At 46.4% G+C, this 72,089-nt stretch overlaps 1 protein-coding gene and 1 pseudogene across 1 annotated transcript; both read right to left on the bottom strand.

Moving 5' to 3' along the window:
• Nucleotides 1-11,307: 11,307 nt before the first annotated feature.
• LOC146341776 (vomeronasal type-2 receptor 26-like) lies at nucleotides 11,308-28,287 on the bottom strand (annotated as a pseudogene).
• Nucleotides 28,288-52,936: 24,649 nt separating this feature from the next.
• Nucleotides 52,937-55,309, bottom strand: LOC146341777 (vomeronasal type-2 receptor 26-like). Its single transcript, XM_084807669.1, has 2 exons — nucleotides 55,192-55,309; nucleotides 52,937-53,883 (listed from the first exon to the last, which is right to left on the bottom strand). Exon 2 carries the CDS (start codon nucleotides 53,879-53,881, stop codon nucleotides 52,937-52,939), a length of 945 nt encoding a protein of 314 aa, XP_084663795.1. The 5' UTR covers nucleotides 53,882-53,883; nucleotides 55,192-55,309.
• Between the last annotated feature and the right edge of the window lie 16,780 nt (nucleotides 55,310-72,089).

Consider the following 72,089-nt stretch of genomic DNA (forward strand, 5'->3'; position numbering starts at 1 on the left):
CCACCTCATCTGGAACCGATACCCCCATTCCCCATAGAAGAAATGGTGGTGGCAGGGTGAGCTCCTATGTGTGGCGCTTCTTCAAATATGCAGAGAACGACCGCTATGTCGTGCTTTGCGATATTTGTAGAAGCCGTGTGTGGCTAGGAAAAGAAGGGGGCTGTGGACGAGTGGGCACGTCTGCCATGAGGCGAGACATGGAGGTGCATCATGCGCTTCTTGTGCCCAAAGATAGCAATGGCAAGTCCCTGCCACAGCCATCCAAAAAGAACATTACCACCTTCTTTGCCTCATCTTCCAAAGACCTAACACAAAGTAGTCCGGGTGAGAAGGGTACAGAAGGCAGCTTCGCTAAGAGGCAGGTGTTAATGGAAAAATGCCTCACGCTGACACAGAAATTCCCCTCTGACAATGTCCAGGCACAAAGGTTGAATTACGACCTGACAGAGCTCATTGCTCAATGTATGCTTCCCTTCTCCCTGGTGGAAGATGAGGTCTTCCTGCGCTTCATGAAGAGATTGTGCCCTCGGTGGGATGTCCCCTCTCGTCACTACGTAAGTGGCATTGCCATCCCAGCCCTGGCTTCTGAAATCAGAAGGGTACTCCAACAGGATTTGAAATGTGCAGTTGGAGGAAGTGTACATTTAATGAGTGACACATGGACAAGTAATCAAACAAAGTCTTATCTGTGTGTCACCGCGCAATGGGTATCCGTCAGTGCGAGCAGCCGACTGACTTGGAGAACAGCGACATTGGCCCTCACAATGCTCTCAGGGACACACACAGCAGAAAACATCAGCAGTAGCATCAGTGGTGTTGTTCAGTCCTGGTTGCCCCCCTTAAATCTAACAGTGGGCTTTGTAGCAACAGACAATGCCTCCAACTACCTAAAAGCAGCCCGCATCGCACGGCTAAACTACGTTCAGTGCATTGCGCACTGTTTGAACCTTGGGGCGGGTTCCGGATTAAGCAACACATCTCCTAAAATAGGCAAACTACTTAAGGTGGCCCAATCCGTTTGCACCCACTTCAGGCAGTCCTGCTCAGCAATGGAGGCAATCAGTGCCATCCAACGTAGCTGTGCCCTTCCAGAACACAAATTCATTTTGGATGTGTGCACATGCTGGAACAGCACATTGCATATGCTTTAGAGACTCTGTGAGCAGAGAGCAGCTATAAATGACTACATTACTGTGAAACAACACCACTCCAAATTTTTTGTCACACCACATCAGTGGCTCTGGATGCAAGATCTAGTGGACATTTTAAACATATCTGATAAATGCACAATGCTACTGAGTGCAGACTATGCTACACTGGGCCAAGTTCTACCTGTGATGAAGATTATAGAGGGGGTGCTGAGAAAACACCATGCTGAGCTTTGTGAGCGCACCAGTGCTGTAGGCAGTCAAGTCCCCAATCCTGCAGTTAGGCTTGCTGAATTCCTTCTGCAGGAGCTGGGCACCAACAAACACATCACTACGATGAGGGGGGACATGAAATACATTGCTGTCGCATTCCTTGAACCATGGTTCCGGGATAGCACAACAAGGGCGGGGCTGCCAAACCAGAACCCTGACTTCCAAAGTCTAAAAAGCTATTTGACAGAGAAAGTCATGGAGTGCTGCCAGAGAAATGTGCTGGATGAGAAGGAGCTGGGGAAGAGTGAGGCTAGTAGGACTACTACCTCCCCTGAAGATAATATCTGCACCAGTAGCACCATCACCAGCAGGAGGGGCGATGATGACACCACAGCAGCTGCACCACCAACACGACATACAGATACAGGGGCATCTTGTGGAATGTTCTACCTGTACTCCTCAATAGCAGTGGAGCTCAGTGTAAGTGGGCAGGGGAAATGTGCCAAAGCAGCCAGGAAAGGATCAGCTTATGATGTGGCTATCCAGTAGGGATGGGGGAGAATTTCTCCCCGAAACTTTGGGGGGCCGAGCGCCAACGCATTCGGTCCTCCGAAGGTTGTTCAGGGAGAAATTATCCACCCCCCTGCCCACCGCCCCCCCCCCGGGATGGGACTTACCTTTCACGAATGTCCCTCCCGGCGGCGGGTCCCGGTGGCGGTTCGGCAGGTCTTCGTCAGGGGCGGGGGCGGCAGCCGGTCTTTCGACCGGCTGCCGCCACCGCCGCCATTACAAGAAAAGTAAAAGAAAAAAAATGCCCCTGTGATAGGCTATGTAACGATTAACGTAGCCTATCACGGCTAGATTTGCAAAGTCAGCCGTGATAGGCTACGTTAATCGTCAGGTAGCCTATCACGGATGACTTTAAAAAAAAAGAAAAAGAAAGCACGTATGGCTAATGGCGGCCCCCATAGGGAGCTGCCATTCGCGTTCCTTATTTGGTCCCTGTAGTCTATGGAAAGATTTACGCAGACTACGGCGAAAATAAGGGCAACGCAAATAGCGTTGCTTTTTTTAGTGCATACGCGCTTTTTTTTTTTCAAAGTCACCCGTGATAGGCTACGTGACGATTAACGTAGCCTATCATGGCTGACTTTGCAGATCTAGCTGCGATAGGCTACGTAAATCGTTACGTAGCCTATCACAGGGCTTTTTTTTTTTTTACTTTTCTTTTGAAGTTCGCGGCCGGGGAGACGGGGCACTTCTCCCCGGCCTGAATTTCGGCTGGGCAAGGCGGGAAGCCTCCCCCCCGGCCTGAACTTCGGGGGGAGAAGCGAAGCACCTCCCCCCCACCACGAAGCAAGCCGCGAGACCAGGTAAGTGACTTTCGTACATCCCTACTATCCAGAAACTGGAAGCTTATGCCACAGAGAGTTTCTTGGGAATGCAGAGCAGCCCAGAGAGTGATCCTCTCCTATAAAAAAAAGGTGTCCCCAACCAGTCGTGTCCGACTCTAGGGTGTGGTGCTCATCCCCATTTCTTAGCCGAAGAGCCAGCGCTATCCGAAGTCGCTTCTGTGGTCATGTGGCCGGCATGACTGAACACTGAGGTGCACGGAATGCTGTTACCTTTCCCGCCGAGGCGGTACCTATTTATCTACTTGCAATTTCTTGCTTTCGAACTGCTAAGTTGGCAGAAGCTGGGACTGAAGACAGGAGCTCACTCCGTCACGTGGCACTCGGGTCTCGAACTGCTGACCTGCTGACCTTCCAGTCTGCAGTTCAGTGTCTTAACCACTAAGCCACTGCGGTCCCTATGGATCCTCTCCTATACTGGGAGACAAAATGTGGCATTTGGCCAAATCTGACCAAAGTCGCCATTTGGCATCTATCTTGCCCTCCCTCAAGTGTGGCCTCTGAAAGGATTTTCTCCACCACTGGCAACATTGTCACTACCTGCCGAAGTAGACTCACACCAGAACATGTTTCCACCCTTGCCTTCATACGTTCCAACAGAGAATGGATTCCTGAGCAGCACCTCCCTCCACCACCACCAGCTGTCAGCAGAGTAGAGCAGTCATCAAGTGACGAGGAGGAGGACCCCTGGGATGATACTGCTGCTAATGTGAGCCAAATTCTGAGGGACAGTGAGGCAGAATCATGTAATTGTGAGTGTGGTCACACTGAGGTGTCCCTCAGAACTTTGTCCAAACAAGCAGTCCCTGTCTGGCCTGGGGAGAGCCCAAAGCACTGGCGATATGTGGCGGAGCTTTATAATAACTCACATGCAGAGTTCAGTTGCGCTGCCCGACTGTGTGTGGCGGACTGTGCAACAGCGTACATCCCTACTATACACACACACAATTTTCTATGCATCCCGGTGTACTTTGCTATTGACTGTATACGTGTATCTTTACCCCTCTGAATGTTAGTATGATTCTAATTCCTCAAATGTAGGTATAGTTCTAATTCTCTTGATGTGTGCTTTTAATTCATTTTAAATTCTTCTTCCAAAAATCAAGGAATTGCTTTCAAAGACCTTGTTGTGGTCTCTCTCTTGACTCCCTCAGCTTTTGGGTTTTCCTTAGCACTGAGAGTTCTATGTGAAAAGATCCCTCTGGTATATGTCCAGTTTACATGTATGTGATATGCACCTCCACGTAAAACAAAGCATACTTCATAACATCAGGGATACTGACTGACCATCTCCCTATGAGGGAAGCTTACAGCAGCTGGGCTTGTTTGGCTTGGAAAGCATTCTTGTTGTGGTTAGCAGTAAGCAAACACAGAGATCATTGCGTAAAATGATCTAGATATAAAAAATAAGATCTGTGGACTTGAATCAAGGAATTGTTAACTTTTTTTTAGAAAGAACTTTATATACAAACAGAACAGATCAAAACAAAACAAAACACAGAAACAATTGTAACATTGGGCTGGGCACTGGCTGGCTGCAGGCCTCAGTTGGGAGGAGGATGCAGTTCCCGCTCTATGGCCTCCATCCTTCTTTGAAGGTAATCACCTGTGTGTAGAAAGAGAAGAATAAAGGAATATGCATCTTGCAGGCAGAGTTGTTAGCTCAGGTGCCATTCTGTAGTACTACTTACAGGTCCTGCTGAGCCTCTAGACATCTGTCAAGAGATGCTTCAGGAGCACAAGAGGAGGGGCTCCATCTGTGGAAGAAGGGTGGCCTTCCTCCACAGATGCTGCTCCTCTTGCTGCTGGCTCTGGATGAAGTTGGGGCTCTTGGATCTCCTTCTGGGTCTCCTCCTCCTCCTCTTCTTCCTCCTCCTCCTCTCTCCTCTCCCTCTCTGTGGCCCTCAGTGCCTCCTCCGCCAGCAAGGCACAATGCGCAGCTGTGGGATGTCACAGTAACAGAATGAATGCATTTATATATGCGGTGAGTGAACAAAACCACAGTCATTGATTGATCTGTCTATCACCATCCCCACTACCATAAGAACCACTGATTCTGTCCTCCTACCACAAGGTCTAATGATGAGGGGATAATTAGGGAGGCAGATTATACAGTACTGACAGTTTTGGAGTGATGGGGACTGTTGGACTTTTGTAAACTTGCACAGGATTGCACTTCTAGTCACCCCATTTCTACATTTGCAATGCCATGGTATTTATTTATTCTATTGGTGCATTGCATAAATGCCACCTTTTTTGCTAATGCAAAGAACCCAAGGCGGCTCACATTAGCCTCTTCCTCTCCATTTAACACTCACAACAACAACACTGAGGTAGGCTGGGGCTTTCTGACTGGGCCAAAGTCACCCAGCGAGCTTCCATGGCTGAGTGGACTATACCCAGTTGCGGGTGCATAGGGGGGAGAAATGACGAGACAACACAAATAGAGTTGGGATAAAACGGGGCCACATTTATTGACATATTACAATCTGCGAAGGAAGCACCGGCGGGCACATAGAAAACAAGTAATCATGACAGGTATAGAGTGAGGCACTTGTCGTCTGAGGCATGGCGTCTACTGTAGCCACCCTGCAGATCAATCCACCCAATTCTGGGCTGGGAGACCTTCCCCTGTCACCACCCCTCGAGCCACAGAACCCGAGTGGGTGAGGAGGGTCAGCCTCAAAGGTAAGCCTTATCTCCCAACTCGGGGCCACAAAACCCGGAGCGGAAAGCCTCGGGCCTTACCAGCCACCTGAAACGGTACCCATGAAAGCTCACCTGTCCTCTCCCCCAGTGGAGTGCCCACCCGGAACCGCCACAGGAGGGCGACAAGCCTCTGCTTAGTCACCCTCCCCCCAACCTACACAGCAAAACACTCCAAGATGCCCCTTCGCAGATACTCCTACAAGAAAACATTGCCTTGTCAGAGATGATGACCATCTTCAGGGATCCCAACCGTCATTCCATGCCCCTCTCGGCAGCAGCATGGAGCAATGATGGCAATTCTGGGCCAGCGGCACCAAATCAGCTGTAAATCTCAGGCTTGAAGAATCAGGGCCTTGCCCTTCAGCAGGCATAAATCGTTCCCCCCATGTGCAGAACCAGAATCTGCGGGGGAACCTTCACCAGCCCTTGCTGGAAGAACGTGGACAGGAGGCGCACCAACACATGCCACGTCTGCACAGCCACTGGATGGTGGCACACCGGCTGAGCCCCAGCTAGGCTCTGCCACTTGAGGAGGGACTCTGACTAGCCCAGAGAACCATGCTGTGCCCCCAGATGGGCACGCATACCGGTTCCATCGCACCCGGACATCTGAAAGAACAAGAGACAAACATGTGAACCCAGCGTCCTCATGTCCGAAAAGGCCCAGCAGGGGCCTTGCGGAGGCCCAGTACGCCTTGGAACTCCACCTGCCACCAGCCTGCACATTGTCTGATGTGAGCCCCAGAGACACGGCGCAAGCCCAACACCTTCAAGGCCACAGAGTGCCTACCCAGAATTGATGTTTGGTCAGGGGAGAGGAGTCACTAAGGCAGAAGAAAGGGCCGGGGAGACTCCTCCAGACCTAGAGAAAAGGCCCCGAGGGTGGTGACCGGACAAAGGTCCAGCACCCTGGCTGGGAACAGCAACGTGCTAACCCCACTCCCGACCTGGTTGGTTTTGGACTTCCTCAGCGGAATAAAGACCACCTGCTAAAGAAATTGCACATCACTAAACTGCCAAGCCTCGTGTGGTGAGGTAACCAAAGGCCACAGAGCCCGTAAACCCAGCAATATGTCTGGCAGCAGAAGGGGTCTGGAGTCTGGAGGTGCCAGGGATCCCCGAGACCAACCCTGGAGCACCTGCCAGACCAGGAAGTCAGCAGTGTTGTCGGCCACACCCTTCATCTTTAGCCCAGAAGGCCAGTGCAGTAAGCCTGCCCCAATAGTCTGGGCAGTCCCTTTCATGTTTAAAAATTGATCGTAGTCCTGAATCAGTTCCAGCTGAACAGGATGCTGAGGCCTTTGCTTGGGAAGAAGCTGAAGCCAAAACTATAGTTACTCTAGCAGGATACCCTATGGGTAGGGTAAGAGAAGAGCAAAAGAGCCTAGATTAGATCTTACTTCAAGGCCAGGATTGGACACATCTCCTGTACTGCCATAGCACTGGGCATAGTACAGGAAGCTGAATAATAAGAAAACTCCTGCTATACATATAAGCCCAAACAGCTCCCATCAACTGCCACAGAGAAAATCTTAACAATTTGTCATCTACACTCCAAGACTGTCTCCATTCAAAAGTCACCAGGGGGAGCAATGCGAGGTAAGTTAGAAGCCGCACAATGAAACACAAAATGAATATTAGGACCTGTGTGTAGCACTCTAAATGTTTGTTAACCATTCTGCTACTTAATGCTGAAGCATAGCACAGCAAACCTCTAAGTTTTTAAAAGAAGCTGGTTGACTTTTATTTTCTGATTAACACACGGGCTTATAAATATCCAATTCAAAGATCAGGGGAAAAATTAACAACAGGAATTAGCTGCTGGGTACAGCTAAAACTGGAAGACATCAGCTTTTGCCACCCTCGAGGTGATCCCACCCTGGTTTCAACACTGGCACACCAAGTTGGTGTTCTGAGCTTTCCCTGGCCTGTCCACCTTGAAGGTGGACTGAGGGGCCTGTGATTGTTCCAACCCGTTGCCCCTGGTCAGCAACCAGTGAGGCAAATTCTGCTAACCACACCCTCAGAAGCTGGCAATGATTAGGGCTGGCGGAGAATTTCTCCCCGAAACTTCGGGGGGCCGAGCGCCAACGTGTTCGGCCCCAAGAACAAGTTTCGGGGAGAAATCCTCCGAACCCCCCCGCCCCCCGCACCCCCCCCGGGACGGGACGTACCTTCCCTGAATGTCCCTCCCGGCGGCGGGTCCGGCTGGCGGTTCGTCGGGTGTTCGAGCGGGGTGGGAGCGGCAGCCGGTCTTTCGACCGGCTGCCGCCCCTGCCATTGCAATAAAAGAAAAAAAAAAAAGTCCCCTGATAGGCTACGTGACGATTCACGTAGCCTATCACGGCTAGATTTGCAAAGTCAGCCGTGATAGGCTACGTGAATCGTCACGTAGCCTATCACGGGTGACTTAAAAAAAAAAAAAGTGTGTACGGATAATGGCGGCCCCCATAGGGAGCCGCCATTTCCATTCCTTATTTGGTGGCTGTAGTCTACGTAAATGTTTACGTAGACTACGGCGAAAATAAGGGCAACGCTATTTGCGTACGGGCTTTTTTTTTTTTTTAAGTCACCCGTGATAGGCTACGTGACGATTCACGTAGCCTATCACGGCTGACTTTGCAGATCTAGCCGTGATAGGCTACGTGAATCGTCACGTAGCCTATCAGGGGGCTTTTTTTTTTTTTTTTGCTTCCACGTTCGCGGCCGGGCGAGGCGAGGCGCCTCCTCCCCGGCCTGAATTTCGGCCGGACGAGGTGGGAAGCCTCCTCCCTGGCCTGAATTTCGGCCGGGCAAGGCGGGAAGCCTCCCCTCCCAGCCTGAACTTCGCGGGGGGAGCAGCGAAGCCCTCCCCCCCACCGCGAACAAGCTGCGAGAAAAGGTAAGTGACTTTCATCCACCCCTAGGAATGATAAAAGTTGGGTTAGCAGCCCATTACCTTCTAGGAGTTGCTCCAAACGCATGCCGCATCTGCCAATCACTGAATGGTGGCATACCGGCTAAGCCCAAGCTGGGATCCACTGCTTGAGGAGGCCCTCCAACGGGCACAGAAAACCATGCTGCGCTCACAGTCGAACACCCGCACCGGTTCACAAACACTCCGACCATCTAACCAAGCGCATTCCTCCAGTAAAGTTGAGGAAGCAAGCTGGACCGATGATCATTATAGCTGGCAAATTGTGCCGCATGATCTGGGAAAGGTCCTTGCCTTTCCCACCCACACAGGTTGTTCCCTCCTAGATGCAGCACTGGAAACTGCAGGGGAACACGCACCAACCCATAATGGAACGGAGTGGGAAGAAAGCACTCTCGCTACAAGTTGCGCCGGTCAATCCACGAACACATGCACCATGGAACAGGCTGCTCCGGGAGCTGCAGCTTGACGTATATGCGCTATGACCAGCTCGAAACAACAAGCTGTGTCCGGACATGAGAACGCGTGCGCACGGGTTGATGTCCAATACATTGATCAAAGAAAATAAATAAATAAATAAATAACTGTAAGGACAAGAAAAGAGATGCCGAGCCGTAAAGTCCACACTTTAGGAATGGACACAAGACCATAACTGTAAATTATTGGGAGGGTTACAACTGTTGCAGCTGAATGAGAGAGCAATACCCCAGGGCTCCCTGTCAACCCAGGTACAGAAGGCCCTTGTCCTGTGAGACATGAAGCACAGCATGGCTTACACTACTTAAATACACAACACTCAACGAGAGCCTCTTAGCGTGGTTTCTGGAATTTCCAGCGTCCGGGTATTAGATGAAACATTGGCACTGGTGCTCAGCCTGCCGTTTGTATGCCTCATGAGAAAAACAGGCGTTACGCAGGAGGTGTGTTGCAAATTCAATACTACTACCCGATCCATAAGGATCGGATTATGGGAGGACTGTGGTTTAATAACCTGAATGGAGGCCTGCCCCTCACACACAAGGAATTTAAGAATGGATGTAAAGCCTTGAATCAGCCTGCATGGGCAATGCTGTGTATAAGAGAATTTTGAAAAACGGGATTTCAAGAGATCATAGGGCAGCCCTTGGGCACTACGCACCAGATGATCCTATACATTGACCCTAACAGGGTAGTGTTTCATACCTCCTGTGTTACTGCACAGTTGTAACCTTAATAAATTTAACCAGTTAGCTGAATTGGCACAGACTCCTGCCACTGACTGTGGAGTAAACAAACAAACAAAAAAAGGTGGGGGGGCAACCTTGTTTAGCTTCAGCAAAGCAGAAGCTACCTGTTCCTCCCCAGCATGCCCTTGGAGTGAATGCTAAAGCTGCTGCCTTGCAAGATGAACAAAGAACAACCCTTACAATCATCAACCCAGTGAGGCGGGTTACACAGAGAGCCAGGGATTGGCCTAAGTCACACAGTGAGCTTTACGGCCAATTGGGGACTAGAACCCATATCTCCAAGTCCCATTATACTTTATACTTTATAGTGGCACTTTAACCACTGCACCAAGCTGGTACTCTAAGCTGCCAGGGAGGAGTGAAAACAGGAGAACCCCAAACCCACATAGCTACCAGTCTCCCCTCGCGGGGGTTGGCAATGGCTCTACCAGGGGCGTGAGTCAAGTTTCTCACCACGCCCTACCCAGGGAAGCTGGGTATCAAGCCCCAGACTTTGTTAAAAATAAGGGGGCTCTGTGATATGCTCAAAAGCCCGAGTCTGAAACTTAGGCAAGACGGAGGGCCTTCCCCCTTCCCCCCTGCTCACTTTTCTTCTCATTTCCTTTTGTCCCTTTTCCTCCCTGTCTATGGACCTTGCACTCCAACCTGAAAAATTAAGACCACAATTCGAAGCTGCCTCCCTGCGGAAAGGAGACCTTCAATGTGGGGTGGGAATGGATGGAAACAACCCTTTGAATTGTATGTCTTCACCTCCCCACCCAAACATAACTTCCCCTGCAGCAATGGGGCCACATGCACATGTCCCCATTCCTTCCTATGAGGGTGAGAAGGAAGAAATCTGCTCACAGTGCATAGCCCTGATGCTATGTATTCATTTGGCCAAATAAAAGAAAGCCCTTATCTCTTCTTCCAGAGATTGTCTAAAAGATCTCTCTGGAAGAGAGGGAGAGGCTAATAACAAACAAAATACGTGGACTTCCCATGCAGAAAATAAGGCCACCAAAAATCATAGAATCATAGGGTTGGAAGGGGCCTACAAGACCATTGGGACCAGCCCCCTGCTAAATGTGAGAAGCCTGATTCCCATGCGGTCACCCAGCCAAGTACAAACCTGGGCTGACCCCGCTTAGCTTCTGAGATCAGGAAAGATCGGGCACATCCAGCCCTTTGACTGATTGCTTGGAGGTGTGGGGAAAGAACTCCGCTGCATGCTGCTGCTGCTGCTGCTGCTGCTGCTGCTGCTTCTTCTTCTTCTTCTTCTTCTTCTTCTTCTTCTTCTTCTTGCACTGCAGGCCATTCAGGAGGCATGGGCGAACCCCCCCCCCCTCTCTGGGCTGGCAAGGCCGCTCTGCTGCCACCCACAGCAAAGACAATTCAGGTTGCTTCGTAGCACTGAAAACTCCCCTTCCCTCTGCAGGGGCGGCAAGGCCACTTAGCTGCTGCCCACTGAAATCCCCAGCCCTAAGGGCCTCACTGGAGCTGCAGTAAGCGTCTGTAGCTCAGCAAGGCTATGCTACTCAGGGGTGATTGCTAGCTGGTAGGCCGACCTGCTATATTGGCCAAACAGGCCACACTACCCGCAAAATGGGAAGAACCCTCAGGGAATGAACCCCCGTTGGCTGCAGCCACTCCAGGGTGCAGGGGGGGGAATTCCCCCAAGAAAGGCAGCAATACAGGGGCCTCAGTCAGCGGCAAATGGGCTGCTCTGAGGCGCAGGAAAAAGCCCGCGAAAAGGCGGCAATTCGGGCAAGGCGGGAGAAAACTCCCCCCTCCTCCAGTTGGAGCGGGAGGCCGTCGCTGCCACCGAGAAAGGTGGCAATTCCAGGCTGCTCGGGGTGAGAGAAAACTCCCTCGTTGGGCAAAATGGGGCTCCACAGGAGGCGCAGGAAGCCCGGAGGGAGCAAGCTTGTGAAAATCCCACTGCTGGGCTGGCAAGGCAGCGCTGCAGCCGCCCGCTGCAAAGCGCAGCAGAATCCGGGCCATACGGGGCATGGGAAACTCCCCCCCCCTCTATAGGCATGACGAGGGCCTGCAGTCAGCGGCCCTAGGGGCAAGCGGGGGGGATGCAGGGAACTACTCCCTCCCCCGCCTCGAGAGTGATGGCCCCAGGAGGTCTGGGGAAAAACAAACACAAACAAACGAACAAACAAACAAAAACAGCCTGCCCTAACAGTGGCTGGCACCCTCCTGACGCTCACCGCCTCCTCCTCGACGCTGCTGCTGCTGCTGCGAGAATGAATCCTGGCCGGCTGGCCCTCGTGCTCGCGCTCCCTCGCGCGCTGATAAGCGGTGGCAGCACACGGACAGAGAAGAGTCTAGACAGAGCAGCACGGAAGGCGAGCCAAGGGCCCATGCGCGTGAAGTCAGCCCTCGCTCTCCTCACCCCCATCCTGAGACGCATGCGCTCTTCGCGCCGCAGTCCTTAGCCAGAAGAGCCAGAATGAATGAGGAAAGGGGGCGGGGAGGCCTAAATATCGGCCAGCTCAGCCCCCACCCCACCTGGACGTCAGGAGCGAGGGCGAATGGCCCTTGATCTTGTCCCGCCCTTCCCCCCCCCACCTGCAACATCCCCCCCCACAGCCAGGCAAGCCGGACGTGGGGTGAGGGGACATCTCCAAGCTCTCAGATCAACACTTGCTCATGAGTTGACTTCAGTGCCAATGTCTTGGTAGAAAGGTGGGGTGGGTAGGGTGCAAAAATTCAGCAATCACTACATGAAGAAGGATGACGTGCACACACTGAGAGGCTGGTCCTGTTGCTGCTGGGCTGGTGCCAGTCCCCCTGTGTGCACTGTGCAGAGACCGGCAGCAGCAGCATTTCCCTGGAAATGGACAGCGTGTCAGTGTGTAATATGAGTTGTAGCCAGGCCCGCATAATCCTATGCACGTGGTTGTACAGGAAAAAGCAATGCGGTTCCCAGCATCCCTTCTTCAACCAGCCAAAGTGTCTGGAAGATGATGGGACCGTTTTCTGTCCAAGTTCAATAAGCATAGGATTGCAGGCTAAATGTCAGGATTGGTTTGTTTCCACATGAGACCACAAAGAGGTAGCTTCATTTTTGGTACACATCCTTGTTTTCATATTTAGTTAAGCTTGATGATGGGATGGGATAAATATAACTTACCAGGCATATGCCTCTGCGAAAATGGGGGCTGGCCTGCCTTGAACCACACTCTATGGATGCACCAGTAGTAGGCGGGGGGGGGGGGGGTTTCAACAGCAGTGTCCTCCTCTCAGCAGCAGCCATCCCCTCCCTGATGAAGGACTCCTTCAACGCCTTCCATTTGGACCATAATTGTCCCATCGTCGGATGGTGGCCCGCTCGCTCCATCCTCCTCTTTATCCGCCCCAAATAAACTTCATTGCGGCAGGAGCAGCTGCCAAACAGCACTGCTACCGCCTCGCTGCTCCTAATGTTAATGAGGAGGGCCTTGGTCTCCTCACGGTCCCACCTCCTGCCACGCACTGGTGCCAGCTGCTGCAGCCAGTTTAGTGCAGCCACACTACTACTACACACAAACACACACACCAGACAGCCACACACAACCACCACTTAACTACACACACAGAGACCAGACAAAAACACCACAAAGAACAACTACACACACACACACACACAGACCAGACAAAAACACCACAATGCACAAACAACACTGACACAAGCAAATCCAATAAGCACCACCACTAACACACAACCACCACCACACTACAGAACTCCACCCACAAATCACCACGCAGATGCAAACGCAGATGCAGACGACATTCAAGAAGTTAGCAGGAAGTTGACAACAGATTTTGTGGAAGTGGAGCTGCAGCCCCTTTTTTTTATTTATTTGGAAGACGGTTTTCTGAGGATAACAAGACCAGTAAACATGAGGAACATCTAGCACAAATACATAGAAATTAATAAAATCACAGTCCCTGTCCCTGTCCAAGAAAACAAGACAGCAGGGGAGCACACAGAGGGCATAAAACATTCCAGGCAGCAATGAAAAACATAAGTAAACAATTACGAAATAGCAGGAAAGTTCCGGCCAAGGCAATCACAACAATAGCGAGTGCGGCGGAAGTTACATAGGGTCAATTCCGGTCAATGGAAACTGTGTAAATATTTACGAAGAATAGTGTTTCGTGGGATGGCGGAACGGGACGGGCAGCTGTTGGGTGCGGAGGATTTTTTGACGGATTGTGTGGATTTATTTACGTAACTTCTGAGGCGAAAAAAACAACAGAGGATTTCGGAGGCTTGCGGCCAGCGGAACGGGACAGAGGACGCAAACTGCAGACGTCAAGCAGAACGGTATGAGCACAATTTGTACATCCCTACCTTTTGGAGCGGTTCACAGTCCCTTTTTGTTTTAACCACTCTAAATAATTTGGCGCCATCAGTAAACTTGGCCTTTTTTGCCCTAGTCAAGGGGTGTTTTCTCCCATTATGCAGAATTAGGCTTGCCCTCTCAAGCTTAATTATAAATGTCCGGTAGATGTGGCTTCTCAACTATGCTACCTTTGAAACTTCTTTCAGTGCCTTTGGTTCCCTACCTACACCTCAAAACTTTTTATTGACAATTAGAAGGGGGAAATCAGTTTGGGACTGGTTCTTTGCATATCTTATTAATTTAACATCCTGCCTACCTTGAGACTTCAGAGGCTGCTTGATAAGTTAATGTCAGGCCTCACCTGGCATACGTAGCCTGGAGCTCCTTGAGTAGCTGTGGTAAGGCTTATATCAGGCCTTACTACTGTAATTAAGGGCACAATCCTAGGCAGATAGGTGGCTGCCTCTGAACTCAGATATGACCACCTATCCAATGCAGGGCAGGAGAAGCATGGAGGGGATAGTTCCCTCTGCACTACTCCTGCCCTGCATTTGTGGCTAGACGGCCGATTGTGGCTGTCTAGCTGTGGGAAGGCTGAGTGGGGGAGGAGGCTGCCCTATGCAACATTGGATGTGCCATACAGGCATTTCCGCCCTCCCCGTCCTGGAATGCCCCCTGGGAATGCCCCAGTTTGGCCTCTCCATGCTCCTCTTGTGAGCACAGAGCACAGGGCTTTTCCTGTGAGGCAGTGCGGAAGTGGGGGAAGGTCAGTTCCCAGAAAACCAGATATCCTATGGCCATCTGGCCACTGTCTAGAGGGATTGCTCCCTCTGCCACTTGAAGGACCCATGCCTAAGACTACCAACATTGGTGTGTGTGTGTTGGGGAGCCTATGTTCTGGCCCCGTTGCCTGCTCGCAATGGCTGTATGCTGTCTTGAAGAACAGAGGCAATATTCCTCTGCATTCCAGTTTTGGGGGAGTAATAGTGGGACAGGGCTATTGGCCTCATCTTTTTTTGCATTATTATCCCCATGGAGATAATAAATGGGAATGGGAAGACCTGAGAAAAAATGGCTTGCACAAACACAGCCAGTGAATGCATGTTGATTGCGGCATATGGACACCAAATAACCAACACATAGACCTTATGTATGCTATACAACATTTGTTTTCAGTATATCATTAAATAGTTACATTTGGCATGTGCAGCTTTACTCTAGCTGTTCCACAACCGTATCAGTGATAGATAAATAATTATAATTAGTGAGCTCCTTTATTTCTATAGAAGAAATGGGAGCAGTGACAGATTTTATTTTCTTGGGCTCCAAGATCACCGCAGACGGTGAATATAGCCATGAAATTAAAAGACGCTTGCTCCTTGGGAGGAAAGCTATGGCAAACCTAGACAGCATAGTAAGAAGCAGAGACATCACCTTGCCGACAAAGATTCATATAATCAAAGCTATGGTTTTCCCAGTAGCAACGTATGGCTGTAAGAGCTGGACTATAAGGAAGGCTGAGTGCCGAAGAATTGATGCTTTCAAACTGTGGTTCTGGAGAATTAGGGATGTCAGAGAATTGTGCCATGGATCTCGGTGAGGCCAAATGCCAGTGCATTTGGCCCCCCAAAATCCATGGCAGAACGAAGCCCCCCCGCCCCCCCACGAAATGGGCCCGGAATGGAGCACCTACCTGCTGCCGTCTGCGCTGACTTGCAAATGGCGGCCTCGTCTGCAGCCGCCATTCATTTCCTCCATATAGCTGTGATAGGCTACGTAAATACTTACGTAGCCTATCATGGCTTAACTAAGGGAATGCAAATGGTGGCGGCTACAGCAGCCGCCATTTGCGTTGCCTTTTTTTTTTGCCATTTTAGGCTACGTAAATATTTACGTAGGCTATTATGGCAGGGAAAAAAGGGAACACAAGTGGCGGCCGCCGTAGCCGCTGCCATTTGCGTCCGCTGTTTGTTTGTTTTTTTCCGTGATAGGCTATGTAAATATTTATGTAGCCTATCATGGCAAAATACAGGGACGCAAATGGCGGCGGCTACAACAGCCGCCATTTGCATCCCTGCAGGCTGCCCAGTGGCTGGATGTTCGGCTGCGGGCGGCCCCGGCCGGCGGCTCCGCAGAATCGCCATGGAGCAGAGCCGGCCTGAGAGAATTTCGGGGGGAGGGACGGAGTGCCTCCCCCCCCCCACCGTGAATGTCACCCTTCGAAAAGGTAAGTGACTTCCATACATCCCTATGGAGAATACTCTTACGAGTCCCCTGGACTGCAAGGAGGTCAAATCAGTCAATCCTAAAGGAAATCAACCCTGAGTGCTCATTGGAAGGACAGATACTGAAGCTGAAGCTCAAATATTTTGGCCACCTAATGAGAAGAGAAAACTCTTTGGAAAAGACTCTGATGCTGGGAAAGATTAAAGGCAAAAGGAGAAGGAGATGGCAGAGGATGAGATGGCTAGATAGCATCACTGATGAAATGAACATGAACTTGAGCACACTCAGGGAGACAGCGGAGGACAGGAAGGCCTGGCGTGCTATGGTCCATGGGGTCACGAAGAGTCGGACATGACTTAACGACTGAGCGACAACAACACATCAAAAAGTTTGATATACAGACTTCTAGAAAAAATGTATATATATACTTAGTTTTAATGGGCAGATTGTGAGTAAGGAGTTATCTTCTCAAAGGTACAATCAAAATTGATTGTATCTAGCCTAAAAGTGTACACCTATGCCATTTTTTTTAATAGTCTGATTGTTTACAAATGCTTAATAGCAATCAGGTGGTTAAGACAGTGAGCCCTACTTTGTGGGACAGTACAGAATATTAGCTCTAAGGTATCTACCCCCGAAGGTATAAATATGTGCTTATTTTAGAATTTGGAGCTTATTATTAGACGCTCCTCAGGCCTGTATACTTTTTAGCTGAATTTCATAATCAGAATTGAATGGGAACGTGTTATTTAGAATGAGATCTCTCCTTTTTGTGCCGACTAGAAAAACAAAAAAATTAAGCAGACCGGAGCACTAGGCAGAAAACAACAGAATGACATTTAATAGGGAAAAATGTCAAGTTCTGCACCTAGGAAAAAGAAACCAAATGCACAGTTACAAGATGGGGGATACATGGCTCAACAACACTACAAGCAAGAAGCATCTTGGAATTGTTGTAGATCACAAGCTGAAGATGAGCCAACAACATGTTGTGGCTGCAAAAAAGGCAAATGCTATTTTGAGCTGCATTAATAGAAGCATAGCTTCCAAATTCCGGGAAGTACTAGTTCTCCTCTACTCAGCACTGGTTAGGCCTCATCTGGAGTACTGTGTCCAGTTCTGGGCACCGCACTTTAAGAAGGATGCAGACAAGCTGTAGAAGGTTCAGAGGAGGGCAATGAAGATGATCAGGGGCCTGGAAACAAAGCCCTATGAAGAGAGACTGAAGGAACTGGGCATGTTTAGCCTTGAGAAGAGAAGACTGAGGGGAGATATGATAGTGCTGTTCAAGTGCTTGAAAGGTTGTCACAGAGAGGAAGGCCAGGATCCTTTCTTGATCATCCCAGAGTGCAGGACACAGAATAATGGGCTGAAGTAATAGGAAACCATTCCGGCTGAACATCAGGAAAAACATCCTGACTGTTAGAGCAATACGACAATGGAACCAATGACCTAGGGAGGTGGTGGGCTCTCCCACACTGGAGGCATTCAAGATGAGGCTGGACAGCCATCTGTCAGGGATGATCTCACTTAGATTCCTGCAATGAGCAGGGAGTTGGACTCGATGGTCTTGTAGGCCCCTTCCATCCCTACTACTATTCTATGATTCTATGAATTCTAGCTCCTGATTAGATATTAAGATCTTTATTAATGCTCTGTTTAACAAGAAATGTTTTATATGCACGTTATATTTGATGTGATACTACTACAAGTATATTTCTAATACAAATGGACCACATTTTTCCTTAGTATTTCTGAATAGTTTAAAATCAAAATTGAATCTGCCTAAAATAATTTTTGATGTATGCTTTGTTTGAAGTGCATTGATCAGCAGTAGTTAGTTAACTGGCAGCCAAAAGCTTCCTAAATTCGAAAAATATAGTTTGAAAACACTCAGTGAAGGGCAAATCCTAAACATGGCCTTATAGATTCTCGCACAGAGGACATGACCAGGGACTACTACGCCTGCTTGTGGCTGAGGTGTCCATCCAGTACCGGAAAGTCTATTAACCTGCCCTTCCTGTGTTCCTTAATGCAAGGCTGGGCAGAAGGTAGCTGAGGGCCTCCTTGTAGAACCGTAGGTGATTTGCAGTAGACAAGTAAGGTGTGTTGTTTTTTTTATGTACCCCCAGTGGTTTAACAATAAGAACAACAAGAAGACATTTTCCCCATATTTAATTTGGTAAGAAAACTAAAGGGGAACAGGAAAAGATTGGTGTGTGGAAGGATTTTGTGCGAGCTACAGTCTGGAACTCAAAACAAATTCCTGCATTGAGCATGTGCTCAGAGGCACCTTGTTCTGAAAATGTATGTTGAGCTCCTTGAGACACTACAATCTAAGACTGGGTGACCACAAGATCTCAGTGGACAGCAAAGAAGATGCCAGAAGCCCAAAGTCTGCCTACTAATTCCTTAATGGGTCTCAGTAGTTCCCTCAATAAATAAAATTTAAGCTGTGAAAGATTTGAGATAGAATCCCATCATAAAATCTGACTCCACACCCAGGGTGTCTCTACATTAAGACAGCCTGCAGCCTTACCGCAGCTGTTGCTTCCATTTTCTTTGCAGGACCAGGATGGGCTCATTAGACAGCAAGCAGGTGATCCGGAACTGAAAACCTCCCTTCTCAGCAAGCAATGCTCTATAGTGTTCAATTAAACAGCGCCATCTAGTGGCTGCCAGTATTTGGGGTTACATTTTATTTCATCTTATCTCTGATTTTTTTAAGGCAGGATTAAGCTAAGAAAGCACGGGAGATGCTCTGGAGGTTGACGACATCATATAAAGGACCCGGAAACTTCTGTGAGTGGCCAATCATGAGTGTGCAATAAAAGCCACATGTAGAAATGAACTCAGAAATTCCAGTCTACAATTAGGACCCTCCCTTTTCACTGCAGCCAGAGGGACCCTGAGCTCTTCTGTCAAGTGCTGAAGTGTAGCCAGTTAGGCCTTGCAGATGCTAGACCAGGCCTCCCATGTAAACAAAACAAATCTTCCAAACAGTGGACTAATGAAAGTTACATTGATCTCCTCCTCATATATCATTCCAAACACAGCCCCTGGGCAAATACGTAAGAAAATAAAACGATACCTGAAACTAGGCTCCTAACAATTCAAAGGTGGTTGCATTAGTGAAACCTAAAAGGGAAACTAATAAAACATCAAGGCCCTGGAACGTGGTGCTCACAGCATTGATACTGATGAGTCCAATGAAACATACATCATGGAAACAGCTCCAGATCAATAGCATCATTGAGAAAGGCAGCTTTGGGGCATAATTAGTCATGAACTGAGCTGTATTTAGGGCTCATTTAGGGTGAATTCTATCTGTATATTTGGTAAGAGTGGGAGGTGTTATTTTTATTCCCGGTGCTCACATAAGAAAACACTAGGTTTGTTTCAAATCACTGTTGAACACATGAGGATTCAGGATGTAGTCAAAGGAGGCATAGTGGAGTACCCCTGTATCCTGAAGGACAGAGGTGGAACAGGTGTGTTGTCACCAGTCAAGTCCTTCAGCTGATAATTAATAGGGAGCAAGCCCCAATGGTCTCAGTAGGACATACTTCCAACTAATAGGAATAGAGTCACATTTGACAATACAATAGGCCCTCATTGGTTGAAAAGTAGGACTAATGTTTATTTCTACATACACAATGCAGACTAAGTATTCCCACATTTTGGAAAAAGAAGACTGATTCTCAAATTCTTTCACTATTTGTCATATTCATTTTGCCCTTTTAATTTGGTCTCTGATATTCAGGTTGGGCTTGAACACAATGATGTAGCATTTGGGGAAAAAGATGCCACCCAGTAAGCCAGCACTGGAACTTAGGATAGAGAAGATCTCGACGGCCACCAGCTATTTCCCTTTGGTACTCAGATAGGCTGGAACAAAGGAAAGCCAAACACTGCAAAAGACCAACATGCTGAATGTGATAAATTTGGCCTCATTGAAACTGTCTGGCAACTTTCTAGCTAGGAAAGCTACTGGGAAGCTGACAATGGCCAGAAAGCCCATATAGCCCAGGACACAGCAGAACATGGTGATAGAACCTTCATTGCATTCTACTATAATATCCCCATTCAGTGAATGCATGTCCATATCTGGGAATGGCGGAAATGTACTTAACCAAACCATGCAAAGTCCTGCTTGAATAAAGGAGCAGGAACTGACTACCAAATTTGCCACCCTTTTCCCTACCCATTTCCTCATTCCAGATCCTGGTTTGGTAGCCATAAAAGCAAGAACCACAGTGATAGTTTTTGCCAAAAGAGCAGAAAGAGCAACAGAGAAGATGATGCCAAAAGCTGTTTGCCGGAGAAGGCAAGTCATCTTCTTTGGCTGTCCGATGAAGAGCAAGGAGCAGAGGAAACAAAGAAGAAGGGAGATGAGGAGGAGGTAGGTGAGGCTCCGGTTATTGGCTTTGACAATGGGAGTGTCTTGGTGCTTCACAAATGTTCCAAGTACCAAAACTGTTACCAGAGAAAAAGCAACAGGAGACAAAGTCAAAGTAATACCCAAAGGTTCCTCAAATGACAGGTAGTGTATAACCTTGGGGATACATTGATTCCGTTCTAAGTTTGAACAGTGATCTTCAGAACATTCATTGCAGAAATCCATATCTGGAAAGAAAAAAGAATGCTTTTTATATGAGAAAAAGAGAGCTGATGCCATCTAGGAGGATGGTGGAGGCTTTAAAGCAAGAGTGGTTGAAAGATCCTATCCTTATCAGACAGCACTGCCTACATACATCTGCATTAATCCATTACAACAACAGCAACAACAACAAAATATGTAATGAAATAAGCCTTTGATATAAGAGACAACAGGGTGCTATGTGTCTATCATGGTAATGAATGAAGTGTGAGCCTTCCGTGTTTAAATCTCACCTGAGAACCACAAGCTCACCTGAAATTATCTCTCACGCTGTCCCTCCCTCCCTCTCTCTAAGAATTTCCAGAGGCACAGCCAACCTTAGCCCATGCCATGCCACTGCCTGATGTAGGCAAACAAAAACTGCCCCCACCTCCAATAGGCTGCCACCTGTCACTCATGACATCCTTCTGCCTGATCAACTTACCTTACTAGGTTCTGGCATTGGGAGCTGCAGCATCCTATTGTGGAAACATATATCCCACTTGAGTCCAGGGTATCAGACTCAGCAGAAGGGAACTAACATTTAACATTCTCTGAAGTGCAATACCCAACATGACATAAGCTGGAACACATCTTGAAATTAGGGATGTTCGAAAGTCACTTACCTTCTCACGGATGTGATTCGCAGTGGGGGGGAGGCGCTCTGTCCCTCCCCCCGGAATCCTCAACGGGGGGGGAGGTGATCCAGTTCTCCCCCCTGGAATCCTGCCCGGCCAGCTCCGCTCCGCAGTGACTCCGTGGAGCAGCCAGCCAGGGCTGTCTGCAGCCGGAGTTCCGGCCGCGGATGGGCTGCTGTGGATGCAAATGCACATTTTGCTGTGGATGCATTTACGTCCAGCCAGGCTGCCGTGATAGGCTATGTAAGTATTTACCTATCATGGCAGGCCAAAAAAAAAAATACAGCATACGCAAATGGTGGTGGCTACAGCAGCCGCCATTTACGTTCCCTATTTTTCACCGTTTTGTCTTACGTAAATATTTATGTAGGCTATTACAGCGGGGAAAAAAAGGTCAGCACAAATAACACCCACTACGCTATTTGCATCACCCTTTTTTTCATCGTAATAGCCTACGTAAATATTTATGTAGGAGAAAATGGTGAAAAATAGGGAACACAAATGGCAGCTGCCATAGCCGCCACCATTTGCATACGCGTCGTTGTTTTTTGCATGCCGTGATAGGCTACGTAAATACTTAAGTAGTCTATCACGGCCTCTGCAGTGACACAAAAGGCGTCCCTGCATTAGCCATGATAGGCTACGTAAGTATTTACGTAGCCTATCACGGCTATGATCAGGAAGCGAATGGTGGCCGTAAAGCGGCTGCCATTCACAAGTCAGCACGGACGGCAGCACGTAAGTGCTCCATTTTGCACACCTTTCGTGGGTTGGGGGGGCAGGGGCTTTATTCCGCCACGGATTTCGGGGGAATTCTCCGCCATCCCTACTTGAAATAGGATGGCAGTGGTGGTGCTGGGGAAGGGTATTTCACGACACCTCCCAATCTGCCAACTGAGGCAAGAGACTTACTGAGCTTGATTATAGTGCTGGCCTTGAGTGCTGTGTTTTCCTAGTTTTGATGTCTTTTGGGAAGTAGCCACTGCTGTTTTATAGCATTATGCAATACTTTAGTTAATTTACAATTATGGAGGTTGAACATAGAAGAACACTCCAATAGCAACCCTGCCTGTCCCACTTCAGATCATCATAGTGTGCAATATAATCCCCAGATGCTTCCAAAACATACTGCTCAGTTCGCTCTCATTCTCATTTTCCATCTTTTTCCTAGGGATGGGGGAGAATTTCTCGCCGAAACTTTGGGGGGCCGAGTGCCAACGTATTCGGCCCCCCGAAGTAGTTTTGGGGAGAAATTCTCCGCACCCCCCTGCCCCCGCACCCCCCCCCCGGGATGGGACTTACCTTTCCCGAATGTCGCTCCCGGTGGTGGGTCGCAGCGGCGGTTCGGCAGGGCTTCGACAGGGGCAGGGGCGGCAGCCGGTCTTTCGACCGGCTGCCACCATTCCAAGAAAAGTAAAAAAAAAAAAAACGCCCCCGTGATAGGCTACGTGACAATTAATGTAGCCTATCACGGCTAGATTTGCAAAGTCAGCCGTGAGAGGCTACGTAAATCGTCACGTAGCCTATCACGGGTGACTTAAAAAAAAAAATAGCGCGTACGGATAATGGCGGCCCCCATAGGGAGCCGCCATTCACGTTCCTTATTTGGTCGCTGTAGTCTACGTAAAGATTTCGTAGACTACGGTGAAAATAAGGGCAACGCTATTTGAGTTGCCCTTATTTTCGCAGTAGTCTACGTAAAGATTTACGTAGACTACAGCGACCAAATAAGGAACGTGAATGGCAGCTCCCTATGGGGGCCGCCATTTGCGTACGCGCTTTTTTTTTTTTTTTAAGTCACCCGTGATAGGCTACGTGACGATTAATGTAGCCTATCATGGCTGACTTTGCAGATCTATCCGTGATAGGCTACGTAAATCGTCACGTAGCCTATCATGGGGGCATTTTCTTTTTTTTTACTTTTTATTTTGCGGCCGGGTGAGGCGAGGCGCCTCCTCCCCAGCCTGAATTTCGGCCGGGCGAGGCGGGAAGCCTCCCCCCCAGCCTGAATTTCGGCCGGGCGAGGCAGGAAGCCTCCCCCCCCAGCCTGAACTTCGGGGGGAGCAGCGAAGCACCTCCCCGCCACTGCGAAGCAAGCTGCGAGACCAGGTAAGTGACTTTCGTACACTCCTACTTTTTCCTCCCAAAAGTTCTTGTATTATTTCCCACTCACACCCAGCTTGTCCCCTCCCTCTTGCTGGAGGGGGTGAACAAGGAAGAGTCATCTTCTCTAACCACTCCACACCCTCCTGGGGGATTTTTCTTTAAATTCCATAACAGAAGGTGTGCCTGGAAACTTTGCCACTGACTGTTAAGCAGCATTTTTAGGCCTTCTTGCCCCATTAATCCTCTCCAATCGAGTTCCCCAAAAATATAAAATGTATCTCTCTGTCTGCCTGTCTGTTTGCCTGTCTCTCTATCATCCATTCATCTATAACTATATATAGTAAAAAAAAAAAAATCACAGACACTACAATTCTTCTCTCTGGCATCCCGCTTCCTATATAGTGTGATTCCTTTCTTTTTTGAAATAAAGGGACATTGAATTATATGATTGACACAGATTCAGACTCAGAGCTATCATGATCCAAATAATCATGCACCTTTATCTGATGACACAGCACCATGGTATTTGTCAGTAGCTGCCTATATATATTTCTTCCTTCTTTCTGTTACCTACGAAGCACATTTTTAAAAAAAGAAAAGAAAAAAAAAGTAACCATCAATCCAATGTTTGAGTGTCAAAATGTTACCAAGCATAACAAGGCCTGAATGTAAAGGAAAGGTTTACATCGTTGTGTAACAAGGCCTCTAGTTATAGCCTGGTATGAAAGGATCAGTGGCATTTTATTACTCTTTCCAGACCAAAGGCCATGCCTTTTAATTACATTGATTCTACTGGATTTGGTATGATACGTAGTATTCTTGACATCTGTGAAGATCTATGACTCCTACCCTTCTGATAAGAAATTGTTCCTTGAGGATACGAGGCACAATCGTAACAGCAAAATGGCTCCCCTTCCTTCTTTTTCCTGATGTAACCAGGATGGCAGTTGTCATTGCACACAGAAATAGGCAGCACCTAATCAGAAACATCAGTGGAGAAGGGTCAGGACTGAGAAAAAGATGTTTTGATAGTTGTAGTTTCACTTGCAGGTGTAGAGACATATGGTTTTCTAAATGGGGTAGATTTTATTTCTTGATTGATAACACTTGTATACCATTTGATATAAACTAAAATCTATGAGCAGCTGACATACAAAAGTATTAAAATCACTGTCAAAATACAGTGTTAATAAACAATTACAATACAACAACAAAACTAAACAAATAAAAAGAAAACATAAAATGGAGCCGCGTCATGCTAATCAATCGCAAAGGGAAAGCTTGTGTAAACAAGCATGTTTCCAGGAGACATTTAGAACATTTTTTGCCTCCCAGATTGCATGGGGGAGTGTTTTCCAGTGGGTGTGCATCATAATTGAGAAGATCCATTTGAGATTGTATGTGGCGACATTCTGTTGGATGCGGAATGGCCAACAAGGCCTCCAGTGTAGGTCTTAAAGGTCACCTAGGGAAGGCAGTCTGCTAGGAACCTTGTTCATAAACTGTTTGCAGCTTTGTATATCAACAACAGAACCTTGAACATGGCTGGGAAGCTAATAAGCATCCAGTGCAGTTCTTTCAATATGACTGGGTGCCCCACTGAGCATCCCCATTGCTGCATTCTGCACTAGCTGCAGCTTTTGAACCAGATGAAGGGCAGCCCCACATAGAGCACATGACATTTATCCAATCATGAGGTTACCAGGGCATGAACCATGGCTAGGATATCCCTATCCAGGAATGGGTGTAGTTGCCACACCAGCTGAAGTTGGTAATGAGCGCTCCAAGTCATTTCACACCCAACAGGATGTTGCCACAGCACAGTGCTCTAAGTCACTGAGTTTATCTGGGCCTCCAATGACAAAGATGGATCCAGAGCACCCCCAAACTACAGACCTATTCATTCAGATGGAAAGCAACCCCATCCAGAACAGTTAAAAACCTGATTCCTGGACCTGGTTACCACCCAGCCATGGGATCTCTTTCTAGTAATGATCCCCCCTGCCCCCGGCCAATTCTTTAGCTCTCATACTGCCCATGACTACATCCAGGCACCAGTGTTACACATCTGCTTGTGGCAGCAGCACACAGGCATCAGCATTACAAGCAAGGAGAGGACCCTCGGGGGGGGGGGTGATATTTAAATGTTCTTTAAGGGAGCCTGAACTTGCCAAGCTGTTCAAGAAAAGTGTTTTTGTGTTTGTGTGTTTATCTATGTGAGAAACCTGGCTGAGCTGGGGGGGGGGATTATTATTATGTGAGAGAGCTGGTGGTGGTGGTGGGGATAATAATTATTTTCTCCCAAATCCATACATTACAGAAGTTAGCAAAAATCTCTTTGAATCTGAATCCCTATGCCTGCATTCACCTGATAATGTGAAGGGCTAATTTGGGCAGGGGGACAATTGTACATAGAACCAGGGTGGTACAGTGGCCAGTATTGGACTGGGAGTCGGGAGATCTGGGTTTTAGTCCTTACTCGGCCATGGAAGCTCACTGGGTGACTTTGGGCCAGTCACAGACTCTCAGCCCAACCTACCTCACAGCGTTGTTGTTGTGAGGATAAAATGGAGAGGACGAGGAGGAGGATTATGCACATAGCCTTGGGTTCCTTAGGGAGGAAAAAAAGGCAGGATATAAATGTAATAAATAAATAAGTAAACAAATAAACAAACAAATAGTACATAGTACATACACAAGCCCTGTCCCCCAATGTCCCTGTATTTTCAGCTTCTGTTTAGACTTGCACGCATTGAGCACAAAGATGAGAAAAAGTCTGTGTAACCACATTCCCTTTTGGCAATCAAAGTGGAGTCATGCGATCTGATTCAGAGCGAGACCACAGCAGGAAGGAGCAAAGCACCCTAAGCACCTCCCACACTAGCACCCAAATCTGTGTATTAATGTGTAGCCGGAAGTTGTGAGCTCTCATCCCATAACTAAAGGAATAGGCACTCAGCTCAGGATGCCATTCATTTCCTTTGAAAACACTGAAGTACCTGTAGCATTCTAGCTTCAGTTTGACACTGAGTATGCATGACAACGCCTCACCAGTATTTGATGCCACATAGGCTATAAAGGGACAGGAAAAAAAGAACTTTTCTCTTTTTTTTTAACCACTACACAGAACATCACCAAACCATTGAAAGGCACACATTCTCAACAAGCAAAAATAAAGTACATCAGTCATTTTCACCAAAATCTGAAAGAAATATATGATATGCCATGCTGAAGTTGGGAAAAAAAGTATAAATGTGTCCATCTTCATCACAGTTTGACTTGTTACACCTCTGGTAATTTTTATCAGATTGATTTGAAAGTCAGTCTAATGGTAGAACTCATAAGGTAGAACTTCCTGACAGGTTTCCAGTTATTAACTGGTTTCATTTGTATAAGCAAAAAAAATGTTGAGGGTTATAATGGTGGAACTTGTGTGTGTGTGTGTGTGTGTGTGTGTGTGTGGCTACAGGAGCACTCCCATGGCTCTGTAATTTATTGTCATTCTATTCTTGTAGAAAACCTGAAGATGTTGCATATAACAGGTGGTGTAAAATATTTTTAGACAGATAAATATATATACAAACAACTTATCCTACATCTTGTACAAGTTTTTCGGTCTCACATGGATTGTTAACTTTTTTCCAGGAGGGGCTAATGGATCGAACATTCCAACTTTAACTCTCCTAAAAGATTGATTTGGGAAAATCATCCAGTTCGTAATGTCAAATTCTGTGACTGCATCTCCATTTTCATCAAACCGTATTGTCTCTCCTGCACTGTTGTTGAATGAGATGCCCCTTAGAAAGGGATGGAGCTAAATTCAAAGAGGAAAAGATACAAACAGAAAATGAAGTATTTTCATGATCACATTGACATGTAGCTATCCTAGATACGTTGAAATTATTTTACAAATGTCTGGGCCTTGCTTCCTAAATGCTTTATCTCAGTCCCGTGTACAGGAAGGATGCAAAATCTTTCCCTTGAGAAAAGTTGTCTGCTCCAGCTGCTTCCCAGGTGGAAATAGAGATTTGTGGCAGATCATTGTGCTTAAATGGAGATTGAGATATGTCCCTCACTCCATTCTATCTTAATGTGTCCCTCCAGTGAAACAAGTTCCTGATCAGGGTTCTATAGAAAAGGAAATGGAGACAGCAAGCAAGGTGATAACGGTTCAGCCTAACCTTAACTCTAATAACTCATATACTGTGTCTTTAAGAAAGGCTCCACTGAGACTCTGGGAAAAGCTGCATGTGTAACTTTTATGGCTTTTAATGTATAGAGGACACAATAGACCTGGCATGGGTAGCAGCTTACCCTCTCCACAGCTACCTCCCTATCCAATCAAATAAAGGATGTGCTTTTGATTGAAAATACCTGCCAGGCCAGCACATTCCAGGGCTCCAGCTTTCTTCCAGACCTCCGTAATTTGTGTTTGGATGAGGTTACATGCATGGAATGTAGAGCATGTGCCACAGCAAGGGCTGCATTGTACACATTGTAGCTGTGACCGGTCATAGTCATTTCAAAGAAAGTTCCAGGAAGGCTCTCCAGTTTCTCCTCTCCACTGCAGTCTTTCTTGAATGCTTCACTCTCAAAGGTTTTTTTCAATGAACAGTTGAAGGTCTTCTCGCAGAATACCGTGGTAAAGCTATCTTCTTTTGCCCAGGAAGGATTCACACTCTGAAGAAATTGCCTGAATCCCAATGGTTCCTTTGAGTGAATAGCAAAGGATAGCATTCCGTGGAGGGATTGTATATCAAGACCTGTTAGACCAGCAGATAATGTAAAATCCCACTCTATTTTCATAATCCATACCTTACTTATAGGTGAATCCAGAACTGCTCTCTGAATAAATGAGCTTTTTAAAATTATAGATACAGGTGAACCATCAGCAAGAAATATGTTGGCTTTGCTTTCCATGAGAGCTGAATTTTCTTCCAATTCACTATGCAACAATCCTGCCTTGTCACCATGTTTTAAGAAGGCATGCAGTTTTTGTATGAAGGAAACACAGATGCCTCCCTCTGAAAGCATTGGCAGCAATTTCTGCAGACGTTGTTCTCCATGCATGTTATCCATAATAAAAAGTCCGATCCATGTCCAGTTGAAATGCACAAGTAACTGGACCATCCCTCTGTACTGATGCACCTCGTTTGGGACCATCTGATATAAGTAATAGAATAGAGATTTGTCACCCCAGGCAGGGGAAAAAGATCCAGTAGTGAGCTGAAATAGAACAGGGATATTTAATGAAAGCAATATCATCTGACGACAATTTATTTATGTATTTAAAAATTTTGTTGCCTGCCTTTCAGGGCAGAAACCCTCTCAAAGCAGCTCACAGCAATAAAATACATAAAAACAGTTAAAATATTAAAAGTGATAAAACATAAACAAAATAAATAGCAATAAAAGCATCTATAAAAACCAACACTGAAACCAGCAACAACAGCAGCAGCAATAACAGCAACAACAGTAGTAATATCAAGAGAAGGCCACTGTAAAATAATATCTTTTCAAGGCCTTCTTAAAAGCCTGCAATGACAGAGCATGGCGGACCTCTGATGGCAACTTGTTTCAAAGGTGTTGGGCCACCGTAGAGGAGGCCTCTCACATGTGATCGCCCACTTGACTGCTCTCACGGATGGGCAAATGAGAAGCGCCCCTATTTCTGATCTTAAAGTGTGGGCAGGCTGATATGGGTGAAGGACTGAAGGCGGTCCTTCAAGTAACGTGGTCCCAAACCGTTTAAGGCTTTAAAGGTCAAAACCAGCACTTTGAATTGGGCTTGGAAACGCACCGGTAACCAGTGCAGCTGGCACAGTACAGGCATTATGTGATCGAATCGCCTCGCTCCCACCAATACTCGGGAGGATGCATTCTGCACCAGCTGAGGTTTCGGAACTGTCTTCAAAGGCAGCCCCACATACAGCACATTACAGTAGCCCAGCCTGGACATGACTAGTGCATGGATAACTGAGGCAAGGTCCATCCTCTCCAAATAGAGCCGCAGCTAGGGGTGGACGAAAGTCTCTTACCTGTCCTCGAAGGATGTTTGCGGTGGGGGGGAGGCGCTTCGCTGCTCCCCCCACGAAGTTCAGGCCGGGGGGGGAGGCTTCCCGCCTCACCCCAGCCGAAATTCAGGCCGGGGAGGAGGCTTCCCGCCTCGCCCGGCCGCGAACGCGAAAGTTTATTTTTAAAAAAATGCCCCCTGATAGGCTACGTGACGATTTACGTAGCCTATCACGGCTAGATCTGCAAAGTCAGCCGTGATAGGCTACGTCAATCGTCACGTAGCCTATCACGGGTGACTTAAAAAAAAAAAAAGTGCGTACGCTAATGGCGGCCCCCATAGGGAGCCGCCATTCGCGTTCCTTATTTGGTCGCTGTAGTCTGCGTAAATCTTTATGTAGACTACGGCGAAAATAAGGGCAATGCAAATAACGTTGCCTTTATTTTTGCCGTAGTCTACGTAAATCTTTATGTAGACTACAGCAACCAAATGAGGAATGGTAATGGCGGCTCCCTATGGGGGCCGCCATTATCCGTACGTGCTTTTTTTTTTTTTTAAGTCACCCGTGATAGGCTACGTGATGATTGACGTAGCCTATCACGGCTGACTTTGCAAATCTAGTCGTGATAGGCTATGTCAATCGTCACGTACCCTATCAGGGGGCGTTTTTTTTTTCTTTTATTGCAATGGCGGCGGTGGCAGCCGGTCGAAAGACCGGCTGCCGCTCCCGCCCCGCTCAAACACCCGCCGAACCGCCGGCCGGACCCGCCGCTGGGAGGGACATTCGGCGAAGGTAAGTCCCGTCCCGGGGGGGGGGTGCGGGGTGTGGGGGGGGTTCAGAGGATTTCTCCCTGAAACTTATTTGGGGGGCCGAACACGTTGGCACTCGGCCCCCCGATGTTTCGGGGAGAAATTCTCCGCCATCCCTAGCTGCAGCTGGCCTATCAACCTAAGCTGTTAAAAAGCACTCCTGGACACCTCAGCCAGCTGGGCTTCCCCAGTTAGCTCAGAGTCCAGGAGGACTCCCAGGCTGCGCACTTGGTCTTTCAGGGGGAGTGCATGGGTAAGATGACTATGCACACATGGAATCAGTTTCAGCAGGTACCTAATCGGGTATGTAGCCTACATGGATAAATGTGGGCTACAACTGATAAGGTATAGGTTGGGTTTACATAAGTGTGTGTGGTCACAAAAACGGCTCGTCTAAAAATCCATCCATGACATGCTCGTTAAATGTTCAGGGCTTTTAAAAAAAAAATATTGATAGAAAAGCCTTTGTACAATCATATTTCTTCAATTAATTGTGTGTTGATTGTTGAAAAGATTCTTAGGATGCCCTTCCCTAAACATACTGGAGATGTAACTTACAAGAGAGATATCAAATGACAATGAAAATAATAATTAAAAGAACAGACAAACTGCAAAAGATTTCAACAGAGCCAAGCAAATATATTCCATCGGCCAATTCACATTCTATGCTGTAATATAGGGCCAGCCCACTCAGGAAGCAGGATGAGACACTGGATTTGATGTAGTTTGGAAAGAATGATGAGGATTCAGTTGTGAATTTACAGAGTCAGGAGACAGAGTGGGAAAAGCAGCAGATTGCAACACTCCGCTCTGCATCCCCCATCCTTCCTCAGTGGGGGTGTACGAAACCCTGCTTACCTGGCTCCACCGGTTTCCGCTGGGGGGGGGGAGGTGCTCCATCCCTCCCCCTGGAATCCTCGCTGGGGGGGAGGTGCTCTGTGCCTCACCCCGGAATCCTGGCCGGCCGGCTCCACTCCACGGGGATTCCACAGAGCCGCCGGTTGGCTCCGCCAGCAGCCGGACATCCGGCCACTGGCTACCAGGGATGCAAATGGTGGTGGCCATAGCTGCAGCCGTTTGCGTCCCTGTATTCAGCCATGATAGGCTACGTAAAGACTTACATAGCCTATCACGTCTGGGTTAAAAAAAAAAAAAAAAGCGTACACAACTGTCAGCAGCTACGGCCGCCACCATTTGCGTTCCTTATTTTTGGCCGTTTTAGTCTACGTAAATATTTACCTAGACTAAGATGGCGAAAATAAGGGGAACGCAAATAGTGTAGCGGATGCTATTTGCGTTCCCGCTTATTTTTGCCATCTTAGTCTATGTTAGGGATGTACGAAAGTTACTTACCTTTCACGGATTATGTTGATGGTGTGGGGGGGAGGCGTTCTGTCCCTCCCCCCGGAATCCTGGCCGGGGGGGAGGCACTCCGTTCCTCCCCCTTGGAATCCTCAAACAGCCGGCTGTGCTCCGTGGCAGCTCCGCGGAGCAGCCGGCCAGGCCAGAGCCGTCCACAGCCGGATTTCCGGTCACGGAGGGCTCTGGGTAAAAACCAAAAAACCAAAAAACCATGTACGCGAATGGTGGCGGCTACAGCCACTGCCATTTGCATTCCTTCTTTTTGGCCATCTTAATCTACATAAATATTTACGGTGACTATGATGGCGAAAATCAAGGGGAACGCAAATAGCGTAGCGGGCGCTATTTGCGTCCCTTTTTCATTCACCGTTTTAGCCTACGTAAATCTTTACATAGGCTAAAACGGCAAATCAAAAGGGGATGCAAATAGTGCCCGCTATGCTATTTGTGTTCCCCTTGATTTTCGCCATCATAGTCTACGTAAATATTTACGTAGATTAAGACAGTAAAAAGAAGGAACGCAAATGGCGGCGGCCGTAGCCGCCGCCATTTGTGTATGCGTTTTTTTTTTTAAACCCACCCCCAACTATGATAGGCTATGTAAACATTTACATAGCCTATCACGTCTTTTTTTTCTTTTTTTTTAAATCTAGCCATGATAGGCTATGTAAATCTTTACGTAGCTTATCGCATCTTTTTTTTTCTCTTTCTTTCACAAGTCTGGAAATGGCAGTGGTGGCTGCCGGTCGGAAGACTGCCCGCCGCCGCTGCCGGCGAAGCCGCTGCCAGAGCTGCCGCCACCCGGAAGATCCGCCCCAGGTAATTCTCGTCCCAGGGGGGCGGGGGATCAGGCCATTCCACCACAGATTTTGGGAGGCCGAATGCACTGGCATTCGACCTCACCGAGATCCATGGCGGAATTCTCTGACATCGCTAGATATGTCAGCTTTGTGCTGACCAAATGTCATGGCTGTCAAAAGCCCCCCTCCCACACATAAGATAATTAAGTCCAGGGTCTAAAACTGCACAGCTGCACCACTGGTTGTGTGTAAGCAACATGGTGCCCATGGGCACCAGTATGTCTCCTGACACCTTCTGTGGTGCTCACCAAGCAGCCCGACCTTTCCTGATGTTTATTTCAAAAATTGTTTTAAAATGTCTTACAAGCAGCTGGGAATCTTTCAAAGTGAGGCGAGGTCCTCTAGGCACTGCCATATTTTCCCATAAATCCATCTGGGCTGCACATGGGGCTCAGAGACATTCTTAGGAAATTAAGACAGTGGATGGCTACAACACACCCAGCCTCTAAAAAAAGGAAGGGGAAAAAGGAAGATGCCCCCCCCCATTGCTGCTGTTTTGTAAGATGTGGCACATGGGAGGTGCATGAGGAAAAGAGGGAGAAATCAATGTGTTGTGGCAATCCAGAAAGTGGGGATTTGGAAGGATCCCGAAAGAGAGTGACTGTGCTTTTTCATGTGCTTGCAGTAAAGAGGAGAAGGGCAGAACCTGTGTCTGTGTCTGCATGTATGCATTATGGGTACATCGGCCCTTACTTATGTGCATGCGTGTTCATGCTTGCATGTGTGTGTGTGTATGGACAGGTTGATATGTGATGTATGCATTTGGGGTGTGTTTCAGAGACACAGAGGGCTCTTTTACACCGGGCTTTTATCCTTCTATGGAGATTGCTTACTCACAGAAGTTTGCGGGTCCTGTACATGATGCAGCCCCCATCCAGGGAACCTCCCGCTCTTTGTGAGCTCTATTGTGTTGTTTTCCATGACGAGGAAAGTCCAGCATTTTCTCTTCTCCCACCATGGACTCGACAAAAATGAGGGTGTACACAAGTTAGGGATGGCGGAGAATTTCTCCCCAAAACTTCGGAGGGCCGAGCGCCAACGTGTTCGGCCCCCCGAACAAGTTTCGGGGAGAAATTCTCTGCACCCCCCACCCCCCTCACCCCCCCCAGGTCGGGACTTACCTTTGCCGAATGTCCCTCCCGGCAGCGGGTCCGGCCGGCGGTTCGGCGGGTGTTCGTGCAGGGTGGGAGCGGCAGCCGGTCTTTCGACCGGCTGCCGCCTCCGCCATTCCAATAATAAAAAAAAAGCACGTACGGATAATGGCAGCCCCCATAAGGAGCCGCCATTCCCGTTCCTTATTTGGTCGCTGTAGTCTACGTAAATCTTTACGTAGACTACAGCGACCAAATAAGGAACGTGAATGGCGGCTCCCTATGGGGGCCACCATTTGCGTATGCGCTTTTTTTTTTTAAAGTCACCCGTGATAGGCTACGTGACGATTAACGTAGCCTATCATGGCTGACTTTGCAGATCTAGCCGTGATAGGCTACGTTAATTGTCATGTAGCCTATCACGCGGGCGTTTTTTTTTTTAAAAAAAAAAACTTCGGAGTTCGCGGCCGGGCAAGGCAGGAAGCCTCCCCCCCCCCGGCCTGAACTTCATGGGGGGAGCAGCGAAGCGCCTCCCCCCCACCGCGAACAAGCTTCGAGGACAGGTAAGTGACTTTCGTCCACCCCAACACAAGTCACTTTTATTACAAATACAACAGTGCCACCTAGTGGCTTTGTAATGAAACACATAGATCTCATTGAGAAGTTTAGGGTGTTTTGTTTTTTTTTAAAGCCACATGGAAAGGACCCAATCTGATTCCACAAAGATTCTGGAAGCAGAAGCCCTGGTAAATTGCAGGATTTTTAGCCTTGTGTGATGAAGCCCAGAGAGAGAGAGAGAGAGGAAGAGAGGAAGAGGGAGGGGTGGGGTGGGGTGGGGTGGGGTAGGGAGGGATGGGGTGGTGTAGGGTCAGTGGGTATCTAAATGGGTGGTAATATTCAAAGCAAGAGAGAATGTTTGGTGGTTAACCACAGAAAACTGTTCGGTGGTTAAGCACAGAAAATCCAAATACACAAGGATTGCTTTGTGTATTTGGACTCAGATCTCACCTTGGACTTAGTATTTTCAGCAGTTTATTTGTCCTTTGTGAGTTGCCAGGTCTGTTGCAGCCATTTTGAGGTTGTACCCAGGACAGTTTTTCAAATGAGCAAGTTATGCCCACAGACCCAAAATGCTAGTAGACCTCTATGTTAGTTAGATGCTGTAGCAGTCACTGAATGTAGCTCTGAAACCCATAGGTGAGCGAAACACTGTATGTCAGCCGTAATAATGTTCCCAATTCAACTTCTCCCTTAGGGAATGCTACCTTAGTTATAAAATGTTTAACTTCTGCCACCAAAATAAACACTGTATAGCTAAAAGAAACTCAATAATGGGATTGCTGTGCCATAGGGATGGAACTCACAACTCTACTACAGAAAACTTTCAAAAGGAAAAAAAAAGAAAAGAAGATGTTTATTCAGGGGAATGATTTACCAAATAATAGATTGAGATCTCTTAAAGGTTTTTAAATACAATATGCTTGGTTTGCATTCCTAATAGATTAGAGAGTCTCTAGATGGTGGTGTCGAGGGGAACTGCCAGACTCAAATGTCTTCCAAACTGTGCCTGCCTTTGGTTTTTCTCCAGGTCAGGTATGGATCCTTGAAAGCAAATACCAGCTACACAGTCCATCTCAGTCTTTCTCTCGTCTCCACTAACTCATTGGGATGCAGTGAACAAATATCAACTAAACAAATACTGCAGATAAATAATCATTGTCATCCTGCTTCTCTCCTCTCTCCGAGGCACAGTGGCCAAACAACAGAGGAAACTTGGGATTCACAGAGGTCAAGAGCCAGGTGTTAACACCTCCATTTCTTTTCCTCAGGTTCCCTCTCATCTTTGTGACCAAATAGTAATCAAAGAACTGCCTTGCGGACACACAGTGACTGCCTATTTTGTCTACCTGCACTTCTAAATCTCTAAAGGGGCCAAAGGCCATAAGTGAAAATCTCTTATTTCTACCATTATGAGAGAAAGAAGACAACTCATGTCTACAAACCTACCTGTGGAATCTTGTAAGTCTCTGTGATTTTGGCAATCTCAATAGAAATGAGAGGGTAAATACTCCCGATGAGGCCTATCAAATTGTTCTGCATATCACACTTGTAGTTGGGGTAGAATCTATGCAGTGTAGAAAGCAGATCAAGGGTGCCCACATTAGTTATCTGTGGGTTAAAGTAGCTCTCATAGATGCGAAATCCTAATGTCGCATTAGGAAAGACTGCAGTATTTTCATTGATCTCCTTTACAGCAAACACCAAGGCTAAAATATGCTGGTAGTTTTTTGGTTTCACACTGCAATATAAGATACATACCATGTAATAAAACAATAACAATAGCTGTCGCATCTTAGACAGTTTCTTATAGCCATGATTATCTCTGATGGTGCACTGGTTGTTCTCCTAAATTATTTCTAGATGCACTATTCAACATTGCATGGCACTATTTTAGCTCTCTGCTGCTTCTGGAATTCTTCCTGTAATAACACAGTCCCTGGCATACCCCCCCCCCCAAAAAAAAACCCCAAGGTCCAAACTGATTTGTTAAACCACTTGCACCATAGAAAGTACACAGGAAGAAAAAAACAGAAAAAAACAGAAAAAAATTATTTGACATCCCCTTTAGCTTTATAGATCTTGAGAGATCAACATCTTGTACATTGACTCTCTTTATACCTTCTTAGAATGCAGTTCTGCTTGTAGATAACCCAGAAACATTACTTCAATGACTTATCCTGCTGCTGTTGTTGTTTCATTTCATTTTGGTTTAGGATGACAAACACATCAAATTTAAATATAATGTTGACAGAACATAGAACATTAAATCCTTTTCAACTTTACTTTACAATACAAATGTGCAAATCAGCAAAACATAAGCTTGCTTAAATTCTGACATCCATCTTGAAGTTGTTTCTGACCTTAGCCCATATCAAATTACAAGCTGTTTTTTTTTCTTATCACACAAAAATCTGTGTGTATTTTTGTGTGTATTTTTCAAAATATGCACATCAATTGTGTGTATCTTTGAAAGGTGCACATTCTTCTCCCACTGTTTAACGTGTAATTGTGTGAATTTTTCATAAGTACACATTTTTTCATGCACATTTTTCAAATATATCCATACTGCATTTTTCTTCGTCCATGAATTACATTGAAACCTCAGAAATTTACACATTTCTAGCACACTTTGCATCCAAATCTGTGTTTGGTCCAGAAGATGTGAACTGAGTAAATCCTGATAAAAGATGAACTAAAGCAAATTTTCCATACACCACTACTTTACAAACAAGTAATGCACTATATGTGGGGCTGCCTTTGAAGATGGTTCAGAAACTCCAGCTTGTGCAGAATGCAGCCACCCAAGTATTTGTGGGGTAGGGTGGCAATTCAATCACATAATGTCTATTCTGTGCCAGCTGCACTGGTTACCAGTGTGTTTCCGAGCCAATTCAAAGTGGTGGTTTTGACCTTTAAAGCCTTAAATGGTTTGGGACCAAGTTACTTGAAGGACCACCTTCACCCGTATCAGCCTGCCTGCACTTTAAGATCAGAAAGAGAGGCCCTTCTCATTTGCCCACTGTGAGAGCAGCCAGGTGGGTGATAACACATGAGAGGGCCTTCTCTGCAGTGGCCCCACACCTTTGGAACAAGCTGCCATCAGAGGTCCGCCGTGCTCCTTCACTGCAGACTTTTCAGAAGGCCTTGAAAACATTTTATTTTACCTTGGCCTTCTCTTGATATGACTGTTATTGTTGCTGTTACCGCTGTTAACATTATTGCTGGTTTTATTGTTGGCTTTTATTATTGTTTCTTTTGTTTTTTATGTTTGTATCACTTTCAGTATTTTAAGTGTTTAAATATATTTTACTGCTGTAAGCCACCTTGGGAGGGCTTCTGCCCTGAAAGGCAGCAAATAAATATTTTAAATAAAAGCAAATAAATAAAATAAAGGAAAATTAGCATTGGTTGCTCTTCTGAATTATGCATAGCAGCAGTGTTGTATATTGCATATATATATATATGATCTCTTATGCTCCTGGAATGCTGCCTGTAACAATATGGTCCCTGGCATAATCAACCCAAAGGAAGTCACAGTTGTTTTGTTTTGATCCACTTGCATGATGGAGAATCCATGTGAAAGAAAAGGAAAGAACCTGACACGTCCCCCCACCCCCTTGTGCGGTACTAATCTGTGATGTCAGTATCTTTGAAATAGCTGCCTTTCTGCTGTCTTGGAATGTATTTTGACCCCTGAGTAACCTGGAAACATAATCTGGTTGTCTAATCATAGGTTTTTGAGGTCCACAGAGTATTTGGATATGGTTCTAACTAGGGATGTACGAGAACTGTTTGAAGCCCCAAACATGATCATGAGCACATGTCTGCTGGAAATGCTCACAAATTGCCAGACTTGTGCTCATGTTCAATTTGCACAACTTTCCCAGTTTGACTTTGTGCAAATTTCCTGATTTGCACAAAATTCCCACTGCAGACTGAAAGCCCTACTTTAGTCTATGTGGAAAGTTGCACAAACTTGGAAAGTTGTACAAACTTGAGGAAAGTGGTGCAAATTTCATGTTCAATCACTGCTAATTTGGGGCAAGTTTCCTGTTCCCACAGAGCCAATAGCAATTGCAAATGCAAATAGGGGCTGGACACTAGATGAGTGACAAGTAAGGATGGACGAAAGTCTCTTACCTGGTCCCGCAGCTGTGTTCAGTGGGGGGGGGAGGCGCTCCATTTCTCCCCCTGAAATTCTTGGTGGGAGGGAGGCGCCCCGCCCCTCCCGGCTGAAATTCAGGCCAGGGGGGAGCGCTCCATCTCCCCGGCTGCAAAATAAAAAAGTAAATTGAAAAAAAAAACGTGATAGGCTACGTAACGATTTACATAGCCTATCACGGCTAGATTTTCAAAGTCAGCCATGATAGGCTATGTAAATCTTTACGTAGCCTATCACAGCTGACTTTGGAAAAAAAAAAAAGAACGTATGCAAGTGGCGGCGCCCATGGGCGCCGCCATTTGCGTTCCTTATTCGGGCACGGGTAGTCTACGTAAAGATTTACGTAGACTACCTGTGCCCAAATAAGGAACACAAATGGCGGTGCCCATGGGCGCCGCCATTTGTCTATGCGCTTTTTTTTTTTTTTCAAAGTCAGCCGTGATAGGCTACGTAAAGATTTATGTAGCCTATCACGGCTGAGTTGAAAATCTAGCCATGATATGCTACGTAAATCGTTACGTAGCCTATCACGTTTTTTTTTTTTTTACTTTATGGGGAAATGGCAGCGGCGGCAGCCAGTCGGGAGACTGGCCGCCACCCCCACCACCGCCAAAACGCTGCCGAAACGCCGCCGGGACCCACCGCCGAGAGGGACATTCGACAGAGGTAAGTCCCATCCCGGGGGGGGCGGGGGGAGGAGAATTTCACCACCAATTTCGGGGGGCCGAATGCATTGGCATTCAGCCTCCCGGAGAGTCATGGAGAAATTCTCCGCCATCCCTAGTGACAAGATGACATTCAGAGACTCCTACTGATCTCGAACATTGCTCATTTGCCTATCTGTAGTTCTAACAACACTGGGGCAAAGAATACTGAGTTATCAGAGACTGGTAGACATAATTTTTCAGAATGACAACATGGCTGATCATTTTGGTTATGATACAAAAAAGCAATGTACAAAAGGATTGTAACTATGCTTATTGGGTTATTACAATGTACTATTGTAATATAACTTTTTATTGATTTGGATATATAGCTTGAATACAAAGGTATACACCACATTCTCAAGTTTGTTTGTTTTTCTGTTTGTCAACAGTCAGTAATATATTTTATACTACATATATTATCTATTTTAAAATAAAAATATAAAGAAAAGCAAGAAAAAATAAAAGATGAGAGTAAACCAATATAAATATAATCATTTATCTTCTGGATTAGCCTGGATCATGTAGACTAAACACAAACAGTTAACAAAGCTTGTTTAAAGATTCCAGTTCATGGAATTGTAACAGAATTCTCACACATTTTTATGTTAAGCCATGCCTCTGCCATTTCATCATTTAGAAACTTCTTCATCTGACCCACATTCTCAAGTTTTAATGCATGCAATGTCATTATAGCTATGACAGGCTGAATTTAAATAGAATCAAGTTATCATGCTGATACGTTTGTTTAACTGCTTTCCCTAACACCTCACTTTTCACCACATTTGCAGGATTCAGAACAGTCAACAATTTTCCTGCATTTACATCAGGCATGTTTTATTTTTGAAAGTAAATCCCATCAGTATCTCAGTATTAGGCTTTCTTTCTTTTTTAACGGAAGAAAATGCCTAGCAGGTTCCTTCACCCACCTGAGATCTTTCCGTGCAAGTAGGTTAACAATTGTTACTTAACAAAGTTAGTTACTGTAATGAAACTAATGAACACATTTTAAGGTATCTGTTATGCATGGAAAAGGAAATAGGTTGATGGTTGTAGGACTTTTATCAAGTAAGCCTTTGCTCTGTTGGTACATTCCTCATAGAAGACAGGTGGGCAACCTCTGTCCCTCCTGATGTTTTAGCCTTCAACTCCCATCAGCCCTAGCAAGCATAGCCAATGTTGAGGGATGGGACCTGTAGCATAAACATATGGAACGCCACAAGCTATCTTCAACAAACCTGGCAAGGGATTTCTCTGGGGATGTTTTTCCTGCAGTCAATTTGATCAAAATCAATGTCTGTGGTGGAACTGACTTAAATAAATTAGTTCTGACATTTCTTCAATCATCCTGTTGAAGAGTACATATCTAAAGCCATGTGGAAATGGTAGATATTAAGTCCTTTGAACATTTAAGAAAAGGGTATTATTACACTTTACCCATTTTTCCCTATGTGGTGAATTTCTAGGTAGTGCTAGATGTTCTTGGTTTCCTATGGATCAGAGAGCACTGGAGACTTATGGCATTATATCTATCTGGCTGTCTATCTGTATTTACAAATACACAGCTGGTTGTGACATAAGTGGAGGCAAAGATGAAGTTCTTGAAAGTTAACATTCTGAGAGTGTTGGACTGGGAGTCGGGAGATCTGGGTTCTAGTCCCCACTTGGCCACGGAAGCTCACTGGGTGACTTTGGGCCAGTCATAGACTCTCAGCCCAACAACAGGCTTATTGTTGTGAGAATAAAATGGAGAGGAGGAGAATAATGTAAGGTGCCTTGGGTTCATTGCAAGAGGAAAACAGGCAGAATATAAATGCAATAAATAATAATAATAAAAAATTAATATTAAAAATGGTGGAGAGTAAATCCATAGGGGAAAGAGAATGCTGGGCTCACAAGAAAGCTCTAGAAGACCAGTAGGATGAGAAGCACCCCTGCCTGCCAACAAAGGAGGAGCTGGCAAAAGAGCATTGGGCTGGATCTATTGTTGGGGGAGAGTAGGATTGGACTCCAGTCCTCACTCCCTGTTTTGGTAAGGGACCTGGCATCAAGACTAGCATGGATGCTGAAAGCAGGCCATGTCCAGGGTGGTGAAGAGGGTTTCACAGTAGTCATCTGCGCTGGGGAGTGTCCCTGGCTAGGGATGTACGAAACACCTACCTGGCTCCATGCCGGGTAATCCGCAGTGGAGGGGAGGCAATCCAGACCTCCCCCCCCTGGAATCCTGCCCAGCCGGCTCTGCTCCGTGGCCAAGCCGCGGAGCGGCCAGCCGGCTCCGGCCACCCGCAACCGGACATACAGCTGCTGGACAGCCCTGCAGGGATGCAAATGGCGGCTGTCGTAGCCACCGCCATTTGTGTCCTTGTATTAAGCCATGATAGGCTAGGTAAATATTTCATCTTCATAGCCGTGATAGGCTACATAAATACTTACGTAGCATATCACGGCTAACGCAGGGATTTAACGCCAATTGTGTCCCTGTGGAGGCTGTGAAAGGCTACCTAAGTATTTACGTAGCCTATCATGGCAGGGGGGGGGAAACCCAGCGTACGCAAATGGCGGCGGCTACCACCATTTGCGTATGCTGGGTTCCCCCCCCCCCCGCCATGATAGGCTACGTAAATACTTACGTAGTCTATCACGGCCTCCGCAGGGATGCAAATGGCGTTAAATCTAGGGATGTACGAAAGGGACTTACCTTGTCCCACAACTTTTTTCGCGGTGGGTGGGAGGTGCTTCGCTTCTCCCCCCGAAGTTCATGCGAGGGGGGGGGTGTCTTCCCGCCTCGCCCGGCCGAAATTCAGGCCGGGGGGGAGGCTTCCCGCCTCGCCCGGCCGAAATTCAGGCTGGGGAGAAGCGCCCCGTCTCCCCGGCGGCGAACTTCAAAAGAAAAGTAAAAAAAAAAAGCCCCGTGATAGGCTACGTAATGATTAACATAGCCTATCATGGCTAGATCTGCAAAGTCAGCCATGATAGGCTACGTTAATCGTCATGTAGCCTATCACGGGTGACTTTTAAAAAAAAAAAGCGCTTACGCAAATGGCGGCCCCCATAGGGAGCCGCCATTCGCGTTCCTTATTCGGTCCCTGTAGTCTATGTAAAGATTTACGTAGACTACGGCGAAAATAAGGGCAACGCTATTTGCGTAGCCCTTATTTTCGCCGTAGTCTACATAAACCTTTACGTAGAATACAGGGACCGAATAAGGAACGTGAATGGCGGCTCCCTATGGGGGCCGTCATTTGCGTACGCACTTTTTTTTTTTTTTCAAAGGCCCCTCGAAGTTTTGGGGAGAAATTCTCCCCCATCCCTAGTTAAATCCCTGCATTAGCCGTGATAGGCTACGTAAGTATTTATGTAGCCTATCACGTCTATGAAGACGAAGCAAATGGCGGCCGCAGGACGGCCGCCATTCGCAAAGCAGCGCGGATGGGAGCAGGTAAGTGCTCCATTTTGTGCACCTTTTGTGGGTTGGAGGTAGCGGGGACTTTGTTCCATGCGCCATTCGTGGGTTGGGGGGCGGGAGCTTTGTTCTGCGACAGATTTCGGGGGGCCGAATGCACTGGCATTCAGCCTCACCGAGATCCGTCGTGGAATTCTCTGACATCCCTACCCCTGGCCCTGCCCTCCACTAGCAGCACTGCTGGCACACAGAATAGGAATGGGGAATCAGAGTGCAGGGAGGCTGACTGATGACAGGATCCATGCCCCATGCTGCTGCCAAGCCTCTTGAAGCCAAAACCAATAAACTTGTGGCCAATTTATTATCCCAGGTAAGTTTGGGTGTCTTGTTTGGTCACTTCCCTTCTCTACCCAGACCCAACGAAGCACTGCCCATACAAATTGTGCATGTTCTAGAAGACAGGCATTCATGAAAAGAAACTTCTTAACATTGGCAATAGCCAGCCTTTAGCCAAGAGGGGTGGGGACTGAAATCAGTCCTCATGCACACGAACTCCTGAAAACCATGGTGTATCTGTTTAGCCAACACAAGCAAGTATTAAAACAAACACCTTACTTTGGGGAAAATACTGTGGTAGCACAACTGCAATTTAGACACCTGGAAAGCAAACCTTTTAAGCCATTAATGAAAACTTGGATTGTGAGGTGATTAGCTGAGTTCTCAGGGAGACAGGCTCCAGGCCTTAAGTTAAAAGCGGCCATAGACATGTGCTGATTGTTCAGCTGGCAGTAGGAAGGATTTATGGGGTTATAAGGAAGGGAGTAGGTAAATAGGAGTTCCTAACACTCTTGAGAAGGAAAAAGAAAGTGCCGCAGGTGAACATAGACAGCAGGGGAAGAGAAAGGGGGGGAGGAGGATTTATCCTAATGGAAGGTAGGATGATCAGGCCAGTCTCTGGTGCACAATCACCATAGCTAGAAGGAGGGGAGAAGGGTCTATCCTGCATACACACATAATTCACTCTACTTTTCCAGTGCTCTTCGTGCTTGTCGCCTGTCTCTTCGTGGGTGGGTCACCTCTTCACTGTGAATATTGATTGCCTCTTCAGGCAACTGGAAATGATTATGTGGAGATAAGCAGGAGGTGCAACGGGGGTCCCAGGCACAATCCTATCTACCAGTCATCTAGGGAAGGATATACAAAAAAGGGTTGGGGACAACCACATTAGTTTGAAAATCGAACCAATTAGCACATACCACAGAAAGAGGGATGGAGGCTAGATTTAAGAAAGTCCAAGATGCCAAGAAAGTCCAACACAGTCACATTTGGATTCAAAAGAGGAAACTTCTCTAAAATGCAGGAACTGGTAAAAAGGAAGTTGAAACGGGGAGTCAAGAGGGTTAAATCCCTTCAAAATGCTTAGAGGTTACTCAAAACCACAATAATAGAAACTCAGATAGGATATAGGTTAGGACACATAACACCAAGTCCAAGAAGTCAACAGAATGGGTAAGGACGCTCTTTAAGAAAATAAAGCTTCCATCAGAAAATGGAAGTCTTGCCCAAACAAGAACAGAAGGTAGCACAAACTTGTGCAAAGAAGATGAAAAAAGAATTTGGAAGAGCATATTGTGAACAACATCAAGGCCAACAATAAATATTTATTTAAGAAGCCTATCAGACCACTGGATGACAATGGAGTTATAGGAGTACAAAAGGAGGATAAGGAGAATGTAGGGAAGCTAAATGAATTCTTTTCATTTGTATTCACTGTAGAAAATATAGGACAGTTACCTGTGCCTGAATGAGGTTTTCAGGAAGGGAGTATGAGGAATGGAGGCAAATACTGGTGAAAAAAGATGAAGTAATCTAATCAACCTCATGCAGAAACTGGTTGTTAATAAATTCCTTGTCCCAGATTACATCCATCCTAGAGTTTTTAAAGAATACAAACATGAAACGGCTGATCTTCAAAAAGACATGTAAAATATATTCCTAAGATTGGCCTCTGTAACAGAGGACTGGAGAATGGCCAGTGTAATGCCAATGCTAAAAAAAAAAAAAGTAACACTAAAAAGAGATCCAGGGGGGATCTGGGAAATTACAGGTGGGTTAACTTAACATCTATAGCAGGCAAATTGGATGAAAGCATTATAAATGACAAAATAAGTAAGGATATAGAAGGACAAGCCCTGCTGAAAAAAAGAGTCAACATGGCTTCCACAAAGGTCAGTACTGTCCCACCTACCTTTTAGACTTCTTTTAGTGTATCAGTAAACATGTGGATGGGGGTGATCCAATAGACATTCCAAAAGGCTTTTGACAAAATCCCTCATCAATTATTTGTGAGCAAATTTAGCAAACTTGGCTCTTATGGATCAGTAACTGATTTAAACACAGAAAGCAGAGAGAAGGAATAAATGGTAACTTCTCCCAGTAGGGGAATGCAAACAGTGTGGTCTCACAGGGATCTGTATTGGGTCCAATTCTTTTCAACTTGTTCATCAATGATCTGGAATTAGGAGTGAGCAGTGCAATGGCCAAGTCTACTGATGATACCAAATTATTTTGGGTGGTTAAAAGAAAAAGAAAAAGGACTGCACGCAGTTCCAAAATGATCTTTCCAAACAGGGAGAATAACCATCACAATGGCAAATGTGGTTCCATATAAGCAAGTGTAACGTGATGCAAAAAATATCCCAACTTTGCAAATATGCTGATGAGATTTCAGCTGGTGGTTACTGACCAAGAAAGAGGTCTTGGGGTTGTGGTGGACAGTTTGATGAAAATGTCACCCCAGTGTGCAGTTGTAATACATAAGTCACATACCATGTTAGTCATAATTAGGAAAGGAATTTTAAAAATAGAGTCTCATATTCCCCTTATTACAAACTGATGGTGTGTCTGCACCTCGAATACTGTGTGCAGACCAGATGAGCGCATCTAAAAAATGGACATTGTAGAGTTGGAAAACAATGCAGAAAGGAGCTCTGATCAATGGCCTGGAGCTCCTCCCCTATGAGGAAAGGTTACAACAACTTCGACTGTATAACTTAAAGAGAAGGCAAGTGAGGGGAGAAATGATAGAGGTGTAGAGAATGTGATAAGAGGAGAGAGAGAGAGAGAGAGAGAGAGATGGTGTAGAGAAAGTGTTAAGAGGAGACATTTTCCCCCCGTTTCATAGTTCTAGAATACCTCCCATGGGTGGTGGGATTTTCATGACAGATAAAAGGAAGTACTTGTTCACATAGTGTATAGTTAAACTATGGAATTTTCTACCAGAAGATGTAGTGATGGGCATAAATTTGGATGGCTTTCAAAGGGGATTAGACAAATTCATGCAGGATAAGTCTATAAAATGGGCACTAGTCCTGATTGCTATGTGCTGTCTCCAGTATCAGAGGCAGTATGTTCACCAGTTCCAGGGGAACATGGTTGGAGGGTGCTGTCACACTCATGTCCTGCTTATGGGTTTTTCATGGGAAGCTAGTTGGCCATTGTGTGAAGAGAATAAAGGGCTACCTGTACCTTCATTTGATCCAGCACAACACTTCTTATGTTCTTTAATTTAGAAAGGCCTCCAAACATTGATGGGGATTGAACTATACCATTCCCTGTGCCAGGAAGCCCCTTCCTGTAGCTAATGAATGCATTTAAATGTTGCAGACCCTATATTCTAACCCAGTAGCCTGCTAACGATTGCTATATACTACCTCCAGATTCAGATGCAGTATTGGTCTGCATCCATGTTATGCGGAAATAGCAGCATGAGTGGGGTTATTGTCTTCATCTTCTTATCATTATTATCAACCCTATGCAGATAATAAATGGAGAAGAACTGGCTTTCACAAGCACAGCCAGTAAATTTATGCTGAGTGAAGCAAGAAGCCCACAGCTCATAGTTTTCCTTGCAGGTGTTAGAAGGAAGGCTTCCATAAGGTCATGGATTCAGAGAAAAAACTGCAGATACTGAGAACATACATAAACCTAGGGATGTCAGAGAATTTCTCCACGAATCTCCAGGAGGCCAAATGCTAACGCATTCGGCCCCCTGAAATTGGTGGAGAAACGGTCCGCCCCCCCGCCCCCCCCGGGATGGGACTTACCTTCGGCGAATGTCCCTCGTGGCGACGGCTCCCGGCGGCAGTTTAGGAGCCGCGGCCGAACTATATATACTATATATATACTACCTCCAAATATACTACCTCCAAATATATATATACTACCCCCAAATATATTACATTATACCTCCAAATATAATATATACTACCTCCAAATATATGGAGGTAGTATATATTTGCATACGTGCTTTTTTTTTATTTTCAAAGTCAGCCGTGATAGGTTACGTAAAGAATCACGTAGCCTATCACAGCTGACTGCAGGCCAGGGACACAAACGGTGGCAGCTACGGCAGCCACCATTTGCATCCCGGCAGGAGAAGAAAAGAACTTTTGTGGCCGGAGAGGTGGGGCGCTTCCCCCCGGCCAGAATTTTGGCGGGGAAGGATAGGGCGCCTCCCCCCCGGCCAGAATTTCGGTGGGGAGGGATGGTGCGCCTCCCCCTGCCCAGAATTTTGGGGGGCGGGACGGAGCGCCTCCCCCCCACCACGAAGCAAGCTGCGGGACCAGGTAAGTGATGAAAGTCCCTTACCTGTCCTCGAAGCTTGTTCGCGGTGGGGGGGAGGAGCTTCGCTGCTCCCCCCATGAAGTTCAGGCTGGGGGAGGAGGCTTCCCACCTCGCCCGGCCGAAATTCAGGCCGGGGGGGAGGCTTCCCGCCTCGCCCGGCCGAAATTCAGGCCAGGGAGGAGGCGCCTCGCCTCGCCCGGCCACGAACTAAAAAGTTAAAAACAAACAAACGCCCCCATGATAGGCTATGTGACGATTAACGTAGCCTATCACGGCTAGTTCTGCAAAGTCAGATGGCCCCCTATGGGGGCCGCCATTATCCGTACGCGCTTTTTTTTAAAAAAAAGTCACCCGTGATAGGCTACGTGACGATTTACGTAGCCTATCACGGCTGACTTTGCAAATCTAGCCGTGATAGGCTACGTTAATCATCACGTAGCCTATCACAGGGCGTTTTTGTTTTTTTTCTTGTATTGGAATGGCGGCGGCGGCAGCCGGTCGAAAGACCGGCTGCCGCTCCCACCCCGGACGAAGACCCGACGAACCGCCGGCCGGACCCGCCGCCAGGAGGGACATTCGGCAAAGGTAAGTCCCGTCCCGGGTGGGGGGGTGGGGGGTGAGGAGAATTTCTCCCCGAAACATGTTCGGGGGGCCGAACACGTTGGCGCTCGGCCCCCCGAAGTTTCCGGAAGAAATTCTCCGCCAACCCTATATCAGATAAGAATTTGCTAGAAAGCCAGAATAATGAAAAGAAAAACCTCTGGCACTAAAAAACATAGATGGAAGAGCACAATATCATATTTGTAAAACAATAAAGATGAAAGGAAAAATTTAAAACAAAGCACTAGGGATGGCGGAGAATTTCTCCCCGAAACTTTGGGGGGCCGAACGCCAACGTGTTTGGCTCCCAGAAAAAGTTTTGGGGAGAAATCCTCCGAACCCCCCCGCCCCCCGCACACCCCCCCAGGACAGGACCTACCTTCGCCGAATGTCCCTCCCGGGGGCGGGTCCAGCCGGCGGTTCGGCGGGTGTTCGAGCGGGGCGGGAGTGGCAGCCGGTCTTTCGACCGGCTGCCGCAGCCGCCATTGCAATAAAAGAAAAGAAAAAATGCCCCCTGATAGGCTACGTGATGATTAACGTAGCCTATCACGGCTAGATTTAAAGTTAGCCGTGATAGGCTACGTCAATCATCACGTAGCCTATCACGGGTGACTTTAAAAAAAAAAAAAAAAGCACGTACAGATAATGGCGGCCCCCATAGGGAGCCGCCATTCGCGTTCCTTATTTGGTCGCTGTAGTCTACGTAAAGATTTACGTAGACTACAGCGACCAAATAAGGAACGCGAATGGCAGCTCCCTATGGGGGCTGCCATTAGCGTACGCGCTTTTTTTTTTTTTTTTTAAGTCACCCGTGATAGGCTACGTGACGATTGACGTAGCCTATTACGGCTGACTTTGCAAATCTAGCCGTGATAGGCTACATTAATCGTCACGTAGCCTATCAGGGGGCGTTTTTTTAAAAAAAAAACTTTTGCGTTCACGGCCGGGCGAGGCGGGAAGCCTCCCCCCTGGCCTGAATTTCGGCCGGGGCGAGGCGGGAAGCCTCCCCCCAGCCTGAATTTTGCGGGGGGAGCAGCGAAGCGCCTCCCCCCCACCGCGAACAAGCTTCGGCGAAAGGTAAGGGACTTTCGTCCACCCCTACAAAGCACTGGCATTCATGGAATGACGGAGAAAAATGCTCAATAAAATACTACAAGGGCACAATCCTATCAGGAGAGTTGGCCACCTCTGGTCTCTGAGGCGGATGACTGTCCAATACAGGGTGGGAGAAGCACAGAGGGGATCCTCTCCTTCATGCTCCATCCATTGTGCATTTGTGGCTAGACAGCTGATTTTGGCTGTCTAGCTGAGGACGTTGGAGCAGGAGTGGGGAGGAGGCCGGATGGCGCATAGGAAGCATTGCAATGATCCTTCCGCAGTCTCCTCCCCTCCTGCTCCCAGGAACGCCCCCTTTTTGCCTGCTCCACACTGCAGTTATGAGCACAGAGATGGGGAAGAACCATGCTGCCTACGATGCAGCAGGGGTGGGGAGCAAATTTCCCAGAAACGGAAAAATTGTATGGCTGTCTAGACACTGTCTAGCGGCCATAGGATTGCTGACTAAAATTATTGAACAGAATAAATGTCACAACTAAGGCTACAATCCTATAACCATATAACTTGAAAATCAGCCCCATTGGTCTCAAATGACATACTTATGGGTAGGCATGAACAGGCTTGCACAGTACATAACTGGAAATTCCCAAAGCAACCAACTAAACAGCAGTGAGTTGATAAAAACTGGGAGACTATGAATATGCATAAATTTAGCCAGCAAATGCAGCAAGCAAGGAATCCTAACTTTTAGATAGATATTATGTCACCATAGTTTCCATTTATTTCCTGTGTGGAAGCCCTTCATAGGTCAGATCAACTTCCAACCAAGTATAGTTGCCTATACTTTTTCTGACTAATTCACACAGACATCCACAATATCAAACACACATACCTTGTATATGCTATATAACTTTTGGGTTCATTCTTTCATTATATAGTGATGTTCTCCTTATGCTGGTTTACTGAAACTGCTCCAGAAGCATATATCACTGATAAAGAATTATAATTAGTGAGCTCTCTTATTTCTTTCGTGATCTTCTTATATTGTTATGTATGTTCTTTGTTTTTGTTTCTCTTTATTCCTTTAACTATTTTCGTTTAATAAAATAAAATTTTCTGTTAGGTCTTCATTTCTTCACAATGAACAACCAAAATTACTGAACATCTAAGTGGTCTTTCTACATTTTTTTTTCTTATTGAGTATAATCTGTTTTCTTTTTTTAAGCTTTCTGTTGCTCAGTTCTCTTTTCCCAGTTATTACAGTATAAGCAAAAGGATGCTACAGGGGTAGAGGAGAAGTCCTTACAAGAGTTCCTTCATGAACATTGGAGATGGTTTTTTACTGAAAGTTGCAGAGTGGTACAGGAAACTGAATGTAGCAGCAATCTCTCCAATGATAAGGTCTCTCCGTTGATAAAACTCAGGCCAGGTAGCGATGTGGTCACTTACTCTGCATGTACTGGAAGGAGTCTTCATACTGCGATGAAGAGAAGAATCTGACATGCACACAAACTGAGGCAGCAGCCCAAGCAACAATACCAAGCGAACTACCATGTGGAGGACAGAAGTCCCCATTTAGAGAAACAATCCCCTGTTTCCCTCAAGAGCATTTGGTGTCTCAGAATCATTTGTTTATAACCTGCTTTGAATAGGAACTGACCCTATTGAAAAAAAAAAAAATTGATATAAGCAGATGTCTACACCAATTCCCCCATTATTAAATTTCTGAATGTGAGGGGGGCTTGCTACAACTTCATGCACGACTGTATCTCTGATGCACCAAACAACACTGAGAAGTGGAAACATTCTTTGGAACCAATAGCCGAGGATATCTCAAGCTACTAGTCATATTTCATCTCTGTAGAAATCCCAGTAAATCCAGCAGTGCAGACATCCCTGAAAATGGTCAGCCCTCTGTGCAACAGAGCTTCTGGCCCATTGCTGCAGCTCTGAGTATTATGGATGGCTTTTATCAGATACTGCAGTGTTATTGTTAGTCCTTCTAGATATTCCTTGGGGCTTATGAGGAGGACAGTTAATCAGAGGCATGCTGATAATGACAGAGGGAAGAATGCTGTTCCCGTGTGCCACCATTAATGCAGCACTAAAAACAGCCAAACAATGAAGAAGCAGGTGGTATGTATGATTTTCCAAGGGGAATATCACATGGCTTCCTCCTCAGATTAGTTTGACATGAAGAACACATAGAAAATGGCTCATATCATTGAGTTTAGCCGCAAGCTGGACCACAGATTCACAAGTTGTGGAGTTGCAGATAGTTAGAAAGAGATTAAAGGGGGAAAAAAGAGGAAAGGTTCCTCCTGTGCAAGCACCGGGTCATTACTGACCCCTAGAGGGACACTGCTTGCACTGGCATTTTCATGGCAGACTAAAGCAGGCTGGTTTGCCATTGCCTTCCCCAAGAAAGAGATTAAACAGCTCTTTAAAGTACAGTTACTGGCCTGTGAGGAAGAGAGCCAGATCATGGATTTCCTTTGCCTCAGCAGCCTGGCCTGGATGTCTTGCTGCAAAATTGTCTCCAAGCTCTCATCTAAGTCCTAAGCTGACTATTGTGGGCAGTTCTGCCCTCTCAATGCATGTGATACCTATGCAGCAGCCCAGGTCACTGCCAGGTGTACAGCACTCAGTTTCACCTGGAGATGAGGTCTTCTTCTTTGATCTTAGGGATGTATGAAAGTCACTTACCTTTTCGAAGGGAGACATTCATGGGGGGGGGAGGCGCTCCATCCCTCCCCCCGAAATTCTGGCCAGGGGGGGAGGTGCTCTGTCCCTCCCCCCCCAAATTCTGGCTGGCCGGCTCTGCTCTGCAGAGATTCTGCAGAGCCGCCGGCTGGCTCCGCCAGCGACCAGACATCCGGGCGCTAGCTAGCAGGGACGCAAACGGCGGCAGCCGTAGCCACCGCCCTTTGCATCCCTGCAGTCAGCCATGATAGGCTACGTAAATGTTTACATAGCCTATCACGGCTGATTTAAAAGAAAAAAAATACGCGTACGCAAATGGCGGCGGCCATGGGCGCCGCCATTTGCGTTCCTTATTTTGGCACGTCTTAGTCTATGTAAACATTTACGTAGACTAAGATGGCAAAAATAAGGGGAATGCAAATAGCGTAGCATCTACGCTATTTGCATTCCCCTTATTTTTGCCATCTTAGTCTACGTAAATGTTTACGTAGACTAGGATGTGCAAAAATAAGGAACGCAAATGGTGGTGCCCATGGGCGCCGCCATTTGCGTATGCATGGTTTTTTTCCCTTTTAAATCAGTTGTGATAGGCTACATAAACATTTACGTAGCCTATCACAGTGTTTTTTAAAAATCTAGCTGTGATAGGCTACATAGATCTTTACACAGCCTATCACATTTTTTGTTTATTTGTTTGTTTCTTAACTGGAAATGGCCATGGCGGCCGGTCTTCCGACCGGCCGCCGCAGCCACCACCGCCACTCCACCACTGGAGCTGCCGCCGCCAGGAAGATCTGCCCAAGGTAAGTCCCGTCCCGGGGGGGGCGGGGGGGGCGGACCGTTCCGCCACCGATTTCAGGGGGCCGAATGCGCTGGCATTCGGCCTCCCCGAGATCCGTGGCGGAATTCTCTGACATCCCTACTTGATCTGTAACTTACCCTATAGACATTTCAGCTTCACTTCACCCACATTTTATTCCATCACTGGCCAACATGCTATAGGAAAAGGCAAGATTAGCTTGGCAGCCTTCTGTCTATATCTGTCTGTTACAGATATGCATGCACACATTACACATATGTCAACTGAACACATATACCCAGAATCTTATGACACTGAAGTCTTGGTGCAGAGAAAAGTGTGACACCTGAAAAACTAAAGAAGGAAATCAGAGACCATAGCCAAGGCCCTTGAAACCATTATTTGTGTATTAAGAAGAACTAAAGTGAATTTAAATCATACATCAGGAGAATTAGAATCATACGCTGGAAAGACAGTAAAATTAAGTTACAAGTTAAGAAGTATTTTTAACAAGTTAAAAATCAGACATACAGCTAGACACAAAGAAAGATACAAAGATATGGATCTACAATTGTTCATTTTACAATAAAATAGCTGTGTTAAGTTTCAGTTTTAAACATAATTTAGACTAATTATTCAGGAAGAAAAGACAGTTTCTAGCATTTTTTTGCTTTTGCTTTTTGTGCTTTTTGTGCTTATGATTTGCTCTCTGATGTTCAGGTGGGGCCTGAACACAATGATGTAGCATTTAGGAAAAAAGATGCAGCACAGTAAGCCAGCACTGGAACTTAGGATGGAAAAGATCTCAACAGCCACCAGGTATTTCCCTTTGGTGCTCAGATAGGCTGGAACAAAGGAGAGCCAAACGCCGCAAAAGACCAACATGCTGAATGTGATGAATCTGGCTTCATTGAAAATGTCTGGCAACTTCCTTGCTAGGAAAGCTACTGTGAAGCTGACAATGGCCAGAAAGCCCATATAGCCCAGGACACAGTAGAGCATGGTGGCAGAACCTTCATTGCATTCTGCTATAATTTCTCCATTCAGGGAATGCATGTCCATCTCTGGGAATGGAGGAAAGGTACCTAACCAAATCATGCAAAGCCCTGTTTGAATAAAGGAGCAGGAACTAACTACCAAATTTGCCACCCTTTTCCCCACCCATTTCCTCATTCTGGATCCTGGTTTGGTAGCCATAAAAGCAAGAACCACAGTGATGGTTTTTGCCAAAAGAGCAGAAAGAGCAACAGAGAAGATGATACCAAAGGCTGTTTGCCGGAGGAGGCAGGTCATCTTCTTTGGCTCTCCAATGAAGAGCAAGGAGCAGAGAAAACATAGAAAGAGGGAGATAAGCAGGATATAGGTGAGACTCCGGTTGTTGGCTCTTACTATGGGAGTGTCCTGGTGCTTGACAAATGTTCCAAATACCAAAGCTGTGGTCAGAGCAAAAGCAGCAGCAGACAAAGCCAAAGTCATCCCCAAAGGTTCCTCATACGAGAGGTAGTGGATAACCTTGGGAATGCATTGATTGTGTTCTAAATTTGAATAGTGGTCTCCTGAACATTCAATGCACGAATCCATATCTGGAAAGAAAAAATACTGCTTTTTTATATGACAGATAGAGAGATGATGCAATCTACGAAGATGATAGAGGCCTTAAACAACAGTGTTGCATTGTTCAAATATCCTATCCTTATCAGACAGCACTCCTGGCAATACATTAATCCATGTCTGGAAACCTCTATCTATCTATCTATCTATCTATCTATCTATCTATCTATCTCCAATCATGCCTTTGAAATGAGATAGAACATGGTACGTTGTTCTGTATCATGGTAATGCATGAATTGTGAGCCAAGACCTCTGTGATTAAGTCTCACCTGAGTACCACAAGCTCACCTGGAAGACTCTCTCTCTCTCTGAGAATTTCCAGGGGCACGGTCAGCATCACGCCACACCATGCCACTGTGTGACATAGGCAAGCAACGATTGCCCTCATTAAGGCGGGCACCTGTGCACCTGCCCACTGCTACTGCCAGTAGGGATGGACAGACTCACCTCTAATTGGTTTTGCTGGGCGCTTGCTGACCTGCCACCTACCCCTGATCGCCATGCTGTGCGAGCCACTAGAGCACCTGTCAAGTGTCTGGCAAGCACTGCGGGGCCAGCTGTCCTCTTAGTGAGCTGCCATTTCATGTAAAAATGGTGGCTCAGGGTTTTCCGGAGATATAATGTTATGTAAATGTTGACTGTAAAGTCGTCATGTACTCAGCATTGCAGGTGTAAATGGACCATTCACACCTGTAATGTTGTGTAACTGGCCCCTTTACAGGTGACATTTATGTAACATTACATATCTGGAAAGCCCCAAGCTGCACAGGTACTCAGTGAGCAGGGCCGGGGGGAGTCTGTTGGACTCCACCCCTTCTTGGACTCCTGAAACATCCCTAACTGCCAGTCACTCATGATGTCCTGCCCTACCAGCTCAGCTTACTTGATTCTGGTGACAGCAGCCACAGCATCCCTGTTTTTTCATGCAATATAGGCTACACAAATATATGAATGAAAAGCAGGGATGCAAATGGCATCCGGGACCCCATTTGCGGCCGTAAAGGTCTTAGTTTAAGGTAATTGCAGCCAAACTAAGACCTTTATGGCCGCAAATGGCATACTGGATGCCACTTGTGTCCGCAGTTATGGGCCTGAATGTGAAAGAGAGGTTTACATTCTTCGTTAAGAAGTCCTGTAGGTATAGGGTAATATTCAAGGGTCAGTAACATTTTCCTACTCCTTACAGACTAAAGGGCATGACAATGTGTATTACATCAGTTTTACTGGCTATGGTATGATATGTAGTATGTTTGGCATCTGTGAAGAACTATGACTCCTACCATTCTGATTAGAAATCTTCCCTTGAGGACATGGGGCACAGTCGTAACAACAAAATGGCTCCCCTTCCTTCTTTTTCCTGGTGTAACCAGGTCGGCAGTTGTCATTACACACAGAAATAGGCAGCACCTAATCAGAAATATCAGTGGAGAATGGTTAAGACTGAGAAAAATATACTTTGATAGTTGTGTTTCCCCTGTGGGCATAGAGAAACACAGAGTTCTAAATGGGATAGATTTCATTGACTGAATGATAATACTTGTATACTGCTTGATATAATGAAATCTCTAAGCAAATGGCACATGAAAGTATTAAAACATTGTCAAAATACAGTGTTGATAAACAATTACAATACAACAACTAAACTAACAGTAAATATGAACGTAATAATAAATTGCAAACCAGGAAAAGCTTATATAAACAACTACATTTCCAAGATACTTTTAGTACATGCCTCGTTTTTTTCTTCCCAAATTGCATAGGGAAATGCATTTTCAAAGATGTGCACCATCATTGAGAAGGCCTATTTTCAAGATGTAACAGAATCCAACATTCTGTTGGATGCAGAATAGCCAGCAAGATCTCTTCAGAAGGTCTTCATGGTTGGCAGGGTTCATAAATATGGAAGTCAGTTTGCTGGGTACCCTGCTCACAACCGATTTAGTGTTTTATATATCAACAAGTGAACCTTGAACATGGCTTGGTAGCTAATAAGCATCCAGGGAAGTTCTTTCAACACAAGTGTGTACATGGCTGGGTGCCACACTGAGCACCCTAGTTGCTGCATTCTGTACTAGCTGCAGCTTCTGAACCGGGTGAAGGGCAGCTCCACAAAAAGTGCATGACATGAATGTAATCATGAGGTTGCCAGGGCATGAACTACAGTGGCTAGGCTGTGCCTCTGCAGGGGTGGGTGTAATTTTGTGCACCAAAATTGGTAATGGGTGCTCTGAGCCACTAAAGATGGATCCGGTGCACCCCCAAATTACAGATCTCTATTTTCAGAGGGACAGCAAACCCCATCCAGAACAGATAAACAACCTGATTCCTTGACTTGATTGCACCCACCATCTTAAGTCATGATTCAGTTAGTTTGTCCTCACCCAGGCCATCACTTCATCCAGGCACTAGTCTTATACCACTTGTGCTCCAGATATCTTCCAACCTGTTTCATTGTCCAAAGCTTCTTGGTAAACCCGGGAGCCATTCAAACTTCACAGTGCCAATGAGGGTGTTCAGGAGGTATTGTGGCAATGGCCTGCGGCACCTAACCATTCCACAGTGAAACCTGACCAATAACAATATTACTGGCTCTGGCTACTAAAAACCTCCCCAGAGCATCCAGGAATCTATCAGATTCCATGAGTTTCTGGGGTAGACCATCTTAATAATGATTACTCTATACATGCAGGAAGGAAATGGCACCATGAGATGAAACATGAGGAGAAAGTAGTCCGACCATGACAACAGAGTGATTTCCAGGCCCATATATCCAGAACATCCACCTCATGCCACAGGGCCAAGGCCAAATGAAGGGTGTGTCCAGCCCTTTGCATTTGGCCAATGAAAAACTAAGACAACCCAGTGGTTGTCCTGGAGATCATAAAGTCCTGAGATGGTCCTGGTAAATCAGCCTCAGCGTAGATATTCAAGTCTTCTCAGACCATCTTCCTAGGGTTCTCCAACAACACATCTGAGACTGCATAAGCCAGCTCAGTCAGATATGCCATTGGATAACAGGGTGAGAGGTTCCCATTGGCATTCCCAGTCTCTCTCTTAGGCTCAATGCAAGGACAGGCCCACATAGCCCAACCCAAGATGCAGGATTTTCCTGGAGATCAAGATGGAACATTTATGGATCATGGTGACCTCCCCCAGCCCTCATGCTTGTTCTTCTACACTGTGTGTGTGTGTGTGTGTGTGTGTGTGTATGCGTGCGTGCATGTACACATGTGTTTGTGCATCACCACTGTCAGTAGGGTGTCTGCTCTATGGAGAATTGCTGCAGTACCCCTTATGCTATGTAAAGTGCTCCTCTCTTGTGCCAATGTATGTATGTGTTCGGTGCATCTATGTGGTAGGGCTGAGCCAAAACAACCTTCCCTGTTTTGCCACCCTATTAAATAGCTGGGAAATGAGGGTCTCCATTTTGAGTATTTTTTAAAAAGCCAACAAAACTGATGCCTGCACAAAACCAACTAAGATTTGCAAGCAACAAAGTGATAACGGCACATAGATACTTGCAAAAGCTCACAGACATCAGCATTACAGGCAAGGCAAGGAGAGAACCCTCTGGGGGAAAATATTTAAATGTTCTTTAAGCAAGCCTGAACTTGCCAAGCTGTTCAAGAAAGGAGTGTGTGTGTGTGTGTGTGTGTGAGAGAGAGAGAGAGAGAGAGAGAGAGAGGCAGAGGCAGAGAAAGAGACAGACAGACAGACAGACAGACAGACAGACAGACAGAGACAAAGATAGACAGGGACAGAGAAATAGAGATGGGTGGATAGGGTTGGGGCAAAGCAATTGAGAGTTGTGACAGGAGTCAAACCCCTTCATGGATCACTGCCTTGTTGTGGCAAAGGGGATTGCATAACTCAGTGAAGCCATGAGCTATGCTGTGCAGGGCCACTCAAGATGGACAGGTCATGGCTGAGAGTTCTGACAAAATGTGGTCCACAGGAGAAGGAAATGGCATTGGCAACCCACTCCAGTATTCTTGCCAAGAAAACCCCATGGAATGTATCACAAGACTAAAAGATATGATGCCGGAAGATGAGCCCCTGCTGCCCCTCAGGTCGGAAGGTGTCCAATATACTACTGGGGAAGAGCAGAGGGAATTTCCAAGTATCTCCAGAAAGAGTGAAGCGGCTGGACCAAAGCCGAAAGGACACTAAGCTGTGGATGCGTCTGGTGGTAAAAAGAAAGTCCGATGCTGTAAAGAACAATATTGTTTAGGAACCTGGAATGTCACGCAAATAGCGTGCCCTTATTTTCGCTGTAGTCTATGTAAATCTTTACGTAGACTAGACGTACCAAAATAAGGAACGCAAATGGAGGTCCCCATGGGAGCCGCCATTTGCGTACGTGCTGGTTTTTTTTTTCCCCAAAGTCACCCGTGATAGGCTACGTGACGATTTACGTAGCCTATCACGGCTGACTTTGGAAATCTAGCTGTGATAGGCTACGTAAATCGTCACATAGCCTATCACGGGGTCTTTTTTTTTTTTTACTTTTTGTTTCACAGCTGGGGAGATGGGGTGCTTCTTCCCGGCCTTAATCTCCTCGCCTGAACTTCGGGGGGAGAAGCGAAGCGCCTCCCCCCCACCGCGAAGCCAAGCTGCGAAAAGGTAAGTGACTTTTGTACATCCCTATGCTAAAGTAGGAAGTCAAGAAATAACTGGGGTAACAGGCAAGCATGGCCTTGGTGTACAAAATGAAGCAGGACAAAAGCTAATAGAGTTTTGCCAAGAGAACATGCTGATCATAGCAAACACTCTTTTCCAACAGCACAAGAGGCGACTCTACACATGGATGTCACCAGATGGTCAATATCGAAATCAGATTGATGATGTACTTTGCAACCAAAGATGGACAAGCGCTATACAGTCAGTAAAAACAAGACCTGGAGCTGACTGTTCGGCTTAGATTGAAGAACGTAGGGAAAACCACTAAACCATTCAGGTATGACCTAAATCATATCCCTTATGAATATACAGTGGAGGTGAGGAATAGATTTCAGGGATTAGACCTGATAGACAAAGTGCCTGAGGAACTATGGACGGAGGCACGTAACATTGTTCAGGAGGCAGCAACGAAATCCATCCCAAAGAAAAAGAAATGCAAGAAAATGAACTGGCTGTCTGATGAGGCTTTACAAGTAGCTAAGGAAAGAAGGGAAACGAAAAGCAAGGGAGAAAGGGGAAGATATATCCAACTGATTGCAGAGTTCCAGAGAACAGCAAGGAGAGACAAGAAGGCCTTCTTAAATGAACAATGTAAAGAAAGCAAGGAAAACAACAGAATGGGAAAGACTAGAGAGCTTTTCAAGAAAATGAAAGATCTCAAGGGAACGTTTTGTGCCAAGACGGGCATGATAAAGGACAAAGAAGGCAGAGACATAACAGAAGCAGAGGAGATTAAGAACAGGTGGAAAGAATACACAGAAGAACTCTACAGGAAAGATTTTAATGTCCCTGATAGCCATGATAGTGTGGTCACTGAACGTGAGCCAGACATCCTCGAGAGTGAAGTCAAGTGGGCCTTAGGAAGCATTAGTAACAACAAAGCTAGTGGAGATGACAGTATTCCAGGTGAGCTATTTAAAATCCTAAAAGATGATGCTGTTAAAGTGCTGCACTCAATATGCCAACAAATTTGGAACACTCAACAGTGGCCACAAAACTGGAAAAGGTCAGTTTACCTTCCAATTCCAAAGAAGGGCAATGCCAAAGAGTGTTCAAATTACCGTACAATTGCGCTCATTTCACTTGCCAGCAATTTTATGCTCAAAATCCTACAAGCTAGGCTTCAGCAGTATGTGAACCAAGAACTACCGAGAACGCAAATAGCGTTGCCCTTATTTTCGCCGTAGTCTACGTAAACATTTACGTAGACTACAGCGACCAAATAAGGAACGGGAATGGCGGCTCCCCATGGGGGCTGCCATTATCCGTACACACTTTTTTTTTTTTTTTTAAGTCACCCGTGATAGGCTACGTGACGATTCACGTAGCCTATCATGGCTGACTTTGCAAATCTAGCCGTGATAGGCTACGTGAATCGTCACGTAGCCTATCAGGGGAAGTTTTTTTTTTTTTTTCGCTATGGCGGCCACCATTTGCATCCACACCAGGCCATCTGCGGCTGGAAATCCGGCTGTGGACTGCCCTGGCCAGCTGCTCTGCCGCCTGGCCACGGAGCTGAGCCAGCCGTCGAGGATTCCGGGGGGGAGGACCGGATCACCTCCCCCCTGTCAAGGATTCCACGGGGAGGGACAGAGCAAAGGTAAGTGATTTTTGTACATCCCTAGAAGAGGCAAAGGAACTAGAGATCAAATCGCCAACATTTACTGGATCATGGAGAAAGTAGGGATGGCAGAGAATTTCTCCACGAATCTTCGGGAGGCGGAATGCCAACGCATTCTGGTGGGGAAATTCTCCGCCGGCCCCTGACCCCCCCAGGATGGGACTTACCATGGCCGAATGTCCCTCTCGGCGGCGGGTCCCGGCGGCGTTTCGGAGGCGTTTCGGCTTGGGCGATGGCAGTGGCCGGTCTCCCAACCGGCTGCCACCACCGCCATTGAAAAAAAAAAAGTAAAGTAAAAAAAACCACACACACCCATGATAGGCTATGTAAATCGTTACGTAGGCTATCACGGGTGTGTGTGTGTGTTTGTGTGTGTGTTTTACTTTTTTTTTCATGGCTGGGTAGACGGGGCGCTCCTACCCGGCCTGAATTTCGCCGGCGAGGGATGGGGTGCCTCCCTCCCAGCCTGAATTTCGGGCAGGCGAGGCGGGGCACCTCCCCCCCCTCACCTGAACTTCGGGGGGAGAACTGAAGCACCTCCCCCCCACCGCGAAGCAAGCTTTGAGAACAGGTAAGGGACTTTCGTCCATCCCTAGGAGAAAGTAGGGATGTCAGAGAATTCTGCCATGGATCTCGGTGAGGCCGAATGCCAGTGCATTCAGCCCCCCGAAATCTGTGGCGGAACGGCCTGCCACCCCCTGCAGTTCCCCCCTGGGACAAGACTTACCAAGGGGGGATGTTCCAGGCGGCATCTGCGGCGTCTGTGACAGCTGGTCTTTCAACCGGCTGCCGCCGCTGCCATTTGCAGTCTTGTCTTTTTTTTCTTTTCTTTTTTTTACACAGACATGATAGGCTACGTAAAGACTTATATAGCCTATCACAACCCGGTTTAAAAAAAAAAAAAAAGCGTACACAAATGGTGGCGGCTACAGCCACCATTTGCATTCCTTATTTTTCACCGTTTTAGCCTACATAAATATTTACATAGGCTAAAACGGCAAATCAAAAAGGGACGCAAATACTGCCCACTACACTATTTGCATTCCCCTTTATTTTCGCCGTAATAGTCTATGTAAATATTTACATAGACTAAGACAGCGAAAAATATTGAACACAAATGGCGGTGGCCATAGCCACCGACATTTGCATATGCGTTTGTTTTTTTTTTTTACCCAGAGCCCTCCATGGCCGGAAATCCGGCTGCAGACTGCTCTGGCCTGGGTCTGGCCGGCTGCTCTGCGGAACCTTCGCGGAGCGCAGCCAGCCATTGAGGATTCCGGGGGGGGGGGGTACCGGATCGCCTTCCCCCCCGTCGTGGATTCTGGGGGGCGGGTTGAAACACTCCCCCCCACCATGAACATAATCTGCGGAAAGGTTAGTGACTTTTGTACATCCCTAGGAGAAAGCAAGAGAATTCCAGAAAAACGTCTATTTCTGCTTCATTGACTATGCTAAAGCCTTTGATTGTGTGGATCACAAGAAACTGTGGCAAATTCTTAAAGAGATGGGAGTACCAGACCACCTTACCTGTCTCCTGAGAAACCTGTATGAGGGTCAAGAAGCAACAGTAAGAACCAGTCATGGAACAAACGATTGGTTCAAAATTGGGAAAGGAGTATGACAAGGCTGTATATTGTTGCCCTGTTTATTTCATTTATATGCAGAGTACATTATGAGAAACACTGAGTTGGATGAAACACAGGTCGGAATTAGGAATGGAAAAAATTAACTTACCTGTTAGCGGATTATGTTGATGCTGGGGGGGAGGCGCTCCCTCCCTCCCCCCCGAATCCTGGCCAGCTGGCTCCGCTCCGCAGGGACTCTGCCGAGCCACCAGCCAGCTCCGCCAGCAGCCAGACATCCGGGTACTGGCTAGCAGGTACGCAAATGGCGGTGGCCATAGCGGTTGCCGTTTGCGTCCCTGCAGTCAGCCATGATAGGCTACATAAATGTTTATGTAGCCTATCATGGCTGATTAAAAAAAAAAAATGCACGTACACAAATGGCGACACCCATGGGCGCCGCCATTTGCGTTCCTTATTTTGGCACGTCTTAGTCTACGTAAACATTTATGTAGACTACAGCGAAAATAAGGGGAACGCACATAGCATAGACGCTACGCTATTTACGTTCCCCTTATTTTCGCCGTAGTCTCCGTAAATGTTTACGTAGACTAACACGTTCCAAAATAAGGAATGCAAATGGCAGCACCCATGGGCGCCGCCATTTGCGTACGCACGTTTGTTTGTTTTTTTAATCAGCCGTGATAGGCTACGTAAACATTTACGTAGCCTATCACGGTGTTTTTAAAATTTAGCTGTGATAGGCTACGTAAATCTTTACGTAGCCTATCACGTGTGTTTTTTTTCAGAACTTGGAAATGGCGGTGGCAGCAGCCGGTCGGAAGAACGGCCGGTGTCGCCGCCGCCGCCAAACCGCCGCCGGAGCCGCCGCTACCAGGAAGATCTACCCCAGGTAAGTCCCATCCCGGGGGGGCGGGGGGCCGTTCCACCACTGATTTTGAAATATCCGTGGCGGAACTTTCGTACATCCCTAGTCGGAATTAAGATTGCCGAGAGAATTATCAACAACCTCAGATACGCATTTGATACCACTGTAATGGCATAAAGCGAAGAGGATCTAAAGAGCCTCTTGCTGTGGGTGATAGTGGAGAGTGCTAAAGCTGGTTTGAAACTCAACATTAAAAAAACTAAGATCATGGCATCTGGCCCCATCACTTCCTGGCATATAGAAGGGGAAGAAATGGAAGCAGTGACAGATTTTACTTTCTTGGGCTCTAAGATCACCGCAGACTGTGACTGTAGCCATGAAATTGAAAGACGCTTGCTCCTTGGGAGGAAAGCTATGGCACACCTAGACAGCATAGTAAGAAGCAGAGACATCACCTTGCTGACAAAGGTTCATATAATCAAAGCTATGGTTTTCAGTAACTTATGGCTGTGAGAGCTGGACTATAAGGAAGGCTGAGCGCCGAAGAATTGATGCTTTCGAACAGTGGTGTTCTTACGTGTTATGTGTTATGTGTTATATATGTGTTATGTGTGGTCTTATGAGTCCCCTAGACTGCAAGGAGGTCAAATCAGTCCATCCTAAAGGAAATCAACCCTGTCTGCTCTTTGGAAGGACAGATACTGAAGCTGAAGCTCAAATATTTTGGCCACCTAATGCAAAGAGAAAACTCCCAGCTGTCCATGGAGGCTCAGGTGTCAGCTGTGAGCTGGACAGCACTGTATCAACTCCATCTGATACGGCGGCTGTGCCCCTTCCTTCCCGACCATCTGCTCCCATCGGTAGTAAATGCCCTGGTCTCCTCTCGTTTAGACTACTGTAATGCGCTCTACGTGGGGTTACCCTTGAAGACGGTTCGGAAACTGCAGCTGGTACAGAACGTGGCGGCTCGCCTGATTAAAGACAGCCGCCGGTGAGATCACATCACTCCAGTGCTGAAGGAGTTGCACTGGTTACCAGTTGTTTTCCGGGCCAAATTCAAGGTGTTGGTTTTGACCTTTAAAACCCTATATGGTTCCGGCCCAGCCTATCTTAAGGAGCGCCTCCAGCAACACCAGACAGGCCGTTTAACAAGATCAGCCTCGGATGGCCTTCTCTCTGTCCCATCAGCCAGGACAGCTAGACTGGTGGGGACGAGGGAGAGGGCCTTCTCTGTGGTGGCCCCCACTCTGTGGAACTCCCTCCCTAGGGAACTCCGTCATGCCCCCTCTTTAATGAGCTTCCGTCGTGCATTAAAAACGTGGTTGTTCAGGCAGGCATTTGGGGTGGGTTAGGGTATTTTTTTAAAAAAAATTTATGGTAAAATTTTATTGTTTTGAATTGTTTTGTGGTGGGTTGTACATTGCCCAGAGTGGCTGGGTGACCAGTCAGATGGGCGATTAATAAATTTAATAAATAAAATAATAAAATAAAAGACCCTGATGCTGGGAAAGATTGAAAGCAAAAGGAGAAGGGGACGGCAGAGGATGAGATGGCTAGATAGCATCACCAATGCAATGAATATGAACTTGAGCACACTCCAGGAGAGAGCGGAGGACAGGAAGGCCTGGCGTGCTATGGTTCATAGGGTCACGAAGAATCGGACATGACTTAACGACTGAACAACAACAGGAGTCAGAAGCAATGTGTTTGAATCTCTTCCTGAATTCTTCTGATTGTATTGGGCTAATGTGGGCAGGGGAGTTGGGTCTGAGACATGGGCAAATATGTAGGTACTGTCAGGCTTAAAGACATTAGCTTCATTCCCCTGATTGTAGACTGGGCTGCTGTTACAAGAATGATTCGTTTTGTTCATGAGAATGAATGATTGATGAATGATTCTTCCTTCATAAGAATGAATGATTCATGAGAATGATTGGCTTCATTCCCCTGATTGTGGAATGAATCATTCCCCTGGGTGTGTCTCGGGCTAATGTGGGCAGGGGTGTTGGGTCTGGGATGTGGACAAATATGTAAGAACTGTCCCCAGTGTTCCCACATGTCCAGCTTTCATTTAGACATGAAGGTACTGAGTGCAAAGGTCAGAAAAAAGTATGTGTAAGCACAATTCTTTTTGGTCATGTAATGTGGAGTCATGGTGGTCTGATTCAGATTGGGACCATAGGAGGAGGGAGCAGAGTTTTGAAGCCCCCTCAACACCCCCGACGCTAGTGTCCCAATCCCACTAGTAAGGTGTAGCCTGACGTTGGGAGGTCACATTCCATAACTAAAGGAACAGGCAGTCAGCACAGAATGCTATTGATTTTCTCTGCAACACCCTTTGACAACATTGAAGTACTTGCAGCATTCTAGCTTCAGAACAACACTGGGCATGCATGACATGGCTTCACCAGCATTTGAGGCCATCGGTTATAGAATGGGACAGAAAAAGCACAATCTTTTTTGAACCACTGCTTAGGACATAACCAAACCAATGAAAGGCACACCTCCTCAACAAGAAATAATACAGTTCATCTGTAATTTTCACCAAAATTTGAAATACATGATATGCCATGCTGTAATTGGAGAAAAAAAATACAAATATGTGAATTTTCAGCACATTTTATCTTGCTATACCTGTGGCGATTTTTCTCAGATTTATTTGAAAGTGTGTACAATTGCGAGCAGAGATGGGTCAAAGAAGACGCAGACAACAAGCTTGGATTGAAAATTGGGCCACATTTTATTGAAATATTTGCAAAGGGGTAACTAGGACGGGCATCTAACTGTGTCAGTGGCTAGCTGACACTTCATGGGTGAAAACACACCCAGCCTGAGGGGTGGTGGTGATCTCGCCATCCCTCTGGACTGCCCCTTGTGGGGGAGGTAGACCTTCCGGTGTCACCCCCAACCCAGTGCCGCACAACACCTAGGTGAGTGAGTAGGGTTGGTCTCCCAGGCAACCCTTATCCCCCCGCCGAGCCGCACAACCCGTTCGGGAGGCCTCAGGCGTCACCTGTCACCATAAGGTGCCTCTGCGTGCACACCATCCCTACTCCCTTTCCAGTTTTGCCCGTCCTAGCCGCCAAGTGGAATGTGACCAATGATACAGACTAAATTCCCTTACAGGACACACTCAACCCACATAACAGTGTGACACAGGCAAAAAAGACTCACAGTCTTAGTCCAATCAGACTGTGAGCCAAAAAATTCCTACATGGCTCCCAAAGGGGCAACCGGTAAGAAACCCACACTGCTAAGGGGAGGGTGGGAGGGAGCTGCGTCATGCCAAAGAGCTGAGATAAGGAGGGGGGTCGAGTTTAAGACAACTCAGCCTGTTCCTCCCGAACTGGGGGTGCGACTGGGGTGCACCAATCAGAGGCCCATACGTCTTATCACCCCACCCGCCCACAATGGCCCCCCCCCATTCAGCCAGACAAGCTGGCGCCGGGTAGGGCATTTGTTGACCTCGTAAGTTATAACCTGGATACCAGGCTTCTATTTATTAGCTCACTAGGAGTAATATTGAGGCATATAATGGTGGAACTCTGTGTGTGTGTGTGGTGTGTGATTCACCTTAACTAAAAGGGTAGCCCTGTGGCTCTTTAATTTCTATTGTATTTCAGTTATTGTACACCACCTTGGTATGTTGAACATGAAAGGTGGAGCATAATATTTTTAAACACACAAACATACAAAAAAAAGCTTGTGCCACATCTTGTAAAATAATTTCTGTCTCACCTGCTTAAATGTCCTAGGCCACACAATGCTTCTATCATGGACTGTTAACTCTTCTCTACGAGCAGCTACTGGATTGAACATTCCAACTTTAACTCTCACAAAAGATTGATTTGGGAAAATAATCCAGTTTGTAACATCAAATCCTGTCACTGCTTCTCCATGTTCATCTAACTGTATTGTCTCTCCTGCACTGTTGTTGAATGAGATGCCCCTTAGAAAGGGATGGAGCTAAATTCAAAGAGGAAAAGGTACAAATGGACAACAAAATAGTTTCGCTATCACATTAACATGCACCTATCCTAGATACTGTATGTTGAGATTATTTTACAAATGTCTGGGCCTTGCTTCCTAAATTCTTTACCTCAGTGTTCTGTACTGGAGGGATGCACAAGATTTCCCTTGAGAAAAGTTGTCTGCCCCAGTTGCTAACCTGATAGAAATAGAAATTTGTTGGAGATCGTTTTGGGTTATTGGGGATTGAGGTATGTCCTTCTTCTCCATTCGGTCTTAATGTGACCCTCCAGAAAAGTAAGTTGCTGGTCAGCAATCTATAGAAATGGAGATGGAGATCGTGAGCAAAGTGATATCTGTTAACCCTAACCTTAAGCCTAATAACTCATATACCATGGCATTAAGAAAGGCATCATGGAGAAGCTGGAAAGAGCTACATGTTTAACTTTTGTGGCTTTTAATGTACAGAGGACAGAATACACCTGGCACGGGGAGCAGCTTACCTTCTCCACAGCCACCTCCCTATCCAAACAAATAAGAGATGTGCCTTTGCTTGAAAATACCTGCCATGCCAGCACATTCCAGGGTGCCAGCTTTCTTCCAGACTCCCATAATTTGTGTTTGGACATTGCTACATGCATGTAATGTAGAGCATGTGCCACAGAAAGGGCAGCATTGTAAACATTGTAGCTGTGACCAGTCATACTCATTTCAAAGAAGGTCCCAGGGAGGCTCTCCAGATTCTCTGCCACATTGCAGTCTTTCTTGAATCCCTCACTCTCACTGGATGTTTTCAATGCACAGTTAAAGGCCTTCTCCCAGAATACCTTGATAAAGCCATCTTCTTTTGCCCAGGAAGGATTCACACTCTGAAGAAATTGCCTGAATCCTGACGGTTCCTTTGAGTGGACTGCAAAGGACAGCATACCATGGTGGGATTGTATATCATGGCCCCTTAGTCTGGTGCTTGATGTGAAATCCCAATCTGTTTTCATAATCCATACCTTACTTCTAGGGTAATCCAGGACTGATCTCTGGAGGAACAAGCTTATTTTAATTATAGATATATGTGAAGTATCAGCAAGAAACACGCTGGCTTTGCTTTCCATGAAAGCTGATTTTTCTTCCAATTCACTATGCAACAATCCTCCCTTTCCATCATGTTTTTCCAAGGTTGACAATTTTTCTATAAAGGTAACACAGATGCCTCCCTGTGAAAGCATTGGCAGTAATTTTTGCAAACGCTATTCTCCATGGATGGTATTGATAGTAAAGAGGCCGATCCATGTCCATCTGAAATGCACAAGTAACTGGACAATCCCTCTGTACTGATAAGCATCGTTTGGGACCATCTGGTATAAATAATGGAATAGAGATTTGTCGCCCCATGCTGGGGAAAAAGATCCAGTAGTGAGCTGAAATAGAATGTAGATGTGTTTTATTAATGGAATAACATCTGCTTGTGATGGGTATGTGCTCTTGAAATCAGTTTTAACAGGTTTCTGAGTGGGTAAGTTGCCTAAATGGATAAATGTGGGCTAAAACTCATAAGCCACCTGTGTAGGTGGTCACAGAAAGGGCTCATCTAAAAATTCATCCATGACATTCTAGTTGAATGTTTCCTGTTTTAAAAATGGTATTTATAATGCCGCCTTTATTGATTCAATGAGTTGTGTTTTGAAAGATTTTTAGGATGCCCTTCCCTAAATGTATTGGGTGAAGTAAATTACAAGAAAAAATAACTAAGAACAGTAATATAAAATTACAATTAAAATGATCAAAATGCACACCAGCAGCAAAGCACTTCAGCAGGGCAGATCAAATCTATTGAGTCAGCCAATTTACATCCCATGTTCGTATACAGGTCCAGCCCACCCATGAAGCATGGTGAGAAACCTCCATCAGCAGCAAATTGCACCACTCTGCTTTTCTCCCTCCCTCCACCCCTGCCCTCACCCCACCAGGCAGGCCAACTGCCACAGTCTCCAGTGAGTGGTCTGGAGAACCCCGCCACCCATTCTCCTTCCATGGCATTTGCTGCAGTGAGAGATCAGTCTTCAGGGCTCTTGAGAGTGTCCACCCGCCCGCTCCATTCCTCATCACTTGCAGATGGAAGAAGCAGCCACGGAATGCTTGCAAGACCAGGAGAGCTCCTGCAAGTCCTGTATGGTCTCCCATGAGGTAAAGGGTGGATGAGATGCTAGAAGGGGGTGGTGGCTCATTTATCTTGTGCCAGACCTACTGAAATGCTTGGGAAAATAGAAACATCTTCGTCTGGAACCAAAAAGACAGTATAATTGGCTCCAGGGAAGATCCCCTGCTGTCAACATTTTTTTTCTTTCAGTCACAAGTTAAAATTTTGTTTTTTGCTCTCTCAAGCTTTCAGATCGGTAATGTTGAATTCCTAGGACATTTTTGAGGAATTACCTTCTGTATTTATTAAGTGGTTTTAGCTTTTCATTTGTATTGTGTATTATCATGTTGACTTTTGTACTTCTATTTATTGTGCTGGCTTTGCATAGTTTTTCTGTTGGGTTTATATTGTTTGCTGCCTTTTTTAGATTTTGTTATATTGAATTATTGTCTATTTTGTAAAGGTTGTACAAGACTTAGGGTATTTATTTGATTCATGCCTATGCAGCATCTTTTCCTCCTATTTTATAACATTTTAGAGTTTGGGGGACAGAAAACTGTGGGTTCAAAGCAGTTTTTCTGTGTGTTGGGACTCATATCTCAACTGTTGTAAATTACTTGGGTTGAGCAATAAGCAGCACCTAGCATTAGTCATTAAATAGTCCAAGGAAGCCAAGAGTATCAGTGTGAACTGTGAAGACAAAACCAGATATAGGGACATGCTGAAGAATAGTTGGAGTCACTCTGGGTTCGAGAATGATCAGAGCTGGGTCCAGGAGGTGGCAGGAATATTGTCTGCTATGGATGAGCACCAACAATTGCTTCCAGCACCTGAACTGGGTTTGAAGCTGTCTTTTATGCAGAGGCTGACGGATAAGTGAGGCCAGCTGGGTGAAGCTTCAGATGTCTTCTTCCTAGGGATGTCAGAGAATTCTGCCACGGATCTTGGTGAGGTCGAATGCCAGTGCATTCAGCCCCCCCGAAATCCGTGGCGGAACGGCCTGCTACCCCCCCACACCCCGTGGATCCCACTCGGGATGAGACTTACCTGGGGCAGATGTTCCAGGCAGCAGTGGCTCTGGCGGCGGCTGGTCTTCCGAACGGCTGCCACTGCCGCCGCCATTTGCAGTCTGTCCCCCCCCCATTTGTGAAAGGCTACATAAAGACATACGTAGCCTATCACGTCTGGGTTTAAAACAAAAAACAAAAAAACGCCAACACAAATGGCGGTGGCTACAGCCGCCGCCATTTGCATTCCTTATATTTGGCCGTCTTAGTCTACGTGAATATTTATGTAGATTAAGACGGCTAAAATAAAGGGGAACGCAAATAGCGCCCACTGCGCTATTTGCATTCCCCCTTATTTTCGCTGTATTAGTCTACGTAAATATTTACGTAGACTAAGATGGCCAAAAATAAGGAATGCAAATGGTGGCGGCCACAGCCGCCGACATTTGCGTATGCATTTTTTTTTTTAACCCAGACGTGATAGGCTACATAAGTCTATATGTAGCCTATGATGGCTGAATACAGGGATGCAAACAGCGGCGGCTATGGCAGCCGCCATTTGCGTCCCTGCTAGCCAGCGGCCGGATGACCGGCTGCTGGCGGAGCCGGCCAGCTGCTCCACGGAATCCCCATGGAGTGGAGCCGGCCGTTGAGGATTCTGGGGGGAGGGATGGAGCACCTCCCCCCCAGCGGAATCTGGCAGAGCCAGGTAAGCAGGGGTTCGTACACCCCTACTTCTGCCTGCCCATGTGCTGGGCCTCTCCCCAAACACGCTCAGCCTGAGGCATTCTGTGTCCTCCTTTACCCCAAATGGAGGCACAACATCAACTAAAAACAGTATTTTGAGTAGTTTACTTGGCCTTCGCAAGTAATCAGTACTGTAGCATCCATTTTGAGGTTGTACCCAGGACCGTTTTTCAAATGATCAAATATGCCCACAGAGCCAAAAAGTTGGCAGATCCCTGAGTTAGATGCTGTAGCAGTCAACGAATGTAGCTCTAAAACCCATATGTGAGAGAAACACTGTATGTCAGCCTTCTCCAACCTGTTGCCATCTAGATGCTTTGAACTACAACTCCCAGCATGCCTGATAATTGCCCATAGTGGCTGAGGCTGATGGGTATTCAAGTCCAAACCATCAGGAGGGCACCAGCTTGTTGAAAGCTACAGTATGTTATCCCATTACTTCGACCATATGCAATGGAACAACGTGTGGCTTATCCAACATATATTCCTTTTAAAAAGTGGAATAAATGAGAAATTAAGAACTATGAAAGTCATTGCCACAGTTTTCAATGAAGTTCCTAATTAGACTTCATGATTAGAGAATGCTAACTTAGTTGTAAAATCTTTAACTTCTGCCACCAAAATAGACTGTCTATAAGTTATAGGAAACACACTAATGGAGTTCCTATGCCGTAGGGATGGAACTGACAACACTACTACAGAAACTCTTTTAAAATAGAAAAAAAAAGTTTATTCAGGGGAATGATTTACAAAATAATAGGTTGAAATCTCTTAAAATTTCTTAATAAAATATACTTGGTTACCTTTCCTAATAGCTAAGGGAGTCTTTGTATATATAGGGTGATGGGGAACTGCCAGAGTCCAATGTTTTACAAACTCTTCATGCCTTTGCTCTTTCTCCAGCTATATGGGGCCTTGGAGCCTGCCACCTACATAGTAGTGCTCTCTCTCTCTCTCTCTCTCCCCGCCCCACCAGTGAGATTCAGTGGACAAATACAGGATAAACAAACCTCTCTCACACTCTATGAGGTACTGGGGTAAAATGCCTACTGCAGCCAAATAATCACTGTCTGCCTACTTCTCTCTGGGCCACAGTGGACAAACACCAGAGGAAACTGGCATATATATGGGATTCACAGGGGTGAAATGCCAAACGTCAACACCTGCATTGTTTACCCTTGGGTTCCCTCTCATCTTTGGGACCAAATAATAATCAAACGCTCACTGTCTATTTCACCTTGTGGAAACTGACTGCCTATTTTGTCTTCCTGCACCTCTAAATCTATGTGGTAAAGGGACCAAAGGCCAAATCCCAAAGCCTGTTCTTTCTGCCATTGTGGGAGGGCAGGGGGCTAATGATGTCTACAAACCTACCTGTGGAATCTTGTAAGTCTCTGATATTGTGGCAACCTCAAGAGAGATGAGAGAGTACATACTCCCAATAATTGCTATCAAATTGTTCTGCACATCGCAGTTGTAGTTGGGGTGGAATCCATGCAGTGTAGAAAGTAGACCAAGGGTGCCCATATAGGTAATCTGTGGATCGTAGTAGTTCTCATAGATACGAAA

This window comes from Heloderma suspectum, chromosome 6, assembly GCF_057233095.1.
Source record: "Heloderma suspectum isolate Gila_16-S chromosome 6, 16-S_ref, whole genome shotgun sequence".
NCBI classification, from domain to species: domain Eukaryota; kingdom Metazoa; phylum Chordata; class Lepidosauria; order Squamata; family Helodermatidae; genus Heloderma; species Heloderma suspectum.

Coding starts and splice junctions, on each gene's coding strand:
- LOC146341777 (XM_084807669.1), bottom strand. CDS start 53,881: ATGGATTCGTGCATTGAATGTTCAGGAGACCACTATTCAAATTTAGAA.